General features: G+C 51.6%; 2 protein-coding genes across 2 annotated transcripts in view; one reads left to right on the plus strand and one right to left on the minus strand.

Moving 5' to 3' along the window:
- The window catches only part of SCN4B (sodium voltage-gated channel beta subunit 4), a 16,099-nt gene extending 6,735 nt beyond the window's left edge, over positions 1 to 9,364 (plus strand). Inside the window, exons 2-5 of the mRNA XM_040630706.1 lie at positions 1,400 to 1,572; positions 2,579 to 2,807; positions 5,195 to 5,324; positions 9,271 to 9,364. Coding sequence (XP_040486640.1) covers positions 1,400 to 1,572; positions 2,579 to 2,807; positions 5,195 to 5,324; positions 9,271 to 9,364 — 626 coding nt within the window. The remainder of the gene's footprint in view (positions 1 to 1,399; positions 1,573 to 2,578; positions 2,808 to 5,194; positions 5,325 to 9,270) is intronic.
- A 17,155-nt stretch (positions 9,365 to 26,519) lies between these two features.
- TMPRSS4 (transmembrane serine protease 4) lies at positions 26,520 to 51,321 on the minus strand. The gene is made up of 12 exons (XM_040630653.1): positions 51,265 to 51,321; positions 44,141 to 44,174; positions 40,634 to 40,747; positions 37,787 to 37,939; positions 36,592 to 36,721; positions 34,132 to 34,233; positions 32,896 to 32,936; positions 30,592 to 30,751; positions 29,360 to 29,526; positions 28,472 to 28,570; positions 28,161 to 28,303; positions 26,520 to 26,947 (listed from the first exon to the last, which is right to left on the minus strand). Exons 1-12 carry the CDS (start codon positions 51,319 to 51,321, stop codon positions 26,735 to 26,737), a joined length of 1,413 nt encoding a protein of 470 aa, XP_040486587.1. The 3' UTR covers positions 26,520 to 26,734.
- Between the last annotated feature and the right edge of the window lie 18,488 nt (positions 51,322 to 69,809).

Below are 69,809 nucleotides of genomic sequence, written 5' to 3' on the forward strand. Positions count from 1 at the left end.
TCTGAGCCTCACATTTCCGCCTGTAAAATGTAGGATCAGTAATACCTCTCCTACAGGTGTGGGGTGGAAATGAAATGGGATTATCCTCTTGCAGCCCTAGCAAGGCTCTGGGCCCAGAAAGGGGAGCACTGGGAACCTGAGTAGGACTCTTTCTGAGACCTCAGATGTCCCCCTCACCTCCAGGCAAGGACATCACCTACGCTTCTTATCCTGACGTCTCCACCTTGAGGTACACTGGGGTCTCTCCTCCAGGACTTTGTAGGACAGGAGGAGGGCCAGGTCCCTTTACAAGGATTCATGAGGGGGGGAGTCCCAATGGCCAAGAGTGGAGACTAGTGGTTTCCACTCATCCAAGCGGCAGGGGTGGTACTGACATTCTGGGGAGTGGGGTGCGAGGGCGGCGGTGGAGTGGGGGTGGGGGTAGGGATGGGGAAGAGCTGGGGAGGCGGGCAGGGGGCGTTCGAGGGACGTTCCCAGGATGTGGGCCGGAGAGGGCCTGCGGGGCTTGGGGGCGGGTCGGGAGGGGCCAGCCGTCCTGCGCCCTCTCCACGCCGCCCCTCCTCTCCAGCATCCCCGAGGTCGGGAATCAGGAATCGACCACCGGTGTCTCCCGTCCTCCCTCCCAATTTCTCTCCTGCGATCGGGCTCCGAGCGCCGCGCTCGTCCCGCCCGGTGCCGCCGCGTCCCATCCCGGCCTGGGCCGGCTCCCTCCTGTTCCCATGGTCCCCGCCGCTGGCCAGAGGGTGCGGGTCCTGGCCGGCCCCCCACGGTTGCGCGGGAGGTGGCCCTCCGCCTCTCCGCGTCTCGGGGCCGGTGGGAGCGTCCCGGACCCGGGGATGAGAGGCCGCGGCGCAGTGTCTCTTCTTCACCTTCTTCACCGCGAGGTACCAGGCTCCAGCACCCACCCTCCGCCCCAGCCCCCTCCCCCACCCCCACCCCACCCCACCTCACCCCCAATCCGGGAAATGTAACGACGGGGCCGCGCACCGTCCTAAGGGAAACTCCCACTGTAAACAGGAGGAGCCCGTTCCGCGCTTGGGGTGGTGCGGGGGTGGCACTTACGGGGACTGCATTTGCGGGGACTGCACCCGCAGGGTAGAGGCGCAGCCTCGCGGCAAGGGCCTAGTTTTCCTGGGTTGGGGTGACCTCTGGTGGTCATCCCGAGCGCCACACGGGCAGCTCCCTAGCCCAGGCCAAGGGGGAGAAACCAATTAGGGCGGGTGGCTCAGGCAGTGTTAATGGAAGTAAAGAGAACCGTCCTCCCGAAGCTGATACACAGGGTGACAGCGACCTCCCTGCCAGGCCAAGCTGCTCCTCCCGGCCGGAGTGTCCTTTTCCAGAGCTCCAGGCTGGAGGTTACGGTGGGGTTTTATTAAGGGAGGTGGTTCCTGTCACACAGGTCTCTTCCTGCTCCCGGTGTCCCTGTCGCTGGAGGTGTCTGTGGGAAAGGCCACCACCATCTACGCTGTCAACGGCACGGAGATCCTGCTGCCCTGCACCTTCTCCAGCTGCTTTGGCTTCCAAGACCTCCACTTCTGGTGGTCCTACAACAGCAGTGATACATTCAGGACTGTACGTAGTGGGGGAGGGGACAGGACAGCTAAGATCCTCCTCCTTTCCCTGTCACCTCACCCCTGCCTCCCTTTACCCTGCGCTGGTCCCTTTTGGACTGACCTCTCTGTGATGGTCCCCAGAATCTACCTTTTGTTTCCTTTCTCCTAGCATTCTTTCCAGAGCCTGTTCAGAAGGATCTAAGTGGGAGGGATGCTTAGATGGTGTTGCCAGAATTTGGGGTTTGTTGGAATTCTTGCCTAGAGTCCTTTGTCTGGTCTGAAGAAACGCCTGAAACTTGGATTGCTTGTGTAAAAATAATTTAATTTAAAAAACAGGAGAGAGAAAGACCTTTGGAAGGCTTGGAGAGAAGAAGGAAGAAGAGCCCAAATGTGAGAAGGGCTGGGGAACTGGACCTAGAAAGAAGGGAGAGGAAGCTAGGGAAGAGAAAGTTCTTCTGCAGGAGCTGTGGGCTGGAGGTGGGGTTGGACCAGTCGACAGGTGTTTAGTGAGTACTCACTGTGCAGTCTTGTAGGGGACCCAAAGTGTACATAAGGAAGCCACAAGAGACCAACTCTGGATGTAATTAAACACTGGGTTCAGAGCCGTTGATGGACAGTGCCGTAGGATTGATCCAGGTCTCGACGGAGGGCCAGAATTCAGATGGACAGGGGGCAAGCTGTCAGCAAAGGCTGTGGGTGGTGGTGGTGACAGAGGGAAATGAGAGTGGTAATTGCCGGAGCCATTACGTAAAAGGCTTTTATGAAGAAAGAGATAAAAGCTGTGCTATGTTCCAGGGAGATCTTAATGACAGAAAATGGGTTTAGCTTGAAGCAAGTGAAATTCAGGTTAGACAGGCAGCACTATTGGTATTGGAAGGAAACCAAGTGGGGGAAGCGCCTCTGGCTGCAGGCTCTCTCTGGACCCAGACAGGGAGACACCCAAGGAATGGGTTGGAGTGATGCCATGACTCTTGAGGACCCTGATTCTTTCTGGCCACCTCTTCCCCACGCCCTTCGCCCTGTAGCTCATAGACGGGACGGTGAAGAATGAGAAGTCTGACCCCAAGGTGAAGTTCAAAAATGATGATCGCATCACTCTGGAGGGTTCCACGAAGGAGAAGATGAACAATATTTCCATTCTGCTGAGGAACCTGGAATTCACCGACACAGGCAAATACACCTGTCATGTGCAGAACCCCAAGGAGAATAATTTTCAGCACCAGGCCACCATCTTCCTCCAAGTCGTTGATAAACGTAAGCAGTGGGGGCCGGGACCAGGGCAGTGGAGTGGGGAGCACGGCAGGGTGCCCCACTCAGTGGGGTCAAATGGCATGTCGGTCAAATATGCTTTCAAAAGTTACTGGAGTCACATCTGGAGGCTCAGATAACGTAGCTCCAATACCTATTGTGTGCTGAATAGCTTATGATACACGCTTAGCCCCTCCGAGCCCGGTTTTCCTCGTCTGTAAAATCTGCATCATCCTAGGGTGCTCGAGAGAAGTAGGGACGGGACACACGAGTGGCTCGTGGTGGCAGAGTTTGCTGTGTGTGCTGATGACTGCTACTCTCGTGCATTCCCCTCGCCACTGTTGAGCGAATGCCAGGCATCAAACCAAAAATAACACGAATGACCCCAGTGTTCTTCCGAGGAATTTACAGTCCAGGGTAGGAGAGAAGACAGGTAAACCAAGGACTGATAGAGGGGCAGAGCAGGCAGAACCGCAGGCAACTAAGATTGATGAGAGTGGCCGCTCCCCTCTGGAGCTGAAACCCCACTGGAGTCCGCTACAGGGGACCAGTGGGCCAGTGAAGAAGCCTGTGAGGAGCAGCCATACGACCCTCGCCACTAGAGGTCGTTAGAGAAGGGGCTGGAGGTGGGGCTTATTGGACAGGGAGCTTGGAAGGCTTAAGGAGGCACAGAAATAGAGAAAAAAGGAAGGGATCTGCACTAGGGCTCTGGTTGTGCTGCATTTCTTCGGTGCCTGGGGACTCACTGCTCTCCTGGATGAAGTGGGGTGCTAGGAGAGAGAGAGAGAGATGCCCATGAGTTCACGGTTGGCTGTGCCAAGGGCAGAGCCAGAGGCCATCCAGGCAGCTTGCTCTGAGCCGGGAGGCTCCTGAGGCAAGGCTGGCACCTATTCCTCTTCGTCTGGATGCCATCCCACTTCGTTCTCAGGCTTTGCAGGAGGGAAGAGGAGGGGAAGAGAACCAACATTTATGGAGCATTTTGGGGTGCCAGGCACTGAGTTAGGTGCTGTCCCTTACCTTTGCACCTTTGTCCCTCACATGTCCCTTTGGAGGGAACTTTTCTCCATTTTTACAGATTCCTTCATTCATCTAATCAACAAATATTTATTGAGCACCTGCTTTTGTGGCCCCTGCTAGGTGCTGAGGATACAGCATGAGCAGGGTAGACAATTTCCTGCCCTTGTGGAGATTTCCTTCTAGTCAGGGGGTGCGTAGTAAACAAAATAAAGAAGAAAATGATGGTGCATAGGGGAACATGGCTGGTGTTGTGGGGACAAAGCAAAATGGGGGGGGAGGGGGTGCCAGCACTGTCACCGGGAAGGCCTCACTGAAGAGGCGACCTAGAAGAAGGACATTTGAGGGAGCGATGAGGATGTCTTTGGGAAGATAGTCCAGGCAGAGGGAACAGCAAGTGCAAAGGCCCTGAGGCAGATACTTGAACATCAAAGAGGCCAATGTGGCTGGAGCAGGGCAAATAGTAAGAAATGAGTCAGGTTAAGCCATATTGTGTGGGGCCTTGTGAGCCTAAGTGAGATGTAAGCCTAAGTAAGAGAGTCACTGAAGAGCTCTGAGCAGAAGAGTTAACCCAGAACGAGCTCTCTGGGGGGCCAAGAATAGACAGTGAAGCGAGGAGTCCAGTTAGGAGGCTCCTGCAAACATCCAGGCCAGGATGTCTTGAGCCAGTGTGGTTCTGAGAGGTCAGATTCTGGAATTTTTAGGTTAGGGCCATTAGGATTCTCAGGTGGATTGGATGTGGGGTTTGGAGAAGGGAGGGGTCAAGGATGACTTTAATATTTTGGTCAGAACAACTGGAAGGATGGCATTTTCTCAGCAGAGGTGGGGAGATGGTGAGTGGGGCAGGTTCTGGAAGTCAGGAGTTCAGTTTTCAGATGAGGAAACTGAGGGAGAAGGCTTAAGTGACCAGCTCAGGGTTACAGGCCCATTAGTGACTGCCGAGATCCTGGAGTTAGAATCCAGACGCCCTGACCCCAAAGTCTACTTGCCACATAAAAGTTGTTACAAGGAGAGTCTTGATTTTTCCTGTGTGGACAAAGAAGACCCAGAAAGAGGCAATGACATTTTTAATGTGGGTGTTTGGGGGCCAAGTCAAACCCGCTGTGGGCCCTGAGTCTGAATTATTCCAGAACTGTGTGTGTGTGTCTGTGGGAGGGTATGTGTGTGGAGGGGGTGGGGGAGGAACCTCTTTGTGTTGTGCCTTAGCCTGGTAGGCGCCATGTTCCATCTTCCGCTTCCTGCTGCAAGGCTTGGGGAGGGCTGGGGGCTGGGTGGGGGCGGGTTGGAGGGCTGTAGCCATTGGGCTGCCATCCTGCTGGGCTCCAGTGGACTCCTGCTCCCCTCGCCCACCCCCTTCTCTCCCTGCTCTGGCCATACAGTGGAAGAAGTGGACAACACCGTGACCCTCATTATCCTGGGCGTCGTGGGTGGGGTCATCGGGCTCCTCATCCTCATCCTGCTGGTCAAGAAGTTCATCGCCTTCATCATCAAGAAGACTCAGGAGAAGAAGTGAGTTGACTCCATTGCACGCTGCTGTCCTCCCACCGGCCCACCACCCACTCCTGTCTTGTGTTGTGGGTGTTCCCAGCATCATCTCATTCCACTGTCATCTGCCCCCATCCACCTTCATCCTTCTGTCCGTCTCCCCATCCCATCCTCTCTTCCCACTCCTACCACTCTTTCCTGTCTCCCAGCCCCTCTTCCTCTCCCTCCCGCTGCGTGTTTATGGAGCACACTGAGTTCCCTGTGTACATGGACTTGCTCTGCCTCATCCTGCTGCCTTCCTGTCCATCCCATTAGCTTCTCTCTTTCCATTTGTACTTCCCCAACCTAAGTCCCACCAAAAGATTTAGATGCCTTGTTTTTTTTTTCATCAGAGAAAGGCAAGATTCCATGTACAAAAACTCTAAAATGGGAAGACCCCTCTAGAGAGATGGGAATCTTACTGTGAGACTCTGGAAGTTCACATGGGAGGACTCTGAAAAAAAACCTAAAAAGGCCAATAGGGCCTTCCAGAAGCCCCAGGCCGAGCTCAGGTTTGAGACAGACATTTCTAAGGGGGAAGGGGAGGAAAGATGGGGAGGTCGAGACGGTACGAGTCCCAGGCTCAGAATTGCCAGAACTGTGTCAGGTTCCAGAGAAGCAGGAGTGAATGTAAAAAGGCATTTGGAGGTTGTATTTTTGTTTAAAGATTTTATTTATTTATTTGAGAGAGAGAGAAAGCAAGAGAGAGCACAAGTGGGGGGAAGGGCAGAGAGAGGGAGAAGCAGACTTCCCACTGAGCAGGGAACCCAATGCGGGACTCCATCCCAGGACCTCAGGTAGACACTTAACAGACGGAGCCACCCAGGTGCCCCTGGAAGTTGTATTATCAGCAGGAAAGATGAGAGGAGGCACTGGAGCAGAGAGGGGGGTAGCGGCAAGGAGATGCAAGGGGGAAGGGAGAGCCGCTGTTTCTGTTTCCATCATTCTGCTTTGTTGAGAAGAGGGAATTAGGCTGGAAAGGGCAGAAATCGTGCTGGTAAGAGGGGAGGGAAGCTGAAGGCAGGGGGGAGATGAAGGGGACGGCACTGGGTGGGGGAGCGGGAGGCACTGGCTGAGATGAAGAACTCTTGGATTGTCTCCCTACATCATGGCCAGGGTTTTGGAGATTTTGAGAGGGGCCCGGAGCATGGAGTTAGACCAAATTCTCTTTTTAATAACCAGTTTTGCTATAGCTGGTTAGCAAAACTGGAGAACAGAGTATTCAACATGTGGTTTAAAAACGCCTAGAAAAGAAAACGGCGGTCCTCGGGAGCCCCCACGGGCTCATCGAGAACAAGGCAGACCAGGGGTGCCTGGGTGGCTCAGCCGTTAAGTGTCTGCCTTCAGCTCAGGTCATGATCCCGGGGTCCTGGGATCGAGCCCCGCATTGGGCTCCCTGCTCAGCAGGAAGCCTGCTTCTCCCTCTCCCACTCCCCCTGCTTGTGTTTCCTCTCTCGCTGCCTCTCTGTCAAATAAATAAATAAAATCTTAAAAAAAAAAAAAAAAAAGAACAAGGTACACCAAACCTTTTCTTGCTAGGGCTGGTGGGTCTGGAGATGGCTAAGGATGACACCTCTTGTCATTCATTGAATACCTACCATGTGTTAGGCACTCTGCCAGGTACTTATATAATAGCCATAATTTTTATTTTACAGTTGAGCAAGGTGGGGCTCAGAGTGGTGACGCACTTTGCCCAAGGCCACACAGCTAGAAAATGATAGACCTGAGATTTGCATCCTGGCTTGTTTGGTTTCAAAACTTTAACCACTGTCACCATACTCTACTGATTCGGGGAGTATATCCAGAGTTCATTCATTCCTTCTTTCATTTGATGGCTATTTTTGAGGTAGCGTGTACAAGGCACTGTGCCAGGTGCTGTAGGAAATTCTGGAAGGAATGAGATTCTGCCCTTAAGTAAAGAAGACAGGGTGTGTATGCAAATAAATGTAAGACGAGGTAGAGAGGCTGGGTGCCAGCAAAGAGGTACAATAGAATGCTTCAGGGGTTCCGAAGAGGATGGAACACTAGGGAAGGATTTTTGGCTGAAGGACGTTTGTGGTAGGCCTTGCAATACAGATCTACTATAAGCCCTGGGGAGGGTGAGGAGAAGGGGGTTCCAGAACTGCTGAGAGCAGAGGCGGAGAGTCTAGGAAGAGACATGTGTCTGGAGAACAAGGCATTTTGTCAGTTGAGAGAGAGTGGGGGGTGTGGTAGGGGGAAGGAGAGAACAAGCCTGCAGAGGGCATTGGGGGGAGACCCCTGGGGACCTGGGAGTCTGGGCTGAGATTGGCTTTCTTCCTGGATGCAGTGGAGCTGGAAGGCTTTCAGGGCCTGGCATGATCAGAGGGCTTTGGAAGAGAGGGTCTGGCCTTGGTGAGCACAGGGACCGGGTCGGGGGAGGCTGGAGGAGACAGACCACGGGGAAGCCTGAGAGGGGTCCTCTGAGCATGAGGAAAGCCTGCATGAACAGCAGAGATGGGGTGGCTTCCCGAGAAGAAGGGAGGTGTTAGACAGCATCTCAGGGTTTCCACTCGTGGGCAGATCCCCCTTCCTCTTTTCCTGCTCATCTTTTTTGGTCTCAATTTCTGCAACATGTCTGGAGAGCCCTCCCTGATCCCTGGGTGGATGCGTCCTTGGTAAACCCTTCGTTCTGTCATTCATCGCATTGTATTGTGGTTACTTATTTAACGTCCCATTCTCTGGAAGACCGCAGATTTTCTGAGAGCAGGCACCCTTCTAGTCTGACGCAGGGCTTGTACCCCGTAGATTCTCAGTAAAAAATTTGGAGTGCTTGGGAGGACACCTAGGTGGATAGGAATTGTCTGGGTTGACTATACCCTAGGTATAGAGATGTGTAGCTAGCTAGCTAGCTTTATCTGAATAGTTGTATGAACAGTGGTCTTTAGTGGTATGCCACAGGGCTCTGCTTATTCGTTGTTATTAAGATTCAAATTACACCAGGAATGAAACCAAGTTTCCAGGAACCTAGTGACTGGGTAGGAGAACAAAATTGGGACCTAGGAGGAGCTCAATAGGCTGGAGCCATGGACTAAATTTTACAAGACAAAATGGATGAGGATGAAAGAGTAAGTCCTTCCTGAAGGCCTCAAAGCTGGCTACACACGTCCAGGGGGAGGCTGACATGGTTTGGCTACAGCAGCTGCGAAACAGGCTTGGAAGTTTCCGGAGCAGAAAGCACGCCATGATGGAGCCGTCAGGTCTTCCCTTGAGAGCTCTGCAGAGCCCGGGTGCTGCCCGTGACGTGGGACATACTCACTCTGGAGCATGTCCAGCTCCGGGCGGTCGGGTTGGGGAGCCTCCCGGGGGGTGTCTTCCCACGTAACCATCTCTTCTTCCCGCTGCTGTCTCCCCCGTCCCACCACACTCTGCTCACACCTGCCTTCCTTGCTGCCGGGATGTCTGCCTGCTCTGCTCCTTCCGTGAGCATTCTTCTACCTCTGGTCACAGCCAGCTCAGACAGGAAGGGGGTCTGGGGGGAGCTCTTTGCCCTTGCCATACTGCCTGCTGGCCTGCCCCCTTCCCCCCGGGTTGGCACAGCCTGGGAATGCACATGATTTGGCTTCCCCTGAGCGCTGATCCCTGGGACCAGTACCTGGTAACCTTGCCTTCTGCCACGCTGGGACGACTAGGAGATGGTGGGTCTTACCGGGTCCTGTCTGCGTGCCAGGCACTGTTCTAGGTGCTCCCCCCACGAAGAAGGTGCCATCACCACATCCATTTTATAGATGAGGAAACCGAGGCCCAGAGAGGTTGGGTGACTTGACCTCTTGCCACCTTTGCCCGGCCGAAGGCCAGGGAGAGGGCACAGGGCTGGTGGCGGGGCCCAGGCTCCTGTCCACAGCTGACCCCTTACTCCGGCCTCTCTCCTCACCACCTCACCAGTGCCCTCTCCTCCTCTCTCCCTCTCCAGGAAGGAGTGCCTCGTGAGTTCCTCAGGGAATGATAACACAGAGAACGGGTTGCCTGGCTCTAAGGCGGAAGAGAAACCACCAATCAAAGTGTGAGCCCCCGCTGGGGGCCAAGCAGCCACCCGGGCCTCACTTGCTGTTGATGAACTGATGCTTGAGCCATGTCCGTGAACCCACGTGCCTGAGACGCCTGCTGCTTGGCTCCAACTGTAGTCTTTCTGGGGAGAAACTGGGGTCCTGCCCAGCCAGCCCCCCCTTCCCCCAGCCAGGGCTCCCCAGGGATGAGGGTTGGCCAGGGGAGGGGGTCTGTGGAAAGTTCAGGAAAGGAAAGGAGAGCTGGGTGGTGTGGAGGCTGGGTCCCCTGACACCTGGGGTAGCTGGGGTCTTCTTGAGTTTCCTCACCCTGTATGAGCAATACCTTGGTTTTCCTCCAGATTTCTCTTTAAGAGAGGCTTGGGGGGATCAGTGTGGCCTTCCTCAGTAGCTGGACCCCAGTGAACAATAGTGTGGCGATCTAACCTTTTTGGTGGTGGATGTGGCCTAGAGGACTCCGTACAAGATCGGGGGTGGGAGCCTGATGGAGGGGGACCTCCAGTGAGAGGCTTCGATGGATACCTTACCCCCAGGTCCCTCTAGTAAGGCGTTTCCCTTCCTCCCCTCACAGGGTGTCTGGCAGCCCCCTCCCCATCTCCATGCCCCACTGCTGCTTGGAGTCTGTGAACCCTCCCAACTCAGGCTGGCCACCTTGCTCTTGGGGAGTCCCGGCCCCCCTCGCTGCTCCTCTGATCTCTGAGTTCCTGAGGGGCTTGTGAGGGGGGCCCTCCAGCCTTCCTGGAGCACTGGGGTGCTGCCCATGCCTTTCCTAGCATTTCTCCTTGGGGAACCAGGACTGCAGAGGTGGGCGAGCCCATGTCCAGGGCCTCTTGGCCGTTGGGATGCCCACCCCAGCCCCATCAGTGCTGGTTGCCCCTTCTCCTCGGCATGGCGGGCCCATCGCTGCCCCTGGGAGCTCCTGAGCATGCCTCTCCCCCGCTCCTCTTTCCCAGATGGAGCAGGTGGTGTCATCTTGCTTGAGGTGTTGTTCCCTCAAACCCTCCCCTCCTGTGGGTTCACGCCTCCCGTGCGCCTGCCCATCCATCACACCTTCTATCCTGGCCCAGGGTTGTTCACCTCCACCCCAGGGTCAAGGGCTTGCTTTCACCTCAGGGATCCTCTTGTTTCAGAAGAGGGGGCCCTTGGGTTTTCTGGCTGCTTCCTGTTCAGCTGTGTCACCCTCTCCTCCTCCCCCCAAGGTTAGGGAGGAGCAGAGAAAGGGTGCTCAATCTTCCGTTGCTTTCCCAAGAACTGGTTTGCACACCGTGTGTGTGGGGCTGGACTGTGCCTTAGCTGCTCGCGTCCTGGCTCATCCCCTCCGTCTCCTCTCCAGCCTGTGCGGGACAGCCAGCTCTGGTGTACTACTATGAGGGGTCCCCAACCTGCCTCCCAAGGCCGTGCTGGGGACCAGGGAGCTGGGGTGGCGCCACCCATGGCCCCCTGGACAGTGATGGAATCTTGGAGCTGTTGGGGTCCCTGATAGGGAACGCAGTGGTGGTGTCCCCATGGGGCGGGAGGGTTGAAGGGAGCCGTGCGGTGTTAAGGGAGACCTCCACCATCTGCTCCTGCTCCCTTCCTCTCTGATACCCTGTCCTCTGGGCCTGGGAGGGATGGGAGGGGGGTGGCCCCCTTTCCCAGAGGTTCTGGGGACTGCCTCAGGATTCTCCGTCAGAAAGTGGCTGCAGCCCCCCGCCCCCCCAGGCTGGAGGTGGTGGGGGGGTGAGGAGCAGCAGCTCCTGCAGGTGCCTGGCTGTGGCCGTGGCCTGTGGCCCTCACCCTGCCTGATGGGTTTGCAGGGTCCCACTCTGCTCTGCCTCCAGGACTGCCATCCTTGTCCCCCCAGAACCCTAGGCTCACACTCCGATTTTCCCGGTTCGGGAGCAGACAGACCAGAGCTACCAGCCGTTTGGAAAACTTCTCGTGACTACCTTCCCGAAAACTGCTTTCTTCCCCCTTCCCAGTTCCAGCATTTGAACGAGCTGAATCACCTGGGCTCCTCTTACTCTCTTCAGAGGAGGCCAGGGCATATAGAGCAGGGGTGTGTGTGTGGGGGGAAGCGCCGTCCTCTCCACTCCTGGGTCTACTGTTGACTGATGGGTGGGTCACTCATCTTCTCTGGGCTCAGCTTTTCCCATCTATAAAGTGAGTGTAATCATATGTACCTTACCTCCCAGGATTGTTGTGGGGCTTGGCGAGTTTTTGTTCAAAAAAATCTTTTTGGCTTGGAAAGGGATCTAGGAGGCCAGGCATTATAATGGGAGGAATTGTTCCAAGTCTGTCCTGTCCTCACCTCTGTGTCCCATCCCTAGGAGACACACACACGGACTCACACACATGCACACGCACGCATGCACTTTCTCACTCACTCTTGCTTTCTCTCTCTTCCCACTCCTCCCCCTTGGAATTATTTTAGTCTTTGTAATATTAGAAGCCTTGGCTCTGATGCTTAAAGTTTCTTATCCCTGGCTTTTGTTTGGGAGTTTGTAATAGAGGTGGTATAATAGGGACTGTAGGGACACATTTTTGGTAGCCTCAATGCCTGGGGGCCCTATGGGCATTTAGTGAGTGAAGAATGCTCTATTTCACCCCCACAACAGAGAAGTGTTCGGCCCCAGTGCGAGGTGATTGATGCCCATGGAGGAACACTGGCATGGATTTGCAACAGAATGTCTATGGGCAAAACCACCTTCCCAGGCAGAGCCTCAGTGCGTGCAGATCTCCAGGCCTGGTGAGGGTGTTTCCAGGGCTTGTGGGCTAGAGAGAGCCATTTACAGAATTGATCTTGGGAGCCCTGGAGGCATGCAGCTGTGCTGACAGTAAAGTCAGTGAGACCAAAGACAGAGTCTTTCCCAGCTCCCCATCTTTGACCTCAAAACGGGACCCCAGCATTGAAGGCCTTGGGTTTCTCCCTGGGTGGGAATTGAGCAAAAGGCCATCAGAATGAACCTGGAAGGCTAGAGTCTGGGAGCGGGGGCCAGTGGAGCTCAGGCTTTTCCCACGTGGCTGGCTGACCAGAGCTGGAGATGAAGCGAGGGGTGTGACAGTGTGCCCCTGAGATGGTGTCAGATGAGGGTGTGTGGGTGGAGACGCATGCTGTGGCCTGGGGGGCTGTGCATGGCAGTGGGGATGTATGGACATATGTGTGCCTGAGATGGGGGAGACTCAGCACATTTGGGGAGCCATCTTCCCTGGCCTGAACTATACCTGTTGGGACACCAGGAGCCTGAGAAAGGATAAGAGACTGAGGGGGACGACCAGCCATGCACTTAGGTTCCATAACTCCATGACTCCCTCCCACTGTTATGGACAGCTGCCAGGAGTGCTGGGGGAGGGAGGACAAGGAGGGGAACTTCTCGAGAAAACCCTACTGCTTGCTTCACCTTACTGTGTCCGAGGTTGGAGTCCCTCCCCTCCCACCTCCCACCTGATATTCAGAGCTTTTGACTATCTTATGCATGGTGTATTCCTTTGGCTTGGATGACAATACCCATAGTCAATTTTTAAATGTAACTATCGATCAAAACAATGCAGCAATGGGTCTGGGAGGCCTCTGGTCCATGGGTGCCTCTGGGAGGCACAGATGTGCACACGCCCAGCAATGACTTGTGTTCAAGCACAGAACGGATGTGATCAACGATCTTGCCTTTATAACATATTTGGCGTTGTAGAATTTTATTTAGCTTTGCCTTGGATGAAATAAAAATTATGTTTAATAGAAATGGCGTGGGGTTTCCATCTTTGGCTTATTGGGAGTTGGGTTCTAGTTTTATTACTTGCCAGCTGTTAATAGGGACAAATTCCTTTATTTCCCTGAGCGCCAGTCTCCTTGTCTAAAATGTTACCTGCCTAGGTAGGATCACATGGAAAATGTCGAAGAATGTGTGGTATGTTCCCAGGCATTCAAGTATTGGTGTGGAATTCTTCTCTGGAGAAGTTGGAAAGTTGGCCCTTGAATACTGGAGTCATTGCCAGGGCCCTCCCTGGGCTGCTGACCTTGGTAATGATCCTGGTACCACTAAATGCCATCGCATCTCCCCCTTCCCCAGGCCTCCTGCCCCAGGTTAACATTTGGAAACAGGTAAAATCTGCTTCAAATGAAAGAAGGCAACCTTGAAGAGAAAAAGCACAGGGAAAATACTGCCTGGTGTATAAGCACCCAGGGCTTTGCTTGGCTGGTCCCTCCATCTGGCTGTTCCAGGGCACAAGCTGTCTGGCGGTAGAAGAGGAAAGAAGCTTTGGTTTATACCTCAGGAATGACCCTACCCATGCCCATTTCATATTGTCGATCTTAAATGATCTGAACATGGATTACCCAAGCACTCCTACCTTCAGAAGAGTTTCTGGCCAGGCTGGAAAGGCATTGGGGACATGTATGAATGTGTTCAGGCCAGCAAGGGTAGAGTTTACTATCCCTGCCTATCTTCTCTCACACTGGAAACCCTTTGATCAGCAAATCTCATCAGCTTTATGTTCCAAATACGCCCTGAACTCCATCACCGGTTACCCCCACCATCGGTGTAATCCTGGAACAGGCTGCCATCGGCTCTCACCTGGATCCCCACAGTATCTTCCCCACTGCTCCTCCTGCTTCTGCCCAAGCCCGTCCTCGGTCTGGTCTCTTGAGCGGTCTTTTCAAAACAAGCTGAGATGATGTCATCTGCGCTTCCAGACAAAACAGAGACTTGGGGACCATGTACCCTTGCACCTAAAGCACCTACGGAACTGGAAACAGTAGACAATATGGTGGTTTTCAGATGGAGGACCACAGGGATTGGAGGACGGAGGTGCCTGAGAGGGACAACAAGCGAGGGAGCCCTACAACTGGCCGAGTTTACAGCCTGGAGAGGATTTCCAGGCCGCGATACAGGGAGGGGACCCCGGCTACACCCGGCAGCTTTCCGAGTTGATGAGAAACCGGAAGGTGAAGGCAATTATCATTCACAGGGCCAGACACCTGCCCAGGATCCTCGCGAGTCTTAGGCTGATACTCATGGCTGACTGACTTCTCGCGAGTCTTCGGCAGATACTGTGGGAGGAGCCCACGTGACGCCAGCAAGACCCAGTGGAAAGGCGTGGGGAGGTGTTCCTGGGGCTGACAGGGCAGACTTTCACCGAGAGCTGATTTCGCCCCGCTCCTGAGGCAACGCGCTTTGAACACCCGTCCCATGTGCCACGAATGCCGAAGTTGGTGGCAAAGGTCCTATTCCGGGCCCGCGTGAGCGCCAGCGGCTGGTCTGGCCACCCTCTCCTTCTCCGGCGGCTCTTCCGCAGCCGCAGGTGGTTTCCTCGCACGCGGGCCTGCACGATAAGCCAAGACGCCCAGGGCCCCTCTGCGGGTGTCCGGCGTTCCCGCTGTGAAGCTCGCTCTGCCCCCGGACTTGGACTTGGCGAGGTGAGCCCTACCGGCCTTGTACCCCCGTGTCGGCGAGTCCCGCGGGTTGCCAGGCGCTGCCTGGCTCCCCCTCCTGTCCTGTAGTAGATGTGGGGCGCGCTTCGTGGGTTTCTCGGCCCTCAGAGATCACTGCCCCGTGCTGCCTCGTGTCCTGGGTCCGAAAGCCATTCTGTCCCCAGTTTTTGAGTTGTTTCAGAGGGGAGAGTGAATTTACTGTCCCTCTTTGTCAGAAGAAATTGGCGAAAACTTCCAGTCACGTTGAAATCTGGACACACGTGTTTATAGAAGCGTTGCTTGTCGTTGCCAAATCTAAATGTCCTTGAGCTGGTGAATGGATGGACAAAATCCATCCTGTGGCGTACCCTTCAGGAATAAAAAGCTCTGTGTGCCAATATCGATGAACCTCTAATGCATTATGCTAAGTGAAAGAAGTCAGGTTCGAGAAAGTACCTACTGGATTGTTCCATTTCTGTGCGGTCTTGGGAAATGCAACACTGTAAAGACAGAAAACAGACGAGTGGTTGATGGGGGCTATAGGTGAGGGTGGGGAACGCTCTAAAGGGCAAGAGAGGCTTTTGGGGGTGATGGAGCTGTGGTTGCTTGCGTGTATACGGTTGTCAGAATTGGTAGAACTCTACACTAAAAATTATGAATTTTGTACGTAAAGGACATCTTAAAAAATTACCAAAAAAATCGTACTTTTATTGCTCAGAACCTTTCAGTTTACCTTATTCCTCATAATTGCCCAGAAGGCTCTATTGTTCTGACCCTGTTGCCTTTTTTTTTTTTTTGAAGATTTTATTTATTTATTTCAAAAAGAGAGAGAGAGAGACTGCGAGCAGGGGTAGGGAGGCAGAGGGAGAGGGAGAAGCAGACTCCCAGCTGAGCCAGGAGCCTGATGTAGGGCTGGATCCCAGGACCCTGGGATCATGACCTGAGCTGAAGGCAGATGCTTAACTGACTGAGCCATCCAGGCACCCCCCTGTTGCCCCTTTGATATCTTCTTTTTCCTGCTAATGCAGCCTCGTTGTTCTCCTTGCTGAGCCTCAAACATCAGCCTCCTTTTGTCTCAGGACCTTTGCACGTGCTCTTCCCTTGGATACTCACAGGAATCATTCTTGTATTCTAATCACGTCTCTGCTCAAATGTCATCTCCCCAGAGAAGATTTCCTTGGCTATCATATCTACAATAACATCTCCCACCAGTGCAGATACTTTTTCCTTATCCTGCTTTATTTCAAAGCATTTATCTCTAGCAGACATATATCTGTTTACTTATTTATTGTGTGTCTTCTGTAGGATGTAAATTTCATGGGAACAAGGGCTGTGTCTATTCTCTGGGGAAATCTAGATCCCACCCCCCCTTTCTTTGAAGGGATGGGATCTGCAGAGGCCTGGGGTCTCTAAGGATGTGCCAGTCCTGCCCAGAGGGAGGGCAGCCCCTTGGGGCCAGAGTGGACTTCAAGTTCAGTTGTCTGAGCCCTTGACAAGACAGAGCATCTGTGGATGGCTTTCAGGTGGGCCCTGGCTTCTTCAAGTGTGGTCTGCGGACCAGCAGCATGAGCAGTCCCAGTCAGCTTGTTAGAAAGGATTTCAGGTCCCACCTCCCATCTACTGAAGCAGAATTTGCTCTGTAGCAAGTTTCTCCGGTGATTCGTGTGCGCGTTCTACAAGTACGTCTCAAACTAGAGGCAGCTGTGGGTCCCTGGCCTGAACCAGCTTCTCTCCCTGGCTTTGCCTGCAGGAGGGTTAGAAAAGCAGGGCTTTGTCTTGCCATTGTTCTCCCTCGTCTTTGGCCCGAACCAGGAAGTGTGGAGGCCTCTGGGAGCAGGCAGGAGAGCCCCTAACGCTGTATAGTAATGACGCAGGCAAACATGAATTGAATCCCTAGCGTCCCAAGTCACCTTCCTGTAACATATTGAAGTCTCATTCTATTCCTGGAAGGCAAGTATAATTGTCCCCATTTTACTCGTGATAAAAGCAAAGCACTGAGAAGTTAAAAAAAAAAAACCCCAAAAAACAAAAAAAACCCAAAAAACCTGAAACAGCTTCCTAAAGATGTAACTTAGGCAGCAGAGCTAGAATTTAAACCCCGTGCATTTTGTGAAACAAGTAAACAACCATTTATGGATGTTTGTAGATGCTAATATGCTAGTCGCTACCGTACACTGAGTGCTTGCTGGACTGGGCCCTTCTCCGAATACTTCACATGTATTCAGTCATTTAGCCCTCAGGGCACCCCTGCGGGGGATGAACTGTTATTGTTAGTCCCATTTTACAGATGAGGAAATGGAGACCCAGAGATGTTCAGTATTTGTAAAGAGTCTGGAAAGATACACATCCAGCTGAGATCAGTGGTTGCCTCTAGGAGGGAGGCTGGGGATTGAAGGGGGGATCGTTGACTCTGAATCTCCAGCATTGTTTAATTTATGTAATCCATTCACAGTAAACACACAGTTTTGAGTCGCGGTGTGCCTGCCTCTAAAGCCCAGATCCTCTTTGCTGCCAAGCCATCTTATAGCTCCTCTCGACTTCTTATTCTGTCCCCTCTCACTGTCCTTGGAGCACGGGGCTTCTCCCTGCCCTGCCTTTGTTGCCGCAACCCCGCCCTGCTGGATTCACCTAATTTGGCCGTTAGTTCTGTTTCAGATGCCGCTGTCCGTGGCATTTACACACACCTGGATTGCAGTGCTCTGCACATCATGTGTGAATTCTCCCCTGAGCTCCCGCTACTGCACTGATGCTCTGGGCTGCCCCCCCCCCCCCTTCCCGGCCCAGGGCGCAGGTTCACACTCTGGGCTCTGTCACGATCCCTGGGATGGCTTGCTTTCACGGAGGGCTCTCTCGTGGAGATAGCTCTGGACCCGGAGCTGCGAGAGCCAAGCCCCTGCTCTGGCTTCAGGCTCATCTCTCTGGGATTCAGCTGGCTTCCTTCCTTGTGGAAGAGGAAGGAATCTTCTCTACCCACCAACTTCCTTTCCACACCCTCCCTTCCAGAGATGAGGAGGCTCTGCTGTGAGAGTCTCTGTGTTAGCCATGGTGTAATTCCCGGCTCCCTCTTGGCCTTCGCAATTGAATCACTTATGCTCTGACTCTGGAATGCAAAAGTAGACCTGGCTCTGCACATGCTCAGGTTAGCTGCTGAATGTCACCCTAGAACATTCCGTGAATATATGCACATGGATAGCTATATCTGTCTATATATGTATATAATAGATGATATATTTTTGATCTATTTTAAGTAAACTTTAGAACTTCTTTTTTGACCTATGAATTATTTAGAAGTCTTTTAAACATCACATTTGTATTTTATATTTTTATTTATTTATTTACTTATTTTTTAAAGATTTTACTTATTTATTTGACAGAGATAGAGACAGCCAGTGAGAGAGGGAACACAAGCAGGGGGAGTGGGAGAGGAAGAAGCCGGCTTATAGCAGAGGAGCCTGATGTGGGGCTCGATCCCAGAATGCCGGGATCACGCCCTGAGCCGAAGGCAGACGCTTAACCGCTGTGCCACCCAGGCGCCCCTATATTTTTATTTATTTAAAGATTTTATTTATTTATTTGACAGAGAGAGACAGCCAGTTAGAGAGGGAACACAAGCAGGGGAAGTGGGAGAGGAAGATAGCAGGCTCCCAGTGGAGGAGCCTGATGTGGGGCTCGATCCCAGAATGCCGGGATCACGCCCTGAGCTGAAGGCAGACGCTTAACGACTGAGCCACCCAGGCGCCCCTATATATATATATATATATATATATATATATATATATTTTAAGATTTTATTTATTTATTTGAGAGAGAGAGCATATACGCGTTTGTGTGACTGAGTGTGGGGGGGAGGGAGGGGCAGAGGCGGAGGGACAAACGGTCGCCCCCTGAGCGGGGAGCCTGACATAGGGCTCTATCCCAGGACCCTGAGATCGATACCTGAGCTGAAGTTGGACACTTAACTGACTGAGCCACCCAGGTGTTGTTTGCTCTTGCTTTAATAGCATACAGTCAGAGCGCTGAGTCTTAGCCTAGGTTTCTTAGAAAACTTGTCTAAATTAAAGGCACAACTTAACACTTTCTCATGGGGTTCCATCGCAGGGAAGCAGGAGTCGGGGGGAAAGGGCTGTGAGGCAGGGAGAGGGAGAAAGCCAGCACAAGGTGAGGTGTTCCTGAGCTGACCACAACTCCATCAGCTGAATCACAGGACTGTCCCTGGGGAACTAGGGCTTCTCCAAATAGTTCCATCCTGGGAAGAAGGATGAGTAATTTATCTGCCGGCTCCGTCCTGTCTCCTGTCTTCCATTATTCAATGTTTGTCCTGTAGATAATAATTTCCATCTTATGTTACTCAGCCTTTCCAGGCAGCCCTGGGGAAGCCAGGGCTCTGTGGGTGCAGTCTGCTGGCTCTGGGTGCCGGAGCTACTGTGGCTTCCAGCATGGTGGGTGAGATGAAGACCACCTAAGCCAAAGCCCAGCCCTGGCCCCAGGTGGGGAGGGTGGGACTGGTGTGGTGTTAGAAATGATGGCAGTTACCAGGGCTTTAGAACCATGGAAATGAAAGGGGCCAGAGCTGGGTCCATGCAAGGCAGGAAGCCAGACTTAGAGGTGGGAGGATGGGGGACGTAGGCAAGGCTGGGTTGGAGATTGATGGGAGCACAAAACTGGGTCTGGTGGGTGCCCATACTACTTTGGAAATGTGTTGAGACTTACCTTACGGCCTAGTATATAGTCTAATTTTTACAAATGTGCTTGAGAAGGATATTTATTTTCTAAGTGTTTAGTGCAAGATTCTACAGCTATTAAGCACGCTAATCATATTATTCCATCTTCTCTACTGATATTTTACCTGCTCGACCTAAATCAATAATTGAGAGAAGTATGCTGCAGTCTTCCTCTGTGATGGTGGTTTTATCAGTTTCTCCTCGTAGTTCTGTTCGTTCTTTTAGGGCTATTGTATATTCTGTTTCTAGGAGTAAGAAAAACCTATTCACTGAGAAACATTTCAAATATATAGAAAAGTAGAAAGAATAGTAAACATCACTTCAATTTCATACTTGATGACATTTTGTCATATCTGCTTAACTGTTGTGTTTTTCCTGAAGTAAATTACAACTTCATGTCAGTTTGTCCCAAATATTTCTGCATGCATGTCTAAAATTAAGGATATTTTTATGAAGTATAATAAAATTGTCGGGGCGCCTGGGTGGCACAGCGGTTAAGCGTCTGCCTTCGGTGTGTGGGTGTGGATCCCGGCGTTATGGGATCGAGCCCCACATCAGGCTCCTCCGCTATGAGCCGGCTTCTTCCTCTCCCACTCCCCCTGCTTGTGTTCCCTCTCTCGTTGGCTGTCTCTATCTCTGTCAAATAAATAAATAAAATCTTAAAAAATAAATAAAATTGTCACGCATAATGAACGGTTCCTTACTCTCATTTAATCCCCAGATCCTACTCACATTTCCCCAGTTGCCCCTTTGCCCAGATGTCTTCTGCGGCTAATCTTTTCAATTCAAGACCCAATAAGAGAGCTGGTATTTTGTTACTATGCCTCTTAAGAGTATTTCGTGACTTTGACTTATGGAAGAGATTGGGTCACCTGTGTGGTTGAGTGTCTCACCTTCTGGATTTATCTGCTCGCTTCCAAGTGATGTCATTTAACTCCTTCTTCTAACTTATATATTTCCTATAAGCTGGAAATTAGATGTAAAGGTGTAGATTAAGCATTTTCGATAAGGGGTCTTGAAGTGGTGCAGAAGTCATACTTTATATTCACCTCGGGAGGCACACAGTATCTCATTATTCCACTGTTAGTGGCCAGAATGATGGCAACCTGATTCCTTGATTTTATTTTATTTTTTTTTATTTTTATTTTTTTTAAAGATTTTATTTATTTATTCGACAGAGATAGAGACAGCCAGCGAGAGAGGGAACACAAGCAGGGGGAGTGGGAGAGGAAGAAGCAGGCTCACAGCGGAGGAGCCTGATGTGGGGCTCGATCCCATAACTCCGGGATCATGCCCTGAGCCGAAGGCAGACGCTTAACCGCTGTGCCACCCAGGCGCCCCTGATTCCTTGATTTTAAAGTTAGATTTTTCTCTTGAGATTAGAAAAGAATCTGGAGGGTGATACTCGGGCATTTAAGCAACTCTCCAGTTCTCCATAAACCTTTCGCTTAATGCTTTTCACCTCCAGTGATGATTCTTGCCTGAATCCATTATTTCATCAGAGGTTGCAAATTTTCTATCATTCACCCATCTTGATCAGCTATATTTTTTGTGTAAAGAAGAGCTTCTCCTCAATACCTTGAGCCACCTTGTTACCTGGAGGTAGATTTCTGTGGTGAAGCAGAATGTTGCTTATTCCCCCCTCCCCCGCCCCATCTTTGAATGCTATTTCAGAGTAAGGACCTGGTATGACAGCCAACTCCAGTGGTGACAAAGGGATTGTGGTTTTTTTCCTTTCTTTTTTCTTTTTGTTTACAGGTTTTAACTTACTCTATCTTCCTGGTGAATTGATCCTTTTATGACTATCTAATGACTCTCTTTATCCTAAAGTCAGTTTTGTCTTTTTGTCCTAAATCCCTATTTTTAAAAAATGTTATATAGCTTTTCCAGCTTAAATTTGGTAAAGTGCTTGTGTTCTAGAACTTTTTCAATCTTTTTTATTTTTAATGGTCCCATAACCTAATGTTTTGGGTGTGTCTCTTACAGATAGCCATAGCTTGATTTTACATTTTTATCTCACTTGATTCACTCTATATATTAGTTGGTGAGTTTAACATTTATTGTGATTATTGATAACTCTTATTTTTACCATCTTACTTTGTACATTTTGTTCCATTTTTCTGTGCTTTCTCTCTTTTTCAGTCTTTTTGTCTTTCCTCCGAGATTATATTTTCTGTTTGCTTTTCCTTAAAATATTTCTTGTTTTTATTATCTTGGAAGCTAAACACTTTATTTCCATTCTTTTGGTGGTTTCTCTTCTGACCCCTTAAAATATAGTACACACACTTTCTGTAACATAACTTTATTCAATATTTAAACTTCTTGAACAATTTTAGAACTTTAGAATATTTTAACTCCCAGCTCTCTTGTCCTGACTTACCTGGTATTGTTATCCTGTATTTTAGTTAGGTTTAAAAAAATTAACCCACAAACTAGATGCAATTTTACGTAGACAAAGCTCGTTTAGATTTATGTACATTTTTACCAGGTGCTTCACTATGTCTTCTTGTATCTCCCTTCTTCCTAGGAGGATCGTTTTTCTTCTTTCTAAAGTACATACTTGAATTTACCCAAAGGACACAAAAATACTAATTTGAAGGAATACATGCACCCTGAGGTTTATAGCAGCATTATTTATGATAGCCAACATATGGAAACAGCCCAGTGTCCATCGATAAAGAAGATGTGTGTGTGTGTGTGTGTGTGTGTGTGTGTGTGTGTATAATGGAATATTAGCCATGAAAAAGAATGAAATCCTGCCATTTGCAACAATATGGGTGGAGCTAGAGAGTATTGTGCTAAGTGAAATAAGTTATTCAGAGAAAGACAAATACCATATGATTTCACTTATATGAGGAATTTAAGAAATGAGACAGATGAACAAAGGGGAAAAAGAGAGGCAAACGAAGCAACAGACTCTTAACTAGGGAGAACAAACTGATGGTTACCAGAGGGGAGGTGGGTGGGGGGATGGGTGAACTAGGTGATGGGGATTAAGGAGGACACTTGTCGTGATGAGCACAGGGTGATGTATGGAAGTGTTGAATCACTATATTGTACACCTGGAACTAATATCACACTCGATGTTAACTAACTGGAATTTGGAAAAAAGGTACATACTTGAGATTTTCCTTTAGAGAAGACCTGTTGGTAGTAAACGCTATTGTTTTCCTGAAAATGCCTTAAATCTAAAAGGCAGTTTTGTAGGATTCACAGTTCTCTATTGTCTCGGCTCATGGAGATAGAGTCTTTTGGTTCCTTTACTGCTGTGGGGGAGTCTGCTGGCAGTCTAACTGTGGTGTCTTTTAATTTTTATTTATTTTTTTGTTTTGAGAGAGAGAGAGCAAGTGAGAGAGAGCACGAGTGGAGGGGCAGAGGGAGAGGAGAGAGAGAATCTCAAGCAAGCTCCACGCTCAGTGCAGAGCCTGATGAGGGGCTTGATCCCATGACCCCTAGACCACGACCGGAGCCAAAGCCAAGAGACGGATGCTCAACTGACTGAGCCACCCAGGTGCCCCTGACTATGGTATGTTTATGGTTGGAGGCAGTCTGGGTGGTTTCTCTGGCTGCTTTAAAGAGTTTCTGTTCATTTCTGGTGTTCTGAAGCTTCTCAGTCACGTGCCTAGGTGAGGATTTATTCGAATGTTTCCCCGTTGGTTGTATGCGTGTATACACTATAGTGGCAAATACTCTATGTGAGGAGTCACGCATCTAATGAGTTCTGGACATTCTCAGCTGTTATGTCTTTAGATGTTGTTTTTCCTTCATATTTCTCTTTTCTCCCTCTGAGGCTTTAACTGGATATGTTAGACCTTTTTATTCTAGCCTCCACTGTCCATAGCCTTGATTTTGTATATATATATTTAGAGATTTTATTTATTTGAGAGAGAGCGGGCGCACGTGAGTACACACAGAGGGAGAGGGAGAAGCAGACTCCCTGCTGAGCAGGGAGCCCGATGCAGGGCTGGATCCCAGGACCCTGGGATCATGATCTGTGCCGAAGGCAGACCTTAACCAACTGAGCCACCCAGGCGCCCCCCTCTATACGTGTATTTTATCCCCTTATCTCTTTCTGCAGCAAACTTAGTAACTTCTTCAATCTACCTTACCTTTCTTAATCTATGTCTGAAATGCTATTTACTGCAAACATTCAGTTTTTTATTTTAATAATTATAGTTCTTGTTTCTAAGAGCTCTATTTGGTTCATCTTCAAATCTACCTGTCACATTTGCTTGATTATTAAAATACTTGTTTTTTTTTTTTTTAACAGAAAATAAGCACTGGTGAGAATGTGGAGAAATTGGAACTGTTGTGCACTGTTGGTGGGACTGTAAAATGGTGTGATCCTTATGGAAAACAATAAAAAATTAAAAACAGATACCATGTGATCCAGCAATTCTACTTCTGGGTATACACCCAAAGGATCGAAAGCAGGGTCTTGAAGAGCTGTTTGTACAGTCACGCTCACAGCAGCATTATTCACAATAGCCAAAAGGTAGAAGCAACCCAGATGTCAGTTGATGGATGAATGAATAAACAAAATGTGGTATAAATAATGGAATATTATTCAGCCTTAAAAAGGAAGGAAAATCTGACACAAGCTACAACCGTGGATGAACCTTGAAGACACTATGCTAGGTGAAATAAGCCAGGCACAAAAAAGGCAAACACTATATGATTCCACTTAGAGGAGGTACCTAGAGTAGTCAGCTTCATAGAGACAGAAGGTAGACAGGTGGCTTCCAGTATTTCAGGGTAGGAAGAAATGGAGAGTTATTGTTTAATGGGTACAGAGTTCTGGAAGGGAAAAACAGCCTTGGAGATGGATGGTGGTGATGGTTGCATAACAGTGTGAATGTCCTTAATACCATTGAACCGTATACTTATAAATGGTTGATAGTAAATTTTATGTGGGTTTTTAAATTAAAAGTATTTAAGAATATCTTAAAATGTGGAAAAGTACCCATTTCAAATTTATTTGAAGATTCGTAAATTACTGGCGGTCCTATAGTGTGATCGTTTATAGCGTGAACATTGGAGTCAGAATGCTCATGTTCACCTTACCCATATGTAACCTCAGGCAAGATACTTAGCCTCGTTGAGCCTTTGTTTTCTTTTTTTTTTTTTTTTTTTTTTTAAAGATTTTATTTATTTATTTGACAGAGAGAGAGACAGCCAGCGAGAGAGGGAACACAAGCAGGGTTTTTTTTTTTTTTTTTTTTTTTTTTTTTTTTAAAGATTTTATTTATTTATTTGACAGAGAGAGAGACAGCCAGCGAGAGAGGGAACACAAGCAGGGGGAGTGGGAGAGGAAGAAGCAGGCTCCCAGTGGAGGTGCCTGATGTGGGGCTCGATCCCATAACGCCAGGATCACGCCCTGAGCCGAAGGCAGACACTCAACGACTGAGCCACCCAGGCGCCCCGAGCCTTTGTTTTCTTACCCCTGAAATGGGGATGGGGTATGAACGGCACCGCTCTTGTAGGTTTGTGTGAGTCTTAAATGACTCAGTCAGTACACTGTGAAGCGCTTGGAATAGCGTCTGGCACATAGAAATATTCTACAGTATCAGTTTTTCTGATAATCTGATAATTCTAACGTCTAAGGTCCGTGGAGTTCTAAATTTGCCACTTTTGATGATTCCCACTCCTGGGGTTTTCTTTTTAAAAAATCTTGGCTGATCTTTGATGGTGAGCCCTGGGTCTGGGTTTAGTTCTGATCTCAACTTTCAAAAAGGTCTTGGTCCCTCGGACAACCCAAGATTTTAGTTTAGCTGTTGCTCCCAGATCTCTACTTTTATTTCAGCTCACGATTCTGATAGTTTTGTTTTGGTTATTTGCTTGTTTATTCATATTTTTATTTGGTCTTTGAGGATTTCTGTTATTTCCTGAGAACCTAGTAAAGCATTATCACGTATATTTAAGATCTGACCGAGTGTCCTCAGAATATCTGGGCCCCCATACAGTGGCCAGAGAAGTTCATGGGGCTTAATTCTGTGACCGTTTGAGTGCAGGACTTATGCTTATGTCCTCAGAACCCCACTTAGGGACCACGTCAGACTTCGCAGGTGATAAATGTCTTTTTTTTTTTTTTAAAGAATGAAAGCAACAACTCTTGGGCTCTCTAGGTGGAAGGGCTCAGAGGTGCAGTATCTCTTTCCAGCCACTGGGGGAGCCATGACTTACTGTCATCCTTGAGTACCTAAATCCTTTCCCTCCCGAGTCATAGGTGTACTCTCTGGACTTTGGGTCTCCTTTTCCCTTGTTTAAGAATCAGTCGTCTCCCCAAGATCTTTTCATAACCAGGCTCAAGAATGATACAGTAGGTCCTAGCTCAGTTCTTAGCATACAGCCCAGTCCTCCTGTGTCAAAGACTTCACACACCCGTTTAATAGCAGCAGCCATAGAGCTAATAGTCATAACAGCAAGTAATAGCAGTTGTGCCAATAGCAGGACAGTGCATTTTACATTACAACTGGTTTCTTGCTTGGGTGGGCTTGGGGATGGGTGGAGGAGAGGACTGGCTCAGACCCTTTTCTCCTTCCACTCCAGCCCTTGGTCATCTGAGTTCTCACTGGAGAGTCACCTTCCATTCAGCAGAGTAGGAAGTTCCTTCTTGACTTAGCAATGTCTTCTGAGACCTTGGCTGGAAGTCTGGCCTGTTCAGTGGGCTGTGTCTTTCTCCTTGGGACGCCAGGAGCCCCAAGGGTGGTGGAGCTGGGGCTGCTGACTTCCTTTTGGGTGACTGTGGGCTGTGAGGTCTTTTACAGGAACAGAGGCCCTTTGCTGCACCAAGAAATGCTGATGCTGTGGGCAGAGAGGTGTGCCCAAGGGGGCTCTTGCTCTGACTTCTGCAGGATCCCCAGGTAGGCAGGACAGGGGGAGGCAGTTTCCAGCAGTATGGAGGGGGCGGCAGCTATGAGTCACGGCTCAGACTACGACAAGAGACCAACAAAGAGATGATTTGAAAGTGGACAAGGTGGTGATGTGTGCAAAATTAGCCTGCCTTTCCTGAGGCTCTTTGCTCCTCCCTCTCTTCTCCGGGGAAGTTTCTTAAGCCTTTCTACCCTCCTTAACGGAGTCTGGAAACTGTGTGCCAGAGAACAGAGAATGATAAAGCTGGGTGTGTTCTATACTCTAAGGCGCTTGCATGGATTTGGAATCTCAGATCTAAGGAATTTCCCCTCTTCCTGTGGAATCTCAGGTTGTCACTGGTGGGGAAAATTATTTAGGAGGTAAGGGGTCATCTCAGAGCCATTTAAGTCAAAGCTAAGGATGGTTTGGTACCTTTAGGGTAGAGGAAGGGAGGGAGGGCACACAGGTGGGGCTTACCTTCCGGACACTGTAGATCCAATTAAGATAGGCCGTGACCTTGGTGTATACTCCTGGGGTACTGGGGCTCCCACAGCCGTGGCCCCAGCTCACGATGCCCACCACTTGCCACTGGTCAGAGTGATACATGAGGGGCCCACCGCTGTCACCCTGTGAGACACCAGAACGGGCTGCTGGGTAGGGCAGGCAGGGGTGGGGTGGGGGAGTGTGCTTCTCTCTCTTCCCTCCCTCGCATTGGCCAGTCAGATCCTCTGTGCTCCCCCACTGCTCCCCAGTGCTCTGTGCTGTTCTGCCCTCACGGCCTCTGCTCATGCTGTCCCTGCAGCCTGGAAGGCCCTTCCATCTGGGGGCAAAAGGGTTCTGTTTGTGGTCAAGTAAGTTGTTGGTGTGCCTTCCCTCAGATTCACAGGGCACGCTAGCAAACTGAAGGCTCTAAGGGGTTCTGCAGTGAGAAGCCTGATTATCTTTCTTTAATCCAGTACTTTCCAAATTTATTTAGCTGCTCACGGGATGCCTGTTGCATGTCAGGTACTGTTCTAGACAACTAGGGATTTGATCAATAAAAAAGAACAAAGATCCCTACCCTCGGGGAGCTTAGAGTTAAATGGAGAAGAGAGAGACGATAAACAGCACAGCAGACCAGAACGCGTCATCGTGAGAAGTGCACTTCTTTGGGTGTCAGTCCCAGCTCCTGTAGCCCCTGAGACTTCCTCCCTCAGAACCCAGTAACACCATAGCCTAACTGCCCCCTCGCCTGCCACCGTGAGCTCCCTGAGGGAAGACACTGTCCCCCAAACCTAGTATTTACCTGGCATTCAAGAGATGGCCAAGAGCTACCTCTTGAGTGGAGGAATTTAATGACTGAGAATGGGGGCAGAGGTAGGGTTAGGGACTTTAGTGAAAATGGCTCGGAAGATCCTCTGGGGGTGGAGGGAATGAAAATGTATTCAGGGACTGGTCAGTGGGGTTGAGGAGGGGAGGCATTGCACCAGGGCTCATCAGGCACGAGGTGGGTTTTCTCTAGTGTAGTTCAGCATCTTGGCAGTTCTAGAAAAAATAGACCTGGCGTTCCTGCCCGCACGTGACTCCTACTCCTGTGAGTGAGGGGAAGAGCGAGCAGGCAGGGTGGGTAGCACCATCGTTGTAGGTGAAATACACATTTGAAATCTTTCTGCTTGTCTCTGTCTAGCCTTCCATCCTTATCTGACTGTAATCCTTCTTTCCCTCCTTCTCTCCCTTCTTCCGTTCACCGCACATTGAGTGCCCACCATATGCAAGACTTCACATGAGGCCGTCGGCCTCTGTACCTACTTGTCTCTCCAGGACTAACATCCCTATCCAAGGAACTCCCTCATGATCCCACCTGGCAGGTGTCCACGCCGCCCTCCATGATGCCAGCGCACAGCATCTGCTCAGTAACTTCCCCCTGGTAGGCATCCTCCGCGTTGCACCGAGTGTGGTCAATGACCTGGACTGACGCCTGCCGCAGGGTGTCGGATATCTTTCCTGGGAATTTGAAAACACACGCATATTCCCGTGCTTGCCTCCTACCCCAGCCCACGATAATTCCCCTGGGTGCTTGGACTTCCAGGATGGGTTTTTCTCAAGGATGGTCCCTCCCATCACCTCAAAGAGCTGCTCCCTCAGCCCTGTGGTCCTGAGCCCAGGAGTTACCTCCATCCTGCTCCGTAAAGCCCCATCCGATGACCCAGAGTGGGGTGGCTGGAGTGAGCTCCTCATCAAAAAAGGGCAGGCAGATGGGCCTGACTGTGCCTGCCGGGAGCAGAGAGAAAGAGGGGAGAGCCTGGTGGCTAAGTGCTCTGAAAAGGTTGACACCAGGGTTTCTATGGCCTGTGTTCCTGGGGATGTTAACAAAAGTGGCATGAGAAAGTTCTGTGGTCAAATAAGTTGAGGAGATATGGTTTAAACATAATAAAAGCAAATTAAAAATTAAAAGTCTTGTCATAATTTTATATACTAATGTGCCCCAAGAAGAGAGCTCTAGTATAAAAATGTTTCCCAAACTTATTTGAGAATAGAACCCTTTTTTTCTCCAAGGGACCAGTATCCTGTGAAACTGACAGTTGGAATTGCTGATGTAAATACTATCCAAGCATGAGTCATCTAACAGAGCTGTTCAAAGATTTCATGGGCTGCCTTAAAGGTAATGAGCTCTCTGCCCCTGGAGGAGACCAAGTGGGCACATTAACCCCTGGGCAGAGATGCTGTGCAGGCTCTTGGCTTTTGTTGAGGGTGGAGGATGGACTAGAGGGTCCTTCAGTTCCCTTACAACCCCAAGATTGGATGAGTCTGTGATTCTCACTTGAGGTGCTCCACATGGAGAAAATAGACCTCAAAAGAATCTGGCGGGGTGAGGCGGGCTGTGAGCTGGCAGCTCGAAGTGGCCTCGTGGACCCTCACTGATGTTAGGCTGGTATATTCACCAGAAACAAAGACACAGCTGAGGGCTTGAAGGAGGAGCAATGTGCCCAAGGCCAATCAGTGAGCTAGTGCAGGTCATAACCTGACCTAAGGGGGCTGTCCCCAGATGCCACCTCTCACCGGAGAATGTCAGTGGGAACTGCAGCTTCACGAGAGCAATATCCTTCTCTTTGGGGTACGTGGTGTTGAGCTCAATGAGGAAGATGCTGGCCACAGGCAGGGATGGGAAGTTGCCCAGTTTGTCTGAGCCAGCCCTCACCTTCCAGGTGGACACATCGTGATGCTTCCTAGGGGGGCAGAGACAGCGGGGTTCAGGCCTGAGCCAAGCATGTGCGGTCTTTGCCAAAAGCTGGGTCCCCAGGGCCCTGGGGATTGGGGTGCTGAATGTCCCTGCTTTAGAAGGTAATGGTGGTGAGGCCAGGGGTGGTAGAGAAGGAGCAGGTCTGAGGAATCCCTTACGAAAGGCCAAATTCTAAAAGGGGATTTGATCCTTTCTGCCAGTGAAACCTGCCCAAGGAAACTTCTAACTGGAGGGCTGGGGAAGGGGCTGTTCCAAGTACCTGCGCTCTGGGGTCCTGGCACTCTCCCCCCCAACGCTTTTTACTGCCCGTGTTACTCATGTGGTGCTCATATTGTCAGTTACGTCATGTACTTGTCTGTCTTCCTTCTGACTCCAGAGGCTCCTGCCTGCTTAGTATGCACGCGTGGTTTCCCAGGAAAGGACTGAGAGCTTTGTCAGATCTCAAGAAGGTTAGGAATCCCCGGCCTACACTGTGACGGATCTAATGCATATGGTTACATAATATAGTACTCATTAGATGTTGAACGAATGAATGAAGGAAGGAAGGAAGGAAAGCGAAGAGGGCCTGGGAATAGTCCTTCCCCGCAGTTATGGGCAGGCCTCTCTCTGCTGGCCTGTAAGGGAATCTGTGCTTTCTGCTTTTTTAAGTTTTTGGCTATAATGGGGTAGTGGCAGTGACTCTTGACCCTGGAACCACTCCGGAGAAGACTGGTAGAGGGAGAGCATTTTCAGGACTCCAGGGAGATCGATGGGAACAACTTCTGTGGAGTGAATGATAAGAGGCCAGACTGCGGACACAGGGTATCTGATTGCTTCTCGACTGGAAGAGGTCAAGCTTGGTGACCAGTACCCTCTGCTCAGATCCCGGGTGCCTAACACAGGACATCCTGTCCAGTGTCTCATTGGGTTGGCCACACCCAAGGACGTGGTCTGTAGAGGGAGGGCAAAGAGGGGTGAGGACATTGGAACATAAGTTGGGAGACAGGGGACCCAGACACTCAGGCCCCTCCACGCTTTGGGCCCCCAGGCTTCCCCGCGGCGCAGGCCTTACCTGAAGCAGTGGGCTGCTGTGAGGATCCAGTGGGCATCCAGGATGCTCCCCCCGCAGATGTGTTGTTTGTTGTACTGGATGCTGACCTGCCAAGGCCAAGAATCCACAGAGGCCGTCTCCCCGCCCACCACCCGAGGGGCCTTCAGGCTCTCCCCACAGGCTGGAGTCGGTAGGAAGGAGGGAAAAATCAGGAGTCAGGCTCTTGAGGGAGGGGACTACATCCCCTAGGAGCCCCGCGTCTGTCCCCTTAGAGCAGGGCCCTTATGACTGGGACCTGGAGGGGTGGGGAGGACCAGGTCCATTTTGAGTTAGTCCTGGGGAGAGGGTGTCACAGACCAGAGACTTTCTCCAAACTCCCTCTCCTTTGTTGGGCTTTGGATGTGTTTATATTGTGAACGTGGGCGTGTCCATTGTGCTGGGAATTCATGGCCCTCAAACCAAATAGGTGATTCAGAATTTCGAAAGTCCTGCCCAGGTGGAGTGTCCTCAGCCGCTCCAGCGGAGTATCAGCTAACAGACGCCCACAAACTGCTCCGGGAGCCGGAAGTGGGAAGAAAGTTCCAGAAACTGGATCTTCCTATCCTAAACTCAATTCACCTTTCTCTAAGTCCTTACCCGTGTGATGAGTGAGTCTCCCAGTTTGACACCCTATGCTCTCTTCCATATACCACTCTCCTTGGTTTTCCGTCATGACCCTCAAGCTCTGGGAAAAGCCTCCCTTCCCACCTCCCTGCCCTCAGCCTCTCCAGTCCTCGCGGTCACGGCCGCAGTGGTGGTTCTCCCAGGAAAAGGCTGCCATCCTTTCTGGGCCTGTGCCAGCCAGGGGCTTTTCAGACACCTCTTATTCCAAACTCTGCTTTCTCCGTGTCCCCTTGCTCCCTCACAGCCCCGAGGCCTCTCTCTTTCTAGGGTAGAGTTTAAAGTCCTTCTGGCAGCTGCCCACTGTCCTTATCTAAAGTTTCTGTCTAGCCGAATCGATCTGCTTGTAGCTCCCTAAAAAGTCCTTCTGTTTTTGCTCGAGGAAGCCCCCATCCCTGAGGTGCTGTCCTCTTGGTATTTATCTAAAGCATTGATCCATTCACCAAATTTGTATTGAGTGCCTGCTGTGTTCAGGGATGCTGGGAAGAGAGCCGAGGACAAGACAGACAGACGTGGTGTCTCCCTTTGGGGAGCCTACAGCTCAGCGTTTAGTCTGGGCACCACCTCCCCGGGGGCCACCAAATCCCTGGGGACTTTCCCGTCTTGGAATTTCCATAGCCTTCCCCTGGTGTTGGCCTGCCTTTCATTTCCTTTGTGCTTTGGTCTTCTTGGTGAGACTGACAGCTCCTCAAGGGAGGGTCTGTGGCTTCAACCTCTCTGTGACGTCAGTGCCATTCAGTGCAGAGGCAGATCATGCGATGGTTCAGTCATTCACTGGCTAGCCACTGTGTGTCCGTCCCCACACACCAGGGATTGTGGGCATCACGTGATAATGACAAAAAGTCTTAACATCCAACAGGGAAGCATATATACTGCCCAATGGCAGAGGCAGTGACGATGGCCTTGTTCCACTTAGCCCGTCCAGTGTCTGGCCAGCCTGGCAGACTCTGGTCAGTTCTTCCACAAGGCTGGGAGGACAAGCTGGGTCACAGAGCTTGTTTTCTCTTCTGATCTCCTCTGTAAGAGCTGGATCCTCTGGGGCAGTTGGACGGAAGGCCTTCTTGGGAAGAGAAACCTTGGAAAGGTCAGGTGAATTATTCAAGTTCATGCTGGAAGCCAGTGGGACTGGTGCCTGGGTCTCTCTGCGGCAGGTCAGCTGTGAAGGCTACTCGGTCCAGCCCCTCCCACCTGTGACCTTGTGTCTCTCTCTCTGCTCTTTCTAAGTTCCTGAGAAGAGTGACCAGTTCTTGTGTGGTATTTTCTACTTCACACTAGTGTGCCTGATGGTGGTAGACACAGTCTAACTGTATTTTCACTAAACTGAGTGATCTGATCTTGGATAACTGAACACACTGTGACAGAGGAGGCCTTGCGGGCCTGACCAGGGTGGGAGGGCATGGAGGCCCAGTTCTGTCCTTTCCAGTTTTCTGTTCCCTGCCAGCTCTCTGCTTTGGTTGTGGGGTTGTGTATGGATGGTACTAAAGAGTTCTTAACATCCCCCACTTGAAGGAGCACTGCCCTACAAATCCAAGGCCCAAGGAAATAAGTTTGAGATAAAATGGAGAGAAACTTAGAATCTGAGAAATTTAAGAATGAGAATGAAGGTCTTTCTTCCTGCTCATTTCTGGCCTAGGGCCCAAACCCTCAGAGACGGGGCATACTCACCAAGGCAGTGCAGGGAGACAAGGGAGCCTGAGAGACAGGGTCTGGAGAGAAGACACAGGGCCTTGTGGTTTCTGTGGGAGGTGAGGACTCTGGTCCCCTGGCCCTGTTGACTCCAGTTCCCTCCCAACACCTGGGAAATCTGGAACCCATGTCATGGGGGACCGTATAGAAACCGCATGACCATTTAGTTCAGTGTAATTCAATTTGTTTGAATTCAACACCCCTGCTGTTAAGCACCCACTGTGTGCTGGGCCCTGCCTGCATCAGAGCCCAGCCTGAGTCCTTGGCATCCTAGAGTGGAAGAGAGCAGAGCCTGGAACAGTGTCTGTTACACTGTGGGCTTTCTAAATGGACAAAAAGTGGGATTTCAGTGGAATTACAGGCACACAATCCTGCTACCATCTTGGTCTTTTTTAAGATTTACTCTTTGGGGGCGCCTGGGTGGCACAGCGGTTAAAGCATCTGCCTTCGGCTCAAGGCGTGATCCCGGCGTTCTGGGATCGAGCCCCACATCAGGCTCCTCCGCTATGAGTCTGCTTCTTCCTCTCCCACTCCCCCTGCTTGTGTTCCCTCTCTCGCTGGCTGTCTCTATCCTATCGAATGAATAAATAAAAAAAATCTTAAAAAAAAAAAAAGATTTACTCTTTGATGAATAAGCCCACCACGTGAGGGGCCTTCAGGCTCTCCCCACAGCATCCCCAAATACTAGGGAGAGAGCATCCTCTTCGGGGCTCTCTGCTGCAGTGTGACCGCTTTTATCTAGATGCTGAGCCCTCATGCAGGGTGGGGAGGTGGAGGAACAGGCCGCTGCCAAAGGCCATGCAGCCTTTTCTCTGGAGAGCTGGGAACGTGAAGAGGCCTTCTCTGGCCTGGGTGAGTGGCTGGGAAGGACAAAGTGGCCTTTGGAATCTTGCCTATTGGGTTTAATCGGGAGCACAAAGCAGTAGGAAAATTTTTGGTTTTACTCTTGGATGAAAAGGCCACCAACATGTGGACAGCACACTTTGTCCAGCTGTCTGTTTTATATAAAAATGGAAGTCAACCCAGAAAACCTCTCAGAAATCTGATTCTCTAGCTCTTGGTATCTGACAGTCTGCATGGCCTGGAGTTCTTCCTGTGGTCTGGCTTGCATTCCGCTTGCTGCTGCACCTGCTCAGGATAGCTGCCTCCAGCCCTGATGGGGTTCAGCCTCCATATGTGAGCCTCTTGGGGGCCAGAAGGCGTCCTCCCACTTACCCACTTAGGTTTTGCACCTGAAGCTCTTGGCCGTTCTCTGTGATTCCAACAACATCCAGATCTTGATCTGGGCCAATCTCCACAGCTCTGAAGGTGGGTTTGCTGCTCACGTTGGGGGACAGAGATTGAGAGAGAGGGTGGGGGGAATCTGTGAGCTAGGGCAGGAAGTTAGAAGAAGATGGGGGGAGTAGCCCCCACTCCCAGGAGCTGCAGTGGGAAAGAATGTGTCCCAGGACTCTGGGCATGGTGCTGACGTGGTCTTGCTTCTCTAGAGCTCTGGACAAATGTTAGGGACATGCTTTCCTAACTCCCAGCTGTAATCCTATTTCATATGTCCTAGCACTTTTTTTTCTGGTTTACAGCCAGGGAACTGGAAGGTGGATATTTGGTTTTCCGAACAAGGCATCTGGGCTGAATTGGGTGGTGGGAGTACATTTACGGCTCCCTTGGAGATAGGACAGAACCAGATCAATCTTCACATGAGTCCAGAAGAGTCTCTCGCTTGGACCACCTTCCCTCTTTCTCTCCTCTAATCCATGTTTGTCTTCTTTCAAACCTTGGGTTTAAGTCTTTGCTCCTCCAGGAAGGCTCCCCTTCATCCCGTCGTTCTGATTGTCCCGTCCTTCCCCATCCAGCCATGCTAGTACTGGCTCTGTATGCAGGGCTCAGGTTGACTGAGGCACTGGCTGACTGGCCACTGATGCTCTCACATGCCAGGGCAGGGGCCCTGCACACCTGGTGGGTCCAGATGCACCTGGAAGGGCATGAGTGTGGCCGAGCTGGGTTCCAGAGCCCTGGAGATAGAGGCTCTTGTTCTCCCTCTAACACTAGCTTGATGTGTAACCTTGACAGGTCACGCCCTTCTCCGGGTTTCCTTAAGCCTCAGTTTCTCCCTCTGTAAAATGAGAGGTGGACCTGATGATCTCCAGAGCCCCTCCCACCTTGACCCATCTTGGGTTTTATGGTCCTGCGACAAGAGGGCTTTTTATTTAGGTGGAGGAAGGAAAGTGGAGACATCTGAGACCCGGAAGGAGGGACGGTGGTGGAAGCAGACAGTCCCCGGAAAGTTAAGCTCTGTTCATGAATTACATCCTAATGAATAATTCTGACCGGCTTTGATACTGTAGAATTCAAGAAGCCAGCTGGTTTGGAGCGTTAGTGCACTCCGGAAGGACAGAAACTCCAGGATCCTATTACCTTAAGCAGCCCCTGAGACACCTTGGTTGCGTAAGGCAGCCGCAGCCTGTAGTGCTGGGCACTGCTGATGCTGCAGTGGCTGGACTGCAGCGGGGAGGAGGGGCTGACTGCAGGGGAGGCTGGGCCAGGCGGCTGCTGGAGGAGGGGGAAGAGCAGGGCCCAGGCCTGCCTTCCCAGCTCTCCTCAGAAATGAAGGAGGTGCAGGTGTCCTGTCCAGGGTGTGGCAAGGACTGTGCAGCAAAGACCTGATGACCTGAGAGCAGAGGGGGCCAAAAGGTCTGATGGGGCAGTAGTGCTGCCGGGAGCATTTATTGAAAAAGGACCTGGAGGCTGCTTTAGGGGTGGATGGGAGAGAGTTCTGTGATTGATTGATGGTGTCTGCCTAGCAGTTCTCACTTCTGCCTAGACTCTGGGTCCAGTTTCTTAGAGTCCTTAGGGGCCTGCCAGGAAGAGTCCTTGGGAACCTACCCCACTCTGCAGCTGAATAAATGGGTTCTTTTCCCTCCTCTCTGGTTAGGCTCTCTAAGTGATCAGGGGCCTCACCTCTGCTTCCTTGACAGGGAAGGGCTTGGGGAAGAGAGAATTACCCAAGCTGGAAACAGAGATGCTGCCAGAACTCCTGATGCCCAGGAATTAAGGGGTCTTGGGCACAAACCCCAGGCCTCTCCCTCCCAGCTCCTACCCAGCAAGTTACTATCTTCCCTGAACCTATTTTTAAAATAGATACGGTAATAACTACCTCTTTGGTTTTTGTCAAGATCAAATGACTATGAACACATCATGCAAATCATCCTTATGATTATATAACTTCATCCACTGAAGATTTGGAGCTGCTTTAGAAATTTGCTGAGAGAGCTGGGATTGCTGATGGGGCCCCAATGTAATCAGGTTTGTTTAAGCTGAATTTTAGCCAATGGGACCTTGAGTAAGTAAATATTATCCTCTGGGACAGGGCAGCTTCTTGCAGAGCTGTGCGGGAGTGAGGGTCTCGAGGAGCCAGAGCTGCGTGTTGGGGGTGCGTGGTGAGGCTTACGTTCTCTCCCTGCACCCATGATGTTGCCAGTACTTGCCTCAATTAACCTTGAGGAAACTGGGGCTTAGGAGATTGGACTTCATGCTGCTTTTATGTGAAAGTGCTCAGGTTCAAGAGACGTTTTGTCTGACTCCGGTATCTATGTTTTTAGGAAGGGAGGAAGGAAAGGGGGAAGAAGGGAGGAGGTCATAGGGGCGAGGGGACAGCCTCTGGAGGCTGGGGCCGGGTACCTGTCATAGCCCATCTGCCCACAGGCTGTCTTGGCCAGAGCTTCTGTGAAGTTGTCGAAGCAGGCCGAGGCCCAGCTCCATGTGGCCGGGTCTAGCACCTGCAGGGTGGATCGGTCCTTGGAGAGGCGGACTGAGAGGGGAAGAACCTGGGTCAGTTGCAGGACAGGGGCCCGTCTGGCCCATCTCCCTCAGAATTCATCATGGGACCAGCACGACCTCCCTACCCCCAGAACCTAGAGCATCGTAGAACACCAACGCTTTCTACCTCGGGGGAAGTTCTTCCATTTGGCTTTGCCCGATTGAGCCTCATTTTGATGGTAGCTAGGGTGACCAGATGTCCTGTGAACAACCTCCTTGTGGACCTGTTGTCCTGGCACAATCAACAGCTCTCCCTTTTATTCTTACAGATATCAATTTTGGTGATCTATGGTGACTCTACCCATGGTCCACACAGCTTGTCTAGCCTGGAACTTCCCAGTGAGGAATGAAGTTCCTTTTCCACGTGAGGTCAGAGGGAGGAGATTGAGAGGGAAGTACTATTGGCAGTAGGATGGCAGGTGCCCATAGGCATTTGACTTCTGATTAAAAAAAAAAAAAGAGGATATACATAAGAAATCACTTAGTCCTGCCTGTAGAATCCCCCTAACACCCATCTCCTGGGCTGTCCTTTCTCCCTGGAACCCAAGTACTAGGTAGATGGAGCTGGGCCAGCCCTGTCCAAGAAAGAACATGAGTTTTTGTCAGAAACCTCCCCTAGTCCCCTAGCTCAGTCTCGTTACATAGCAGGCTACAAAAAACATCTAATGAATAGGAGGATCAATAGCTAGTTAGCGGCTTGACACTCGCTTTTCTAGTCCCCTTGAAAGAACAGATTTCATAGAAAGAAGGGAACTCCCCAGGGTCATCCAGTCCAGCCGCCTGCCTCATTGCACCCAGGTGTAGCAGAACAGGGCAGGATATGTTACAATTTCCTGTCCCTTTGGTCCTCATTTGTTCATCAGATAGTCACTGAGTATTTGCTACCTGTTAAGTACTGGGGATCTAGTTGGCAGGACCTGGTCCTGTTCTTAAGCACCTCACAAGAGGGATGGAAACTGACAAGTCAGTTGGCAGATGCAATGCAATGGACCAAGGGGGACCTGAGCTGGTTTCCTGCTGTGCCCACTCCCCCAGTCCCTCCCGTCCCTGGGCTCACCTGCCACTGGGGACCCATCGGGGAAGGTCTTGACACAGTGCTGCTCGTCCTCGCCGGAGGCACAGTCTTGCTGGCCGTCACACACCTGCTGGCTTGGGATGAAGTGGAGAGGCTGTCCGCAGAGGAAGTAGTATTTGTCCAGAATCACCTTGACTGGAAGGCAGGGGCAGGGAGGGGGCAGAGAGGGCTGACCGTCAAGCAGGCAGCCCAGGGGGTGGGATAGGCTGTGTTTCCCTGAAAACATGCTGGGCTTCAGGACAGGCAGATGAGGGTTCCAGACCCAGTGATGCCACTTGGTAGCTGGTATACTTTGTCCTGAGCCTTAGTTTCCTTATCTTTAAAGAAACACCTGTCCCATACCTACAAGGTGGCTGAGGCATCAAGCGAGAGAAAGTGTGGGAGAAATTCAGAAACCAGCCCCCGCTGGCCTCATCCTCCCAGCGCTGGCACAGTGGCTCTGGTCGTTACCAGACATGGTAACATGGGGCCTGGAGCCCAAAGACAAGAGTTCTGGCCCTGCTGCCTCCCGTGTGACTTTAGACCCATCACGTCCCCTCCCGCAGCCTCAGTTTTCTCATCTGTACAGTGGGGTGAGGTTGGTGAGAACGTTTGGTGAGCTGGTGGCCATGAGTATCTTGTAACCACAGTGCAGCTCTAGAACTGGGTGTTTTTATCTGGGGCCGAAAGATCCATGAAGGGGTTGGTGTTTTGTTGTGTTTTGTCTTCTGCCTGTGACTTTCAAATTCTTTTGCTCCTTTGCTGCCTTGGGAATGAGTCTAGTGTTTGTGACTCCTCAGGGAACGGAGTTCACATTTCTGAAGTCTCCTTCCTGGTAGGAAGAGACCCTTCTGCCTAATTGAACCCTCCCCTGGCCCAAAGCTCCCTCCGGCCATCCAGTGTCACTCCTGGCCAGCCCTACAAGTGACATTGAGAAGTCTGACCGCGGCCTCGCTGCTCGCTGCTCAGAGCTTTCCATGCACTGTCTTGTGTAATCCTGACAACAACCTGAGGAGGCAGGTTAATAATAATTAACTCACATTATAAGGGGGGGGGCACTGAGGTTTACAGACCTGGGGTTTATTTCCCAAGGCCACACAGCACTTATGTGTAGAGCCAAGATTCCAACCAGGGTCTGTCTGACTCCAAAGCTCTTTGCTGCCTGTCCATGCCTTCCATGAGGGGCTTTGAGATGGGGGCTGCTGGCCCAGATGCCCCTGGTGTGAGGGAGCGCAGGAGAAGGCGCAGGCCGGATCCTTCCTAGACTTTGAGAGCTTGGTTCGTGGTCAGGAGCCAGGGTCAGGCAGGGTCACTCTAGCCTCTTGGGACAAAGCCAGGATGTAGTGTCACCAGTTGAGACCCCAGAAGCCAAAAAGTTGAGGGAGTCTTACCTGGGATGGAGGCTCTGATGACCTCCTCTGGTTGCAGAACCTGGGGGCCCTGGCATGGAAGCCACACAGGGCTTTGTGGGATGGGGAGACCCCAGTTCTAGATCGCACACCACTGCCTGCCCAGGCATGCCGTGGATGAATCTGGCCCCTTCTCTCCAGTGTGGCAGGGCACATGCTTGGAGAAAGCAGGCTCTCCTTCGTATTAGCCTAAATCGAACAGGCTTAGGATGGCAGCTCTGCTTATGCTGCTGCAAGCCCAGGGCCAAGGGCCAGCCAAGGTCAGGAAGAAACCTGCCTCTCCTTGCTCAGTAGGGCTCTCGGGGGTCTGGGTGGTATTTGTGTCGTGCATCTGCATTTCCAGTGCCACAGATGGAAAGGGACTTGTTCAGTCTGCGTCCCTGGGGTCCCGTCCCAGCTGTCTCTAACTGCAACGCCTCGGCCTCTCTGAGCCTAGGTACTCAGGTGGAAGAGGAGGGTTTGGGCCCAGTGATCTCTGGGTGGCGGTGGCCGCTGCTGGTGGAAATGCCACCGTGGTTACACGTGCAGGCTCCTGAAGGGCCTGTACTACCTGGGTTAGCAAACACGTGCCTCTGCACCCTGAATGATGACCCACACTTTTATACAACCTGATTTTCATCCAGGTGTTTTACCCACATTATCTCCCACATCCCTCTGGGGGAGACAGGATGTTTTACAGATGAGGGGACTGAAGTTGAGAGAGGTCAAAGGACTTACTCAAGGTCACACGGCAGCAAGGGGTGAGCTGACTCCTAGCCTGGTCTGCTATGCCCTGCTTCCCACCCTGAGAGCACAGTCAGCGTGCTGTGACTATGGGGGAGGGGAAGGCAAGGACAGTCACAGGAGTGGAAGCAGAGACCAGATCTGGGCATGGCGGGTCATTCAGTTCCTTCTTTGTCACGGAGCGGCCTGCCTGTTGGGTCTCAAGCACTGGTGAGAGGAAGACAGAGCACAGGCAGAGTGTGTGTGTGTGTGTCTGTGTGTGCACACGTGCTATCAGCCTGGGTGGCTTCCCCTGTGCCTCCTGTCTGTGCCCCTGCCTCCCAGGTGGAAAGGCTCCCTGCTTCTAGTCGGTAGGGCTGCTCAGGTGTCTGCAGGCACCTGACTAAGGAGGCAGGGGTGTGGCTGCCCTGGCCGCTTGCCTGCGTGGGTTGTACTCTGTGCTGCTGTGCTTTCCCTGTGCCAGAGATCATCCGGGGTAGGTGGAGGCTGTGTTCACCTCCCCCTTTCACTCCTGGAGGAAGGCTCCCTTCAGAGCAGGGGTGGATGCGTGTCACACAAAGCTTCATGCAGATCACCGGTCTATGGCTGCTGGGTGGAAGGGTGGAGGGTGAGGTGGTGCTTAGAGGGGCGGTGGGAGCTGCTGTTTACTTTCGGGGGTGAGGGTGGAGGTGGGAGCAGTAATGAGGGGGTGAGGGCAGGGGTGGGGGCTGCCACTTACTAAGGACAGCCACGATGATGATGGTCGCCAGGCTCAGCAGTGCTGCGATGATGGGGACCCCCACCTTTTTGAAGGTTTCCAGGGGAGTGCGGGGTTTGCGCAGGGGGGTGACATCTGTGAGGTGGAGGGAGAGAGCCTGCAGTCAGCCCTTGGAGACCACCCCTGCCAAGGCCCATAGCCTCCCTGCCCTCTGGCCCTGGTGCTGAGCCGCAGAATGCTTTGGGGACAGTTTTGCTTAGCACTGGGGTTTTATTCCTGCAGACAGGGCTTAGCTTCAACAGTGCATGGTCAGCCCTCCTCCTTCGCTTACCCAGGCTTATCCATCTTTCACTTGCGCCCCTCAAGGGAGCCTCCAGACCGTGGCATCTTCTCCTTGTCTTCACTTAGCCTATTCTGGGATGTTTTACCCTGTCCGGTCTGCCCTGCATCTGCCCCGGGAGAGGCAAGTACTCATTTACTTCACTATCATTTATCCTCTTTTCTGACTTATCTTTTGATTAAGCTGTAAGCTTGAGGAGAGCAGGGACCTCCAAGCATTACCTGCTCCGTAGAGCCCTGATAAATGCTTGTCATGAGTGCCTCCTAACGGCCTCCATCTCCAACTCATCTCAACAGATGGTGAGTCCGCAAAACAGCCCTTGTCTTTAAGGAGATGCCAGTTTGGGGGAAGAAGCACACAGGGACAGAGTTGCCAGTACCGCCAGACACCATCACAGCACTTAAATGGGCCTCCGTAGTGGCGATGGGGTGAGGGGGCTGGACCAGCTGGGCGAAGGCCTGGGGGTGTCGACTGTGAGCTCCTCACATGCCCGGGACGTAGCATGGGCCAGTGCGTGTTGTGGGGGCAGGACTGGCCATGTCAGTCTGCCGAGAGTCTTGAACACCATGCCAGGAATTTGGATTTTATCATGAAGGCAACATGGAGCCATGGAAAGCTTTGAACAGCAGAGAGATGTGATCACATTTGTACTTAGAAAGGTGAACCTTTCATCAGGAAGGACGTGGATGGGAACAAGAGTTTGGGGTTAGGAAGCAGGTGGGAGCCTAGAAATGCCTAAAACAGAGGTAATAATAACTCTATTGTCCATTTCGTATGGTTCTCCAAGGAGATGGTAGCAGGGCCAGGATTTGAAAAGCTAAATTCTCAGGAAGTTTCTGAGATAGGTCCTCTTGCATCCCCTCTCCTTGCAGGCAATAAGCTGGGGCAGGTGCATGGGACTTCTCCTCCAGGGCGAGCTAGGGCAGGAGGTATGGCAGCCTTGAGTCCCCGGAAGGCAATAGCTCAGCTTTCTTCCCCTCACCTCCCCAGGTTTGGTCTGTCACCTTCCTTGTGAGGCCTTCGTGACCTCCTTTTTGGAATGGTAATCTTCCAACATTTCCTGTCCTCCTTCCCCATTTTTAAAAACACTCATCAGCTCTTAACATACTCTATATTTTACATATTATATATATTTTCCGTCCCCTCCCATCTCTTTCTGAAATGAAGACTCTATGAAGATAAGGAATTCTTTTTCTTTTTCTTCTTCTTTTTTTTTTTCTTCATCACTGCTGAGTCCCAGGTGCCTCAGCAGGTATTTGCCAAGTGAATACGTACATTGCTCTTGGCTTGATCTCTTAAGCACAGCATTTCCATCTTTGTTACAGGTCTCAGTTCCTAGCTTGAATGAGGGCTGGTTATATGTTTGCCTCGATCTCTCTCCTCAGCTCTTCAAAAGCAGAGAATGGCATCCAGCCAGAGACTGGCGCTCAGAAGGGCTGATATCATTGAATCTGTTGAAAGGGAAAGCGTAGGAAACGTTGCGTTTCCTCAGAAGGAGCGTTTAAGCCTCAGACACAGAGCTCAGGCCCGGGGGTGTGTGCTGGTGTTACCTGTTGGGAGCTGGTACCAGGGAGCTTCTCAGTCTTAGCAGGTATCGTTTGAAGGTTCCAGCAGTCAGTGTGCAGAGCTGTCCTCGGGCCATGGACACGGCGACATTCTGTTCATCTGTCCTCCACGTGTGATTTGTTTATTGAGCACCTCCCACTGGGGACACGAGGTGGGCTTGTTTTCTCAGAGGTGCGCCATCTATCTCTTGGGAGCCCCTTGATAGGTTCCCCTGTCCAGGTCCTGATGTCTCTGTCTCCCTGATGTTCTCAGGGAGAACATCATCAGGAGGGGTAGAGTTTTCTTGGTTTACATTTCATACTTGAAGTTGACAAAGCCGCCATGAGCTATGAAGAGCCTCCTGGCCTGTCACTGTTCCTTCCTCCAGCCGGTCCTGCCTACTGCTGCGGGACAGAGCCTCCCAGCATCTTGCTGTCATCCTGTCACATCCCTGCCCGAGAACCCTCCGTGACTTCCGTATCTAGACCATGCTCTTCTCCAGACTTGCAAAGCCAGTGTGACCTGGGGCCATGTGGACTTCCCACTGCTAATCCTCACCAGTCCTCAGTGCCACATGGGGAGCTTCTGCCCTGATCCTTGCGCACCTGCCTTCATTCCTGCTCTGAAACTTTGCTCCTGCTTCCCTTCACTACTGAAACCCTCATCACTTCTTTCTGTTTTGTGGTAGTTCACTCCTGTAGGGACTCTGTCAAAGCTCGCCTGACCCATGACACTATTATCTCTGATTGCTTGGCACTGATCGCTCCTTCTCGAGCTCCCTTCACCTGGGTATTAGTAGCAAATCTAACTTGTTTTTTGGTTTGGTGGTTCTTGGGCCTTACTCAGGTGGTGGAGTTTTCTGGAGACACGGGGGTCTATTGGTCTGTCGAATTCCCGAGTATAAACTAGGCACCATCTTACCTGGGGAAGACTACATTGTTTATGATCATTATTAACATGGGGCCCTGAAATTGTTGAAGTAAGTGGGATCAGTTATTTCCTTGTTGATCTGTCGTATTATTTTGTTCTTTGCTCACTTCTTTTGCTGATCCAGTAGGCTATCGGGAGTAGCTCTCAATGGTTTAACAAAATAGATTGGGAGGGGGGAAAAAACCCTTAAATTTGGAAACACTTTATCTCTTAAATTATCCTTCTCCTGTAAATCAGGCAAACACTATTATTTTCTAGTTTACCAGGGAAAATACCTCTGTCCAGCTTGTTCTGTGGTAGCAGGTCAGACTGGCAACTCCGTGAGAGCAGGGACTCTGGCTGTCTTAGTTCTTGTTTGAGTCCAGCGTCTAGCCCAGAACCTGGCACGTGGCAGGCACTCACAGAGTTGTTGAATGAATAAGAAGGTGAGTAACTGAGTGAATGAGTTGGAGAATCACTGTTCTTGGGGTTTAGGTTTGTTGGTCCTATTTCCCTGGAGACCATGCTTCCTACTTCTAGAATTACCCTGGACCTTACAGTTGCTTCATACATTTTTGTTGAATGATGAATGGGTGGGTGGATAGAGATCTTCCACAGCATTTAGCCCTTGGTGGTGGTGGTGAGGGCCATGCAAGAGGGGGTTAGTATCTATTTGGTAACTGGTTGAAACTTGGAGGCTGAGGTGGGCAAGGCATAACTGGACCTGAACTTACCAAGGCTGTTCAGGGGTCGATCGCTGTCAGGATCCTGTAATTGAAGGAAAAACAGTCAGTGCGTTGAGTGAGGGAACCTCTCAGGCTGGGGCTAAGGGCCCAGGGGAGGCTCTTGGTTCTTATTTGCATTCCCTTCTCTCTGCTGAATCTAAGTTGGGGGGCTCAGTGATATCTCACTGAATACACAATTCAGGTATGCGTCTATATTACCTGGTACAACTAGCTTACTGATTGTAGCAGTTAGTTAGCAATTGTGGAAATGGCAGGTTGCTGGGTTGTTGTATTGCTGAGTTTCTTAGGATGATTCTGCTCTGCCATCTGTTTGGGTCAACCATTTGTCTACATTGATAGGATGTAGTTCTGTAAAAACTTGGACACTTCACAAAGGGGGATACTTTAGTGGCCAATCAGTGCCAAAAGATGCTCATTATCATTGCTTATTAGGCAAATGCAAGTTCACACGCAATGAGCTATCTCTGCATAGACACCAGAATGGCTAAAATTAAAAAGGCTGACAGTACTAAGTGTTGATGAGGATGTGGAATATTGGAGCTCTTACACACTGTTGTTGCGAGTATAAATTAGTACAGATACTTTGGGAAATGGCTTGGCTGGGTCTGCTAAATCTAACTATAGGATTCTATGACTCAGGAATTAGCCGGGAGAAATGAGTGCGTGTGTCTAGCGAAGTATCTGTACATGAATGTTCGTAGTAACTGCATTCATAATAGCTAAAAATTGGAAAAACCCAAATGTCCGTTACTGATGGAATAGATAAATAAATTGTGGTATATTCATATGATGGAATATATTTCAGCAACAGACAAGCATAACCTAGTGCTAAGGGCAATGACCTATGGATGAATCTCATAGACATAATAATGAAGGAGAGAAACTAGACACAAAAAAGTATACTCTGTATAATTTCATATATATTTAGATTTTAAAAGGTAAAATTAATCTATGGTGATACAAGTCAGAATGGTGATTACCACTGGCTGGGGAAGTGGGACAGTAATTAGAAGGAGCACAATGGAAACTTCTGGAATGTTGGAAAACTTAAATAGATTTTGATCTAAGTCTTGGTTACATTGGGGGTACATATGTTTAATATTCACTGGAGGGTACACTTTCGATTCGAGTACTTTACTGAATGTATGTTGTACTTAACAGAGCAAACAAAGACAAAACACTACCAGAGCACTGTGGTACTTCTGCAAGTGTACTTTTAGGTCACCGTGGACACACATACACAAACACAAGCCTCTGTTCTTCCAGTCACACCACTGCATGTGTGCACTTAGCACACTCACAGCCACATAGGGTCATACACAGGAGCCGTGCACACAAGGCTCACAGATGAAGTCCATACACCCCTTTTCCTTCAAAGCAAAGGGTAAGGGGAGGGGACTGCCGGGGCTCATGCCTCTCTCTCATGCCTCCCAGAAAGCTCTCTTCTCTATGCTCCCTTTTCAGCTGGTACAGGAGCTGGAGTCCTGGGGCTGGGTGAGCGGCAGGCCTGACTGGGGTCTGGGTCTCCATCCCGGGGCTTGTCTGCCTGTGGTGCTGAGGTCACGGCGGTTCCACTAGTAGGTGGAGGGGCTGCAGGGCTCTGAACATTTCCATCTGGGAATTTTTCGAGTCCCATTTGGGGGTCACAGGACTTCTAACCCCTGGGTGGGTGTCCCAGATTAGGTCTGGTTGGTGGCGGGAGTGGGGTGGGGGGCATCTCTGGGTATTTGCTTCCATGGCTGAGTGTGGCAGAGAAGTCATTGGGAGAAGGAGCTCCTTCCTTTTCTCCCAAACTCTCTCATCTGCTGGAGGGACGCGCCTGGCGTTGCCTTTAGGTGGCACGAGGCCTTGGGCGGCTGGGGGATGTAGCAGAGACAGCAGGCTCTGGAGTCTGCGGGGGCTGAGTTGGAATATAGGTTCTGCGTCTTATTAATTGCAAGTTTTGGTTGTGAGATAGTTAACCTCTCTGAGCTTCATGTTCCCCCTCTGTAAAGTGGGGGAGATGGCACCTCCTTCAAAGTGCTGCTGTGAGGTTTAAGTGAGCTATGTAGTGGGAGGGCCTGACTCACACAGGCGAGTTCCCTTCCCTCCCGGGCCCCCCAGCATTTGCTGCAGAACTTTCCCACCGGGCAGTCACCCTTGTTTCTTATGGCCTTTGTGCCCTCAGAGGTTTCCACAGGGCTTGTACCCAGGAAAGACCAGATAGATGCTGTTAAATGGAACTGGACTCTGGGCTCTGCCCTGTGGATCATCCTTAGCCACCTGCCCTCTGCCATCTCCAGGGCCTGGAAGGGGGGACTGTTTCCAGGGTAAAGATGAGAACAAGTCCTACAACACTGCGTTGCTGTGGCTGCCGAGTTGGGTAATAAGAGTATCAACAGTACTTAATCTATATACAGTCATCGTGGAAGAGTTTGCAAAATTCTTTTGTCTGACTCAGTCAAGTTCATGGCTGAAAAGGATCCCAATTGTCTGATAACCAGTCTGGTTAGCATTAAGTAATTAAGTATTCAATGAGCTATTTGATAAGGCCCTGCTCTAGGAGCTGTGGATTCAAAGACAAATAGGAACTAAGTACTGTAGGATGGCAGAGTTGCCCAGACAGGCCAGGCCAGGCTCTGCCCTCACCTCTGGCGGGTGGGGAGTTGGGGGAAGGAGGGGAGGACAGGTGTGAACAGATAAAGCCAGAGCGATGAGTGTCATGAAGAACGAAGTGGGTGATGGGAGCTGGTGCCTGGTGGCTACTTAGAGCCAGAGGCCTAGGGAAGGGGCCAGGGTGGTTAGGGACAGCCCCTGGGCTGAGATCTGAATGCCGGGGGGAAGGAGCAGGTTTGGTGTTGGAGGGACAGAACAAAGATCAGCAAGGACAAGAGGAAGGAGAAGGAGGCTGGTGGTGGGGAAAGATACCCGTGCTTGGAAGGTCAAAGCAGCAGGCCTCACCAGCGGATTGGGTGCTCTTGGGTCTTCAGGGAGCGGGTAGGAGGGAACTTGCTGACATGTGCAGGCTGCAGGAGGGGCAGGTTGGAGGGGTGTCAGGAACATCCACTGAGTGGCCCTTCCCCGTCAATTCATTCTTTCTCACTGAGTCTGCCTGTTCTCACATGCCTGCATTAGTTGAGGTAAGTAGGGCAAGTCTCCTGTTTATTATTAATTCAACAAATATTGACTGTATGCCTTTGATGGGCCCAGCATTGTGCTGGAGGCCGAGACACAGAGGGAACAAAGGAGGCTTACAGCCTGCACTTTCTTGATTCCTCATCTGTGAACAGAAGTGACCTCAGTACCCCTTTAGCTGATGTTTTCGATTGCGATCCACAGAATAGTGCTTATACAGAAAACATCCCACACCTTTTTGAAAACAGAGAAAATAAACTAATTTAAAACTACAAGCTAGAATGACAGACTGTGACTAATCGGTAATTAGGGTGTCCCTGGTGTCTCCTACAATGCCTGGCATAGAGTGGGTATTTATTTTTAAAAAGATTTTATTTATTTGAGAGAGAGAGAGTAAGCATGAGCATGAGTAGGGGGGAGGGTCAAAGGGACAGGGAGAAGCAGACTCCCCGCCGAGCAGGGAGCCTGACGCGGGACTCCATCCTGGGACCCGATCCCAGGACCCTGAGATCATGACCTGAGCCAAAGGCAGACGCTTAACCGACTGAGCTGCCCAGGCCCCCCTAGAGTAGGTATTTAATATTTGTTGAGTGAAAGAATTAAGGAAAATATCTTGTTTTCAGGGCTCAGTCCCAGGCCAGCCTTGAAGAAGCTGACTCTGGTACATTCACATGTTGGAATATTATGCTGTAGTCAAAACAAATGAACTACGGCACCACACCATCACCTGGATGGCTTTAATAATTTAACATTAAAGGAAAAAAGTAAATCCCCCAAAGATTACATGTAACACAGAATCTTCATAAGGAAGGAAGGAAATGATAAACGTAGGATTTGGGGTGAGGCTTACTTTCTAGGGGGCTTCTAGCACATTTCCTGGCCTGGCAGAGATGTAGAATCAGTATTTGTTGAATGATTAAACCTAAGACTTTCCCGGCTGCCTCGGCAGGGGGAGGGAATGCAGGAGTGAGGGCAGGGGGTCTCCTGGTTAGATGCAGCGTTTGTTTCGGGTGGTGAATTACGGAGGCTTACTACATTGTTAAAAGCATCTAGCTAGCTGGAGAGTTACAAGGGGGCCCTACATGGGCCAACAGTGGAAAATGTCATGGATCCAGGATGACGATTCATCCAGTGATGCGCACCTGAGGTTCAAAGAGAAAATACAAAAGCAGTCTCCCAGCTGTGCTGAGGGGTCCAAGGAGTCAAGCTTCTATCCTCCCATCCTCCCATGCTCTACTCTGACTCATGCTGCCTGAGTTCTTCTGTCAAGTGGCCTGCCCCTTGACTTTCTTGAAGCCTCTCCGACAAACATCTCCAACACAGTGAGATCGGAGTTGCTGGGTTGCCAAACTTCTGGGAAGGGGAGCTGCGGAAGGTCATAAGCATCCAGGATAATGGGCAGGGATGTGGGCACATTGAGGGTTATGAGCGGTAACTGGAGAATATCAATGTCAGTTACCTTCCCGAGCAGGGTGGAGACGGAAATTCATAGCAGCCGTGTTGCCTTTCAGCCCAGAATCCACCCTGAGTTGCGAGGGGGGGGTGGTGGGGGAGATGGGGCTGAGAGATGAGGTAAGAATCTTACCAGGTAAGATTCAGGAACCTGGCCAACCCCCATCACTGGGTGAGTCCATGCCGTGATCACAGGATGCAGAGCTGAAAAGGTCTCTGGGGACCATTCCAGGCAACTCCCTGGTTTCCTACACTAGGAAAAGGTCTAACCCTGGAGTTGGTGGAATGAAGGTGCTTGAGAGGCCACAAAACACCAACTGTGCTGCCTTCTGCTTTGCTGGAGGTCTCTCAGTTTATCCCTAGCTTGAATTTAGCCCCTGGCCACAGCTGCCACAGCCCAGGCTCAGCCCAGGCCCAGCAAAGGCAGCAGCCTTTCCTGTGTTGTTGGGTTGCTGGCTGGGGCAGGTCCACTGTGGGGCCCTGACTCATGGGCCCAGCCCAACCAGTGTCTGACCCAGGGGTTCATCTGGGAAGGAAGCTCCTGGATTACAATGGGAGGGCAGAAATGCCTGGGTCCCCAGAGCCCAAAAGGGCCCAGCTGGAGGAGGTGGGGGTGGGGTGGGGAAGAGGAAGTTAGAAGGCTGAAAATCACCTACTGATCGCCTGACTCAGAGAATCCTCTTTCCCTGCTTTTCAGTGGGTTGCTGGTCACAGAAAGACATTAATCCAAGACCCATATGTAGAGGCAGAACAATTAACTCCTGCATTGGGGATTAGCACAGAGTTTACAATATCTTACATAAATGTTGTCCCATTTAATCTTCAGAATCACCCTGAGAAATTATCCCCATTTTCTGGAAGAGAAGACCAAGCCTCCTGTAGATTAAATGGCCTCAGAGCAAGTCAGGAACAGATCCAGCTCTTGGGGGCCAGGGTTTTGGACTCCCTGGACTATTGTTTTCATCTCCTTCTGCCCCCTCCCCATTGATATGCAGCAATTACCCCCCATCTCCCCACCCCCTCCCCATTGATATGCAGAGATTACCCCCAGCATCTCCCCAGCCCTCCCCAGCTCCCCAGGCAAACCCATCTCTGCTTGGTTCCTGGCTCTGCCAATTCTTCCATCAGCAAGGGTAAGTACTTGGGCCTCCCAGAGTCTGTCTGGGAAAGGGCCTACGGCAGGGCTGGGCCTAGCTGGGGCTTCGTTGTTATTAGCATCCCTTCTTCCTCCCTCTTCCATTAGATGTGCACGTTTCTCATCTCTTCCTCCTCCTTCCTTTATTTACCCTCAGGCCTTGGTGTTTCAGATTTTGGAGAATCCTGGCTGGATTTAGAGCAGCTTTAACCTTCTAGCTCAGAGGTGATGAACCCAGGCACCAGGCAGCTCTTATTTTTAAATGAGGATGAGGCTTAAGTGTGCTGCAGAGAAGACACAAAGAACCAGGCTGGGGAGTGTAAGTTCTCATATTGCCTTGTCTTTTGACTTGCTGGGTGCTTTCGGGCACACGCTTCAACCTCTCTGAACTTCAAGCTTCCTAGGGTAATTGGAAACTCTCAGAGATGGTAGAGCAGATAAGAGGGTTAATAACCACACACTGAAACAGGCAGGTGCTCCACCAGGCTAGTAATGAGGTGAAGAAGAGGTGGCAGCTCACAGAGGCCAACGGAACAGAAAGCCTGGCCAGCTCTTCTGTCTGCTTTCCTTGCCAAGGAGCCTGCCCCTGGGCCTTATTTTTCTCTTCCTCTCTGCATTGCTGACTCTGAGCGTCCTTGTTCTGGAAAGGAGTCAGTAGGGGCAGAGCTCGGATGATTGGGGTGCAGAGCAAGGGAGAAAAGCGGGGGCTCGCAGTAAGGGGACTTTCTGGCTCTGCTCTGCTGTGTGGCAGTTTCAGGCCCCTTTGGGGTCTTCCCATGGTCCCTCAGGGAAAACCTAGACGCAGAGATGCTACCGTTGCTAGGTGATGGGACAAACAGGTCCTTTGTGGCTCTGGCAGGTGGGAGCTAGGTTGCGTAGGCCAGGGACACGGCAGGGGGGAAGCCCAGGGGAGTGGGTGGGGGAAGTTCTCTGTTGAGCCAGGAGACCCAGAGGCTGCTCCTAGTGGGTGCTCAGAGCAGAGCTTGGCCACTGGCTGGCTCAGGCTCTCAGGGGCTGCTCTGAGGGTGCTTCCCACTGCTCTCTGACCCTGAACCTGCATTCCACTCTCCCGACCCAATAGCAGGTGGCTGTGCGCTCTTCACCTGCAGCGGGGATAGGGTGGTTTGATGCGTTTACCAGGCTGGGGCAAGTACCCTCTGTCTTGGGTGCTTCAGCCATGACAGGTAAGGTGAGGAGAGGTGCATGAGGGCTGGGTGGTTGTGAGTCAGCAGAGCAGAGGGTATGAGTTTCCCCGAGATGGGCCTGGCTGTGATGCGGCAGCCCTGAGTGCATGGAAAGTTCTCGGAGATGGCAAATCATGCTGGCTCTCAAGGATGCTCTGAATGATTAGCCTGTCTCCGGACAGGTCCCCCTGCCCGGGCCATGCACAGGTGGGGGCCCCAGCTCTCACATGCTGGGGCCTCAGCGAATGCAAGTGCTCGCCCTTGCTCTGCTTTGTGCGAGGCATCCGTACGGCAGCACGTTTTCCTTCAGGACTGACCTCAGCCTCGGCTGCTACATTAGAAACCACTGGGCCTCGTTCTGAGCCACATAGGTGCTGACCTGTTGGCAATTTGAGCTGAGCACCTAGACCCCCGTCACAGGACACAATGGCTCCAGGGCGGGGCCTGGGGCAGCAGGGAGGTGTCAGGTGTCTTGCCATTGTCCCGCTGCCAGCCTGGTGTTCAGCTGCCCTCCGGTGAGGATCAGCCTTTGTGTCCAGGCATAGCTCTCCACTCCAGGTAGGGCCACTGGAGAGGGCACAGGTGTAACTCTGCCTATTTCACAAATGGGGAAAATGAGGCACAGAGTTGCCATGCTCTCTCCCCCCAGGTCACATGGCAAGACAATGTGAAGGGCAGGAGTGCGGTTTTAGTACATGGCCGTTGGGTTGAGTTAAACTTGCCTCCAGGTGACACTTCTGTTAACTGTAACTCCTACAGATCCCTCAGATGTCCTTCTTTTGGTGCCTGGCGGAAACAGCCCATTCTCTACAACCTGAGTTCTCCACAATTCTACTTCACTCAACTTTCTCTCTGCCCTAGGGTGGTGGGTCGATGCAGCCCCCTCCCTCCCAGGAGGGTCTGTTGGAAGGGAAGGTGCTCCCACCTTTGCACAGCTGAGGGTGCAAAGGGGCTGAAGAGGATACGAGAGAGCCATCGGGAGTCAGGCCACTTGGACCGAGGGCGACCCATAAGGGTTTGCCTGACAGGGACTCTCGCAGGTTTAGGAGGGGCTGATGGATCTTAAAGCGTGGGGAGGCAGGTGTTCTCTAAACACTGCGATTTACCTGCACTAAAGAGCTGCCACCCAAGGCATGGTCCGATGTTTATAAAAGAATCCCACAGAGTGTCCTGCCTTCAAAAAATCATGCTCTCTTTTGTTTGGTCTGAATTGTCCTTTAAACTTTGAGGAGGGAGGTGGTGCAGAGAAAAGAGGGGCTCTGGTGTTCTCAAGTCGAACTCTATAATTTACCTGCTGAGCAGCCTTGGGCAAATCAACTTAACATCCCTGGGACCCAGTTTCTGCCTTTGGCAGCGGGTGTGATAAGTCCATGATAAAACCAGAGTGAGAAGGGTTCGGGGAGGGGCTCCAGCTGCCAGGCCACAGGAACCCTGTCTGGTCCTCTCCTGATTTTACAGATTTGTTCATGGTCCCCCTTGGTTGGTCTTCGAGGTTCGAGGGGTCTCAGCTGCTCTGGTCAGATACGGGTTGCCCCTGTCCCTCCCTCTTCCTTCTGAGCTCTGTGGCAGGAGCTCTGGCCTGACTCCGGCTCTGCCCCTTATGAGCCACGTGTTTCTAGGCAAGTGACTTAGTTTCATCATCTGTAAAATGGGTAGAGTGTGATCTACCTCTTGGGGTCATGGGTGCTCTTGAACTAGATGACGCATTTGGTGCCCCTGACTCGGTGCTTGGCATGGAGAGGAGTTGAGTACTCGAACATTCGTGCCTTCAGCTCCAGTTACCCTGGAGGCTTGGGGAGCAGAGCTCTACACAGCGTTAAAGGAGGGTGTGTGTGGCAGTGCTGTTCAAGGGCAGGACTGAGGATTCTCACTTGTTCCCGACGCTCCCGGGGAAGCAGCCTCTGGGGCGCTGGCTTGGCTGCAGCAGTGATGAGCCACCATCTCCAGGCAAGTGTCCACAGTGACTCCCGGGTCTCTCCTGTGAACTCGGAACTCAGGATCCCGTAAGGAGTGCTACCGCCGTGTCCGGTGGTCCCCTGCAGCTAGCGCTGGCCCGGTACATCACCGAAGCTCCCTTTACCACTTTTCCTGCCCACTCAGTAACTCCGTGAGGCTGTGCAGGGTCTTCCTCTCCAGGTTGGCTAGGGACGGCTGTGGACGGAGCACAGGCCTTAGGCCAGGTGTTCAACCACTGGGAGCCTCAGTTTCCTCTGTGTATGTGTGTGTGTGTGTGTGTGTGTGTGTGTGTGAGAGAGAGAGAGAGAGAGAGAGAGATTGATTCTAAGTCTTCTTAATAAGACCAGAATATGCATAGCCTCTAGCACATTGCCTGGTATACAGTAAGAATGCACTAAATGCCAATAATAAAAACGACAACAATAACAATAATAATAGGACTATTTTATCCATTTGGCGAAGCCCTGTTCTGGGGGCTGGTTATATAGCAGTAAATGACAAGGCAAAGTCCTTGTGCCCATGAAGCATATACGCTACTATTTCTTAGTAGTGATTAATAGCTATGACTATAGAACCTAGCAAGTGCTTGGCATAGCACATACTCAAAAATCCTTTGTTATCCATGGAAGGAGTCTGGCAGAGGGCCTCCCACGTGTGTACCTGGTACTGCACAAGTGGCCATTGCTGCGATTCCCTGGGGGCCAGGGGCCTGCCATTAGGAGGGAATTGGGCCCTGGAGCTCATGGGGCAGAAAGGGGCGAGGGCAGTTAGGGGTTCTGAGATGATGTCACAACTTCTGTGAACTCTCTATGAACAAAGGGAGGAGGCTGCAGGGCAGAGAAGCAAAGACCTTCGGTAGCACAAACGTGGTCCTTTAAAATGGGTAGGGACATCTCAAGGAAGCGGCAAAGGGGATGCTTAGGATTAATGGGGACATTACAGAAAGACCTCTCGCTCTCAGTGAAGGGAAGGTCATCTAAGCAACAGAAAGTGTGTGAGTAGAAGCTGGATGGTGTAGATGTCCACAGTAGACCAGGGCAAGGCCAGAGAAGGGCTCTCTGGCATCCCGGGGGACTTGGTGGAGACCCCTGAGGTTGCTGCAAGAGGAGGGAGGCAGGGCAGGAGTGGGTGGGGGTCCCAGGCTGTTTTCCACGTGGGGATTCTATGTTAGATTGGGCTCTGAGGCTAAAACAGATCTGGTGAAAACACCAACCTCTACTTAGAAAAGACCTCTAACTCCTTTCCTGAGGGGCTACCCCCCCACCCCCCCGCGACCCGTGGAGGAGACTAGTCCTAGGCCTGATTTAGTTATCATTTCCTCTCTCTAAATCAGTTTTTTTTTTTTAAAGATTTTTTTAATTTATTTATTCGGCAGAGATAGAGACAGCCAGCGAGAGAGGGAACACAAGCAGGGGGAGTGGGAGAGGAAGAAGCAGGCTCATAGCGGAGGAGCCTGACGTGGGGCTCGATCCCATAACGCCGGGATCACGCCCTGAGCTGAAGGCAGACGCTTAACCGCTGTGCCACCCAGGCACCCCTCTAAATCAGTTTTCTATCCTTGATGATCTCATGGCAACTTGGGTTGTTTTCCCTAAGCAGCACTGAGTATGAAACTTCCTCTCAATCTTCTTGAGAAAAATATAAGTTAATTCTGCCCACTGGTTTCCCTTGTCTGTGTGTTCACTTCCTCCTCGTGACCTTTGGTAGGGTGGTGAGGGCTGAAGTCTCCTGGCAGAAAGGACATCATCTTTCCACCGCTTGGCTGTGTCAGCCGATACAGTCTTCACTCAACGCACACTTTATATTATAAAGTAGATCAGCTTCTAGGTAGGGAGGTGGTTCTGCAGTTACCTAGTGCAAGTTCAAGTTCAAGGTCTAGTCTCCAGTTCAGGTCTGTGGGCTCACATCTTGGAGGAGGAGGAGGAGGGCAAAATGGAAAATCTGGGCACTTGATATTGAAGTCCCAGAGATTAGAGATCCTGCTCTGACTCTTTTTGATCGAGTGACCCTTTCAAGTCCTCAACCTCTTGAGCCTTGGGATTTCCCAATCTGTAGAATGAGGATCACGGCGTCTCCAAGGGTTGGTGCAAGATTCAGGGAGATTCTGGATGTGGATGTGCTTCTCAAGCTGCAAAATGCTGCACTTGTGCATTCAGGTAGGGACGAGATGTTGCTGTTGTCATTCTCTTTAGACGGCCGGGGAGCCCTACCCACCAAGACAGGTGCTCCCGACAGCCTGGCTGTGCCTCCTCCCTGGCGATCAGAGATGTGATTATGAACGAAGGCCCCAGTGTTAGGGTGGGAATGGGATGAAGGCAAGGAGGGGTGACCTCAGCTGCATTACCGTCTTCGTGTGGACATCCGTGGGCGAACAAGTGGCCTGCTCTGCCCCGGGGTGGGGGAAGTACTTTACCCTGACTCTGTTCCATCTGTGGAGTATACGGAACTGAGAGCTTTGATTATGCATATCCTTCTCTGAATCTTCAGGCGTCTTGCCAATGCCTAGCATGTAGTTTATGCTTAAGGAACACATGCTGAGTGAATGAGCAAATGCATATTATAAAGGAAGATATCCGGGACCACAGTAAATGCCTGAAGTGATAGTGGGCTCGGCCAGACCCATGTGCAGGCCATGTCGTGATGGGAGACTGCCGCCCTGGATGGCTGCCACCTCAGTCTCTTGCCCTCTCCCTCCAGCGTTCCATTCACCTGCTACCCTGTGAGAGTTTCAGGTTGCATGAAGATTAGGCGGGGGAACTGGAAGCTGCTTTGGGACGGAGTGGGATGGGAGGGGTGTTGCGGTTTTGAGCCTTGTTTACAAATTTCTGTGCTGCGATTGTGATAGAGCTGCAGGCTGGGAGGTGGTGTGAAGCACGTCGCAAAGAGATTGCGACATTGGTTCTCCTCAGACTCTCTCTCCCTCTCCCTCTCCTCTCCCTCTCCAGTCCCTGGGGTTTCCAGGCAGGCTCGGGCCTGTCCCTTCCTCACCCCAGCCCCAACTGGGATGGAGACACCTTGGTAACACCTCTGATAGAATCTGGCATCTCTTCCAGTTGGACTTGGCTGACTTTGTTATCAGTGTCAGATAAATCGGCTGGTTATGGGAATTCAGTCTTTCGTCATTTTTGGTCATTCACCCACGAACATGTATCCTCTGCCTGCTGTTCAGGCCCTGTGCTAGGTTTGGGGCCAACAGGCGGAAGAGACCCGGCCCTCAAGAAGCTCAGCGTCTGGCGGCAGCAGGTTTAAACAGAACTGTGGCAGACGAACACATTTTAGGTTGTGAGGGGATTCGCTGTCTTGGGGAACTGCTGTGTGGGATGAGGGGTTTTACTGAGTAGGTGTTTTCATCCGAGTAAGAAGAAAGGCTGGGGGGAAGCTGCCAGGAACTCTGAAATGCAGATTCTCGGGCCTGGGAGCATCTGTCTCCTCCATTCCCAGGTTGGAAAGTTTGTTCAGAGTTTCTGAGTCCTATTTTTCATTTCTTTCCCTATCTTCCCCCTTACTCCATGCCTTCCCTTCCTGCTCCCTTTGGAATCACTCCTCCGATCCTCTTAGGCTGTGTCAAAGGACCAGGCTGGGGAGTGTAGGGTGGTTGCTGCCGTGACTGCTGGCCTTCTCAGCCGTGCACAAGGAAGACTGGAGGGAGAGAGGCCAGGGGCATGGAGGAGACCTGAGTTCTAGATGCTTCTCTCTGTCAGGAGCCCCGGGAGGTGCAAGGGGGCCTGGGGGATGTGCTTCCACATTTGCATCTGCTGTTCCTTCTGCCCAGAACGGCCCCTTCTCCCCACCCTTCCAGCTCCTGTGCGGCCCAGGCTCCCCGACCCCTGGTGAGGCCACGTCCCTGCCCGAGCTCTCACAGCTCCTGGTGTGTTTCAGCACACCACGTGTATCAGTTGTTAGTTAACCGAGAGTTTCTGTGACTGTCCCTTCCTGCTGTCCACCCCCTCTGGACTCTGAGCTCCATGAGGGCAGGAACCCAGTCTGCTTTCTGTCCCCAGCAAGGCTAGTTCCAGCACAGAGGAGGCCCACTGCCCATTTTGTGGCATGAATGAATGGGGCTGGATGCCTGCCGCCCTGTCTGGTGGGGAAGGGTGGCCTGTACCAACTTCTGGACGTGGCTCGGCAGTGTCAGCCTCCGGCAGCTGCTGGGGCACCTTCCCTGTCCCGGCCCCACTGAGCTCCATGGCTTAGCGGGGACCCTGAACCCAAGCTCATGTCGGGGTCTGCATGACCACCCTGGGGGATCCAGCCTTCAACTGTGTTCCGCTCTGCCGCCTGTGCCTGTCGCTCCAGCCACAGCGCCCTCCGCCCCCACGCTGTCACTCTTACTGTTCGCATGCCATTCCTTCTGCCTGGAATACCCTTCCTGCCATCTCTGCCCAGAGAGAGCCTGCTCATCCTTCAAGGTCCAGTGCAAATACTGTTTCTTCTGGGACAGCTTCCCGACTGCCCTCGAGAGAATTCCCTGTCTACTCTGCTCCAGGGCTACCTTGTAGTTCCCTTTGGTATTGGACTTGCCACATTCTCTCATGATCCTTTGCTTAAGGAGCTATCCTTCCTCTGCATTTTGGAAAGCTGCAGGGCAGAACATAGGCATTGGACACTTTTGCCCCCCTTTGTGCCATCTGGAGGCTGGCCAATTATAGGGGCTGAGTCAGTGGTTAGGTGGATAGAGCCGCTTTGGGGATCACAGCATCAAGCCCCTAGCCCAGGTAGTGAGGGGACCTGGGGAGCAGACAGGGACCTAGCCTTTCCTTGCCTGTCTTGCCCTCTAGGGTCTTTCCAGAGCCAAGTGGGCTGCCGACTCAGCCTGTCTGTGGTGGGCCTGCCCGTGCTCCCAGACCCCCCACGGCCACAGGCAGGCCTGCTGACCTGCCACGTTCCTGAGCCCCAGTCAAGCCTAGCAAACCCCTTGGGCTGAACCAGCTGGCAAGGAAAGGGGGAGAGGGTAAGGAGCTTCCTCTGGGTAGCTGGCCAGGACTGACCTCAGGTGTTTAACATTCTGCTCTGGTGGCTCATGGTATGTTTGGGGCCTCGTGGGCAGTAAGGAGTCAAGACCAGGATGGCCTGTCCCAGGGTCGCAGGCTTCCCTCTGGGGCTCAGCTGCAGCCAAGATAACAAGGGACACATTCCCCTTGGGGACAGAGCTTGGGCTCAGACTTCTGCCCAGGGCCTTCCTCGGCTCCTGCTTTCACTGGGCCCACCCAGTCATGCCCAGTTTTCAAGGGAGAACCACTGCTATGAGGTAGCAACCACACAGGACTGGAGTCTGTCCAGGGTGGGGCTGGCAGGGGTGAGAGGAGGCAGGGAGGGGCAGGGGAAGGGAGGGCCGGGCCTGGGCATGTGTTGTTTCACTGCTCCCCAGGGCTGGGAGCTATGGTTGTCCCAGCCTCATTAGAGGGAATGACTGGGTTATTAGGCACAGGTGGTTTAATGGCTAGCTCAGGGGCCAGAAGCTCCCTGGGCCTTCCGGGGATCCTGGCCACACTGCTGCCTTGCCTTTGGGGCCTCAGGCCTGGCCCCCCAGCACAGTGTGCCCACGTGCCCTGCCTTGTTCCCTGGCTGGTGAAGCTCCGTGTTGGCCTTGCCCCCCACATGTCATTTCCTGGAATGGATTCCTCTTGAGTCCCATGTCCTTACACTTGGATGGGGCTTCACGTTATTAGCCCATTCAGTCTTTCCGCAAACTGTGTGCGTGCCCAGGGGTGGCATGGATAATGTTTCCATTTTACAGAGGAAGAAAACAAGTCTGAGGAAGAGCAAAGTCTCAAGAATAATATGCTCAGAAAGGAGCCAGCCATTCGACCTTCTGATTCTGTAGTTTGTGCTCTAGTTAACTGCCTTAGAAACTCCCTCCTCCTAGGTCACTCCCTCAGGAGACACCCAGGCTGCCCCAGCGCCACCAGCAAGCAGCCCACGGCCGGGCAGCAGGATGGAGCGTCTCTACATGCAGGCTCGGCTTCTAGGTGCTTCCTTGGATGGGGATGGGGGAAGCTGGTGCTTCAGTCCTGGCAGAATCACAGATGAGAGCAGGCAAGCCCTTCCCCTTCCTGACCCTCAGCTACCCCAGCACTGGGGCTAGAGCTTGGCTAGACTTTTCAGAGAAGCATCATCGGAAGTGCTCGGGCTGGGAGTCAGGAGACTGCCATGTGTGGGACTTCAGCCTGTCCCCTGTGTTCCCCTTGGACAGAAAGCTCCCCCTTTCTTTCCCTTCCCTCCCCTTTCATTTTTGTGTTGGTTTTCTGGCAGCTGCAGCATCTTCGCCTGGACTCAGAGAAGGAAGATTCCCCGAGTTCCACCTCAGACCCAGATGTTATTGCTTCCCCTCCCTATCCTCAGTTGTCCTCGAAATATGGGATTGATTCTGTTTGTCCCAAGACAGTGAAGAAGCTCTAGGTATTCAGCGGAGGAAGAGAGAGGGCAGGGCCCAGAAAGAGACCAAGTGCGTCTCCACAAACACCTTGGATTGTTTTGAGGCAGCTGTCCATTGTTTGCTTTAAGAAGAAAAGCAGTCCGTTTCCCCAGGGAGATGGCAGAGGGCCGTCATAACAGCCCCTTGCCCTTGGCAAAATAGTGCCTGCCTCCAGCCAACTGACCAGGAGACCTTGGACGAAAGAGCAGGCAGTATTTAGGAGGGGGATAGTCAGAGACAGGGGCCTGGCCTCTGTGTCCCAGCTTCCTTGGCGCTGGTGCAGGGGCTATTGGCCAAAGGGGGGAAAGGAAGGCAGGTGGGTACTGAGACTTTTAAAGGCTGGAATGTGGGGGCGATGCGGTGTGACCTCTTTGTTAACCGGGAAGGGGTTACAAAATTCTCAGGCTAAAGGGCCCTTTATGGGGAGACCTGCCCTCCCCCAGAATTCGGAGTAGAGGGCCCCCACACTCACCATGCTGGCTTGGCGATCTTCCAGATTTCTCTACGGGCTGGAGCTGAGGTCGGCGACCCGTCAGGAGGTGGGTCTCCTTGGATCAGGCCTTGGCTGGCTAGCGGGTCAGAGGCCTAAGTGCAGGGCAGGGCTTGGTCCCGCATGTCCAGCATCCCTCTCCCCTTAGCGCCCTGGCCGCCTCCACCGCTGTATTCCAGGAGTGATTTGGGGACTGTGGGGCCAGTTGATTAAAACCACAGCACGGGTGAAGTTGCCAAACTGGAATGATTATGTGTCTTGTAACCTGACACCCGTCCTAGGGGCTGGCACACACCTGGAGTCATTCATGGCCCTTTGGCCTCAGAAGAGGGGACACGCCTAAGATGTTGCAAAAGCAGCCTTCCCGCCTGAATGGCTTCTGCCCAGCCAGAGATGTCAGGAGGCTCTCTCTCTCTCCTCACTGTGGGACTTCGCAGTGGTGGCTGCTTCTGATTGGGGCTGTGGAAAGGTGGGGGAGTTCGGGGAGCTCCGTAGAACTAGTTTGTTGCATGTGGGGAGCACAGGATTGGAAAGCTCATGAAACGGTTTCTGCCCTTGAGAAGGTGAGCTGCGTGCCCTCCCCCGGCTCCCTGGTGTGGAGCTGGTGGGTGCAGGGCTCACGGTGCACCTGCCAGCATCCCTTCCAAGGGTTTCTTGCCTGTCCTTCCTGGTGATTACAGATTTGAATACCTTGGCCCAAGTGCCCCCTGGCCAGGGAATGTACAAGGTGACACCCTGAAGCCCAGAACCAGAGAGCTGGAAGGAACCTGGGTAACTGTCTTCTCCCATTCCTTCATGTTGTGGGTGAGGAAATGAAATTCCAGAGAGGCAAAGCCATGTACCCAAGATCACACAGTGCATTTGTGTCAGCTTCGGAACAAATCCACATCTTCAGTTCCTTGGCTTTGACCCTCCTGGAGACCGTGCCTGCCATCTCTTTGATTCCTATGCAACCGCATGAGGAAACATTTTGTTCCCATTGGACAGTTGAGGAAATCAGAGCTGGCAGAGTTGGGACTTGAATCTGGCTCTCCTTGTGAACAGGCTGAATGCAGCACAAGTGTGTGGAGCCCCAGGTCCATGGTCTGGGGAAATACAGCCCATGGAAGACTGGAAGGGGGATAAGATTGAACTGATGGTTGGCCCCGTCTCAGCTACTCAGTGGGCTGTGGCCTTGGACTTGTCTCTGAGCAACAGAGACCTGAGGCGGGTCTGGAGGCTCTCTTGAGCCAACATGGTACCAGCCCTTACCCCCCTGTAGGGCAGTGGGCTTTAGAACGGGGAGTCTGGGCCAGAGTGAGGTGCCTATGATGTCAGAACAGGTGAGTTCGGGGGACAGGCTGCAATGACCTAGGCAGGTACTTATGGCCTTTTAAGGAGAACGCCCCCAGTCAGACAGAGGCCAGTGGACCACCCTGCACTGGCCTGTCCCTAGCTTTGGTTCCTCTCTGTGCCCCAGGTTTAAATTTCCTCACAGGGCACTCAGGTGATGAACCAGGGAAGAGAGGTACCTGCCTCCACAAAGTGCTGTGGGTGGGCCATGTTGGAGGGATGATTCCTTGACCCTTCTGGCTCAGCTCTGGGCCCGGCTCAGGTGGGTCTGGGAGCCTGGGGAGAGGCAGGGGCCGCTGTAGTGCCTGGGTAAGAGGCTGCAGAGTCTACAGGTGGAGGCACAGAGGGCCCACACCTCCCGGGGGCCAGGTTAGAGCTACTGCGGGGCTCCCCATTCATCCTGGGGCTCCCTTAGCTCCCCACTCAACCTCCTTCTGTCCCCCCTCTGACCACTCTGTCTCTCTTCCACCCATCTCTTTAGAGTCCCATCCTGGTTCCCCCCCTTCCTTTTGCTTTTCTCTGATCTCTTCCTCTGTCTTCGTCTTCCTTTCCCTCTCATATCCAGAACGTGGGTCAAGGTTAGAGGCAGTTTTGCCATGAAGCTAACACAGCCTGAGCTGTAGATGTCCAACCCCCATTTGCCGCCCCCGGCTGCCTCCTCCCTTGCATAGCCTGTCCCAGACCAGGAAGGGTCCCAGCCATTTGTCCACATGGACGTAGGTTATTGGAAATTGTGCAGCAGTTTTCTGGTATGCTTTTTCTGAGAAAGGGCTCATTGAAAAGCATCAGGCCTCACAAAATGTGGCTCTCCCTTGGTCAAGAGCACAGGCTCCGGGAGCCTGGGGTCCTGCCTCCTCATCCCAACCACTGACTGGGTGACTGGCCATTTTATCCAGTCCCCCTGAGCTTCATGTTCCTCCACTGTGAAGTGCAGATGGTGATAGGACTGACCTCATGAGGTTGTTACGACGTTTAAAGGAGATAATCTCCATCTGGCACCTAAAAAAAAAAAAAGCTTCATAAATGGAGCAGTTATCCTTATTTGTTTCACGAAATACATATTTGTGGAGCTCCTGCGAGAGCTGGCTCTTGTGCTAGGCACCAGGGATTCGGAGATGAGAGACACGGGCCAAGCACACACCTCTGGGAGGGGGTACGAGGCATCTGTCAATCATACCGACTTACACAGGTGTCCTAGTGAAGGTAGAAAGAAGACTCTTGGGGGGTTCAGAGATCCTTTTTCATCATTTACTGCCTTCCCCTTAATTTCCTTCTTTCCTTCCTTCCCTCTTCGTTCATTTCCCCCCCAGGACATTTTTACTTAGCTATGTCATTTTTAGGACAGTGTATTAATTGCCAGTTCTGATTGTACACTTGATCTTGATATCAGCAACCATCTGCTCCTCCACCCAACAATTAATTTTCTGTGGTGTTAAAAGGCACGTTGATGGAGCACCTGGGCGGCTCAGTTGGTTAAGCGCCTGACTTTGATTCGGGTCATGGTCTCAGGGTCCTGGGATCGAGCCCGACCTAGGGCTCCCTGCTCAGCGAGGAGTCTGCTTCTCCCTCTCCCTCAGTCTTCCCCCCCATTCATGCTCTCTTGCTCTCTCTCTCTCAAATAAATAAATAAAATTGTCACAAAAACAAAGGCACTGTGGTTAGAACTGTGGTTGGAAAAAATAAATAGCTTGTGTCTTGGAGAACCCAGTCTGCCCACGTATTACATTTCTCCTATGAAAGCGGGAGCTTCTGAGGGCAGCAAGCCTTCTAGATCCTTCCTGCTCAAGGTGTGTCTGTGGAGCTCCCAGCATCTGTGTATTACCCGGGAGCTTGTTAGAAATGGAAAAATCTCAGCACATTTGCCCCGACAGACCTACTGAATCAGAATCTGTATTACCAGATCCCTGGGTGATGCGTATGTACCTCAAAGTTTCAGAAATGCTGTTCTAGATCTTTTCCCACGCTCAGGAGTGGGTAGAGGCTGTTATTTCTGGAGTGAGCTGAATTTAGAGACTGGAGCTTGCCATAGATGAACCTTTGGGGTTCTTTCCAGCCAGCAGAGTCTATGGTTCCTTCCTCTGAGCCCAAGTAATTTGAGCTCAGTTTCAATGACAGACCCTTCTGTCGGGGCCTCTCCCCAGAAGTTCCAAGGAGAAGGATGCAGACGGCGGCCACCAGCTGGCAACAGCGTGTACCACCCCAGCCAACGACTCTGAAACGCAGGGTGTAGGGAATGCAGTGCGTGTCTGGGGGGACAGAAGGGGCGCCTTGGCTCACTGTGAGGTGTGCAAGTGTAGCTCTCTGTTAATTCGATGATTTTCTGGAGAGGATTTTCACTGCTAACCAACCCTTCTCCCAAGACATGGTTTAGGCCCTGAAGCTGTGGCATCAAGCCTCCCATATCTGTACCGAAGGGGACCTGGGGATGTTGAGAATCCCTGATCCTGGTGGATCTCTGTCAGGTGGGGGCTGACCTTCCTTTTGTGGCCCTCGCTGGGGTGAATCACTCTCAGGCTGGGAATGGGGGGTGGGGGCAGACAGACATATCTGACAGAACGACGGGAGACGTTTGCTTCAATAGGGCCATAGAAGTGAAACCTTGCTGACACATCGAATGGTTCCTGTGTGCCAAGCTTTTGTGTCTGTGCTAAGAAATGCATTACCTCAGACCTCAAGGCCCCCCTAGGATGTGGGTGGTGCTATTACCTCCGTTTACAAAGGGGGAAACTGAGGCTGAGAGAGTGCTGGGCCCCAGGTTTGTGTAACCTAGGATGCCTGGGCCTTTTCTGCTTCATCGGGCGTGGGTGCATCGCGCATGGAGAGGGTCCACAGTGGCCTCTGCAGTCCTCCAGACACCTCGAAAGGCCACTCAGGCCCCCCTCACACCAGAGCTCTGTGTGGGCCTGCCTGGGCCCGGGGGCAGTTTCCATATTGCCCGTGTAATTTGAAATTGGTCTCAGAAAAATACCTTGTCATTCAGCCTTCTCCCCGCAAATTAGGCGAAGAATGAAGTTCAGATTATTGCTGAGTCTTTCTTTCCATCTGTCTCCAGAAGACGCTCTGGAGCAGCAGGCGGTTGAAAGAAATGGGGAGGGGCAGTGGGGCTAGGAGACATTGCCTTTCCGCTAATTGTGCTGTAGATCGGAGACCATGAGCATAGAGGACTTTGATGATTTTTTTTTTTTAAGCATCTGGCTAGAAATTAAATTGTATAGATGAACTGTTTATTACATTTGTATTCCCAGGATCAATAGCTGGTACATGGCATAATCAGCGTGCACAGCTTTAAATCTGGAGTATAAGGGCTCTGTCACTTACCGACTGTGTCACCCTGGGCACATTGATTAACCTCTCTCTGCCTCGCTTTTCTCATCTGTAAGATGGGCGACAGTAAAAAGTCCCACCTTCTAGGGCTGTTGTGAGGATCAAGTGACTTAACATTTGGAGAGTGCTTATGGAAATATTGCCAGTAAGGTGAAAATGAGTATTTCGGTCGCAGGTTAAATGAATCATTACCTTCAGAATGTGTTTTTGGAGTACTGTGTGCCACGTATTCTGTGCATGTCATTCATTCTTTACTGCTTCGTCAGCACTGCGTGTTTGTAATTCCAGTTCCAGCCCCGTCTTTTCAGTTTTTTTTTTTTGAAGATTATTTATTTATTTATTTGACAGTGAGAGAGCCAGCGAGAGAGGGAACACAAGCAGGGGGAGTGGGAGAGGAAGAAGCAGGCTCCCAGCGGAGCAGGGAGCCCGATGCGGGGCTCAATCCCAGGACTCTGGTATCGCGCCCTGAGCCGAAGGCAGACGCTTAACGACTGAGCCACCCAGGCGCCCCTGCAGCCCTGTCTTTTGCCAGTTGTGTGGTTGAGGGCAGGACCCTTACCCTTTTGGGCCTCTGTGACCTGCAGGGTAAAAAGAGCTGCACAGTCTGCCCCATGGAGTGGCTGGGAGCATGGGGGATGACCGTCGGGGGAGGCTCTGCCCTCCCCCAGAGCGCTGTCAAGGTAAGGGGCCAGCTGCTGCTTGCAGATCAGGACTTGCGAGAATTCCGAGGGCCCAGATGTCATCCCTCCAGCTGCTCTGGTAAGGGCTGGACCATCCTGCACCTGCGCTCCTTTTTGGTTCTTAGAGCTGCACTGAGTTCTGTTCATCACGTGCTGGGCTTATTCTGTTGGCTTGTTCTGCATCTCACGACCCTTGCAGGAGAGGTCCAGCCCCCACGTCTCATTTCCAACACTCTACTTTTGCCCCTCTCCAGGGAGGGGATTGCAGACTGATCCCTGGAGAGACGCAGAAGCAGAGTGCCTGGTGCAAGCAGGGGCCCAAACTAGCAAAGAAGGTGAGCCAGTCAGAGGCTTACAGGACAACACCCCCCCACCACCCCGTTCCCTCTGGCCCAGCTACTTAAGGGGGCTGTCTAATGGTCATAAATCACAAAATGATCCAGCTTTGACTTTCTGCAGAGGTGCGTGGGCGAATGCTTGTTGATGTGATCAGGGCAGCTCCCTGTTCACCCAGGGAGCCCACAGGGGACTAGTGTGCTAGGCCTCACAGCTGCAGGGGGCGTTGCAGCAGAAACCGTGGGTCCAGCAAGGAGGCAGTGAGAGTATCACGTCTTCTCTGGTGTTGTGGAAGGAGAACATGCATAAACTGGTGAGGAAACATCACACGTGTCTACGTACAGGACTTTACAGCAACAAAGCACTTCTTCTTCTGCGATCTTCAAAATGACTTTGTGCAGTTGACCCAAAGAACCGAGGTTCAGGGAGGCTGAGTGACTTGTCCAGGGTTCTGCAGCTACTGAGATATTTGCCTGGAAGTGACCAGTCCCCAACCCCTTCACATGGTACTTTCTTTTACCTTCGTTTGACAACTGGGCAGGACAGCTTTCTGCTGGGTGGTAGGTGTTTATACTGAGTTGAATAGCACCTTCTAAGAATTCATAGTCACCTGAATTCTCAGGCTGTGACCTTACTTGGAAACAGGGTCGGCATAGATGTAGTTAAGATTAGGTCATTTTGGAATAGGATGGGCCCTTCATCCAACAGGACTGGGAAGGTGAGGCAGGGATGGACACACAAACAGGAGGGACGATGTGAAGACCCAGAGGTAGTCGTGACTGTGCGAAGATGGGGACAGAGACGGAAGCCAAGGAACCCCTGGGGTGACCAGAAGCTGGACGAGGCAAGGCAGGATTCCCCCCCCCTGGAGGCTTCAGAGCGAGCCTGGCCCTGCCAGCACCTGGATTTCAGACCTCCAGCCCCCAGAACTGTGGGACAATAGGTCTCTGCTGTCTAAACCACCTAGTTTGTGGGCTTTTGTCACTGTAGCCCCAGGAAACGAAGGTAGTGGCACTGCCCCAGGTTCTGTCTTACTCTTCTCTGTGTTCTTTCTCTTTCCTCTCAAGTTGCCCTGTCCTTCTCCCTCCTTGATGGTTATACACATGGAGTTCCTAAGTCCTGGCAGCTCGTGCCCGGTGTAGACGAGAGTTTTGATCCTTGACCTTGATTATATTTATTGTGGCAGTTTCCCTTGTCTACTCCTGTTTGGCTCTGGCTTTTTTTCAGAGTCCCTTCTACCCCTCAGCTACACCAAAGGTGCCCTGTTGTGCAGCCTGGTGTGATGGTGTCTGGGAAGGGAGGTAGGAGGCAACGTGGCCATCGTGTGTTGGGAATGGGTTTTCTTTTCCTTGCAGCCTGGGACTGGTGGTCTCAGGCTGGAAGCGTGGGGTCATGCTGGATCTTGCTCTTGGCCTTCCAGTTCAGGCCGGACCAACACTGCCCAAGCAGGCTGGATGGAAGCCTGGCGCAGTGGGCTGGTGTCTCGTGGGGGTGGAGATGCTGGGTTTCCTGCTTTTGTGTGAGGATCTGATCTTGCTCAGGCTGCCACCTACAGGGAAATATTGAGCAGGGAAGTGAGCACAGACCGATGGTTGGAGATGTTTGAGTCTTGACGTTCGCCTGGTTAGTGTTTCTTTCACTGTCCCCTGGACAGTCTTTTTATGCCGGGATTTCCTGCCACCAGTCCTTGTGCTGAAGGTGACTGGGAAAGAAGATGGGGTGGTGAACTGGAAAGACCAGTGGTTCAGTTCGAGTCCCAGCTTAGTGACCTTCTAGCTAAAATAGCCTGAAGTACTTATGGACCCTGCGCTGGGCTTCCTGGGAGGGACCCCATTTTTCTCTCTATCTGCACCCCACTGCAGTACCTGCCAGACAAAAGGTGCTTAAACGTTGCTTGGGTAAATGTAGTTTAAAACACAGCTCCTGCCGCAGGGGAAGATGGTCGTGGCAGCGGTGCAGGGTAGAGGACGGAGACAGGGAAGAAGCATTTGCAGTGGTTCAGGTGAAGGATGGAGAAGGCCTTAATCAGTGTGGTCCACAGGGCTGGGGAGGATGAAGAAAAGGAAGAGACATGTTTCTCTCTGACTTTCTGCTCTGTGTTGTCCAGTGCTACCTGCTGGGTGTACTGTCACTGCTTCTGTCCTAATAGCCTTGCAGACTCAGTCTTCCTGTTCCCATGATGGCTGTGGGAACAGCGGTAACTGGTCCAGGTTCCCACAGCCTGTACTGGGCAGGGTGACCTGGAATACAAGCTGGTGCAGGATGCTGGGCAGTGGAGTTTGGACACTGCAGACACAGAACCGAAAGCGCCCACTGAGGAAGAGATTGGGGGTGGCTGAGGCTTCTCTGTGGGTGGTGGTGTTGACGGCGGGCCATTAACAAATGAGTTCATTGGGTTGACCCCGTTGGAAGAGGGAAGGCTTTTAGATCGTCAGTGTCCAGGCCTTGCCAAATCCCACGGATGATCATTTATTCATAATGCTGGTGCCTCTCGCTTGACTGGGTGCTTTTGGCCATGGAGTGAAGCTTGGGGAGAGGTGGCTTGGCTCCTTGAGGCTACTCAGCCTCCCTGGGGTTGCTGGGATGCCAACACTACTGTCGTGTGCTGGGAGCTCACTCCCTCACCTGGGGCCTTGCTCCTCCTCCGAGTAGACTTCTTTCTGGCCTGAAAGACCACCAGTGAGCAGCAGTTTGCGAATTTCAGCATGTAGACATGGTCCTGGGGACCCCTTACACCATCTCCCATGGCCTTCATCCTCTCCCTGCCCGTTACCCTGAACGAAAGTTCTTGAGCCTGATAGTCTGTGGCCCAGACCATCCCTTGACCTCATTCCTGGCTCTGTGAATCTCTGATTCATCAGACATTTACTGAATACCTACAGGGTGCTGGGGACACACAGATGAATGAAGTGTCTTCCTTGCCTCTGCAGCTCTTTGGTGTGTGGGGGGGTGGCAGGGTTGGTGGGGGTCACCTGGCCCAGACATCACACTCTGATCTCCTGGTAGGTGCTGCACTGAAAGAGCAAACAGAGCCAGAGGTCAGGGCAGCCTCCCCAGAGGAGGTAACATTTGAACTGAGCTTACGAAGATGAACCAGACTTGCTCAGGTGGAGAAGTAGGGGCCCTAAGGGGAAAAAAACACAGCACAGAGAGGAGGCTGAGTGTGTTTGGGGAGCCAGCTATTAATTCCACAAATATTTACTGAACACCCGCTCCATGCCAGCCTCGTGCTGGACCTGGGAGCATAAATAATACATGTCCTCGAATATGAGACATTTACCAGACATCTTCTTTTGTGGGACCTGCACACAGAATGAGGAATTTGGACACAGACGCTGTGTACACACTAGAAGTTCCCAAGCTAGGATTCTTGAGCCCTGGGATTATGCAAGATGATCCATTGGGATAGGAGAAAAAATATCTAAACCTTTGTTTGTGTGAATTTTTTAAACTTAAAACAGAAATTTGCGCTTCTCTAATATTTACCATATGGCTTGACCCTGGTGCCTGCCCTTAACCCCCATGTCACGCATGTTGCCGGGGACAGAGAGGGTCTGAGGGGTTCCATGAAACGGGCAGGGGCACCTCGCCTTGTGATTCAGTTTTAGCGAATTGCAACATATTTACACCTGCTCCTGCAGTGGGTTTATGGGTGATCTGATCTGGCTTTAACCAGACTGACCCTCATACGATGGACAAGGGCTCAGCGAGTGGAAGGACACTCGGGGGCTGGAGAGAAGGTGGGTGACGTAAGCACAAGTGGACAGCAAGAACATGGCAAGGTGGTCGCTCCCCTACTCTTAAAGGGCTCCTTGTTATCTTTCCATCTTGAGTTGAAAATGGTAACAATCTGATTGTAATCAGTGGAAGCTGACCAGAAATATTCCCAATTACCAAGGTAATTTTGCAACATAGATTGAAATCTCCTGATGTCAGTAATATTCTTTCTCTGAAGGTTTATTGTCTTTGAGATATTGGTTAATGGTGGTGGTACATGGAAACATAGTATACACATAAATAATTAAAATACATATGTTAGGGATGGGGACAGGCATTTGATTGGTTACAGACAGTGATCAAGGAGGTTTGGACATCCTAGCTCTAGGCAATCAGGAGCTGGTGGAAGGTGTTAAAGCAGGAGGGTGACTTGTTATTTTCAGAATCCCTTCGCTGGCGGTCGTGGAGTGAGAGGCTGGGGTACAGAGAATAGTAGAGGCATCTGCAGAAGTCCAGGTGAGC

Source organism: Ursus maritimus, unplaced genomic scaffold (genome assembly GCF_017311325.1).
Source record: "Ursus maritimus isolate PB19 unplaced genomic scaffold, ASM1731132v1 scaffold_16, whole genome shotgun sequence".
Lineage (NCBI taxonomy): Eukaryota > Metazoa > Chordata > Mammalia > Carnivora > Ursidae > Ursus > Ursus maritimus.

Excerpts from the sequence above, each read along its gene's own strand:
- TMPRSS4 (XM_040630653.1), bottom strand. The coding sequence starts at position 51,321 with ATGCCTCGCACAAAGCAGAGCAAGGGCGAGCACTTGCATTCGCTGAGG. Across the intron at positions 36,722-37,786 it reads CGATGGGTCCCCAGTGGCAG|TCCGCCTCTCCAAGGACCGA; the intron begins GTGAGCCCAGGG and ends TTCCCCTCTCAG. Across the intron at positions 26,948-28,160 it reads GCGGCGTGGACACCTGCCAG|GGTGACAGCGGTGGGCCCCT; the intron begins GTGGGATCATGA and ends GGTGTCTCACAG.